At 41.2% G+C, this 66,620-nt stretch overlaps 1 protein-coding gene across 1 annotated transcript; it reads left to right on the top strand.

The window, feature by feature from the left end:
- Window positions 1–35,501: 35,501 nt before the first annotated feature.
- On the top strand, window positions 35,502–43,312 carry T265_05029 (hypothetical protein; the record flags this gene model as incomplete). Its single annotated transcript, XM_009169929.1, has 2 exons — window positions 35,502–35,577; window positions 41,992–43,312. One exon carries the CDS (start codon window positions 42,770–42,772, stop codon window positions 42,995–42,997), a length of 228 nt encoding a protein of 75 aa, XP_009168193.1.
- Window positions 43,313–66,620: the final 23,308 nt, after the last annotated feature.

The following is a 66,620-nucleotide window of genomic DNA, read 5'->3' as shown; positions in this document are numbered from 1 at the left end:
TCGCAGAAAACAAGCTTTGTTCGCTACCATCTTCGTTCTCATGATATTTGTAGGACTTTGTCGAATACTTTTAGGAGCAAGCTGACTGCACTGCAAGTAATTTTCTTCTAATTAATTCATCTAAAATTTGCTCCAGAGACGTGAGCACTGCGCATCAGCTTCTACGACACCACGGCCATATGGTGACTGATCTTTGTCGATCTTAACGCATTCCTTTAGTGGCAGCATGTTGCCTCATTTTCAAGGACATCACCTCACAAACCGCAAAATTATTCAACAGTTCTTTATGTTTATCTGCAAACAACATTGGGTAGACGTGGAAATTATATGAATAAACCTCTTTACTGGTGTTGACGGTGGTAAGGGAGAGACCTGCACGTTAAAAACCGTCTTTTTCTGGCAAACTTGAAATCGATCAGAAAAATACCTGAAGCTTACAAAATATGAAAGTATTGAGCGTCGATTTTTACGTGTGTATTTTGCAGACAGGCATTACTGCAGGATGGTCGTTTAAGCGGTAATGAAGTTAGTGATGTTTTCAGAAAGATAATTACTGATGATTTGCTACCTGAGTGGGGGTCACCAGGTAATTAGCGGTGATACTGCTGATGGGGAGGCACGTGAGTAGCATGTGTTGTCCGCAGAATTGCGCATATCGTCTTTGGAAAAGGGGAGATCTGTTGCAAAATTCGTGGGGCCACTTTGTAACATTTGCTTGGATTTAACCAACGAATGAGTGGAGTCAATGAATCTCCAGAAAAGTTCAAGAAGACGCTTTCGGGAGAAGATGCGTGTCGAGTTTTTGTAAATAAGATGCAAATTAGAGTTTTGCTTCCCTGTCCAGTGGTCTGCAACCGGTCAGTCGGCATTTCCTAATGAATAACTGCGCAGCGAAGGCCTTCTAGCTTTCACTGGTATCATTGGTGTCATTCACTATGGAGTGAACCTGTTCCAAAGTCAGGGATAGGAACCAGAATCCTATGATAGATCATCACTGTTTCATTCGGTTGGTTTGGCTGGCTCACTTGATTGAATTGACTCAATTAACCAGGTCCACTGGCTGTTGTAGATTTCTGTAGCGAATAAGTTTCCTAACGGTAATGTGAACAGACTTGTGAATTTTCAGTTAAAATTCATCCTGTTAGCATGGCCAATTTTTCTGAAAAGACAGGAAGCACCGTACAGCTGTTTCATCTTTGCTGGGAATCATCAGCAGTGCGCATCTAGTGGAATTTCTAACCCGCACTCCTCCAGTCAATGGTTGAAAACTTAACCCTTTACCTACGAGCAAATAAAAAATAATCGTTCAGCTGCAGCAACCTTCCGGTGTCTTGCTGTCATGCTAGGCAATATAAACACGACGGTGGGGATACTGCTAGTTTGCCAAAGTCTAAACAGAGGAATTCGAGAGGCAGAGGTCGGGTTCGAATCACGGACCTTCTGGTCGATAAATTCGGGCTCCAACCAATGAGTTGATTAGCCGTGATTAGCTCTCACGTAGGCAGGACATAGCGCCAGTCGGCATTCAATAACGGAAGCATTATCACGTGGTCAGTTATAGACCCGCCCCTCGAGGGTTAGTTTCTTAACAGGAAGTTTTACATACCCCGTAAAATTATCCTTCCTGTGAGCTACTCACAACTTCATAGGAATGTAAAGAGATTCGGAAATATTTGATAAAGCTGTTATCCTGTCACTGAAACCGGTCGATGCTGAAGAGCCGAGTAACACTGCACAGCTATTTCATCCTTGTTGGGAAGGATCGGTACTGCACGAAACTAAAAGGAGTTTCTAAAGAGAGATATCTCGGCTAGTTGTTTGAAAAAAACGTTTGACTCGGAATGGCTGATCAGCAATGTGATTAATTTGCAATAAAATAGGACGTAATACTACCAATCCTTCAACAAGAGGAACCATATCAAGTAATACTTCTTTGACTTGCTTATCGTTTGACGACCGCTAAAATGGAAGTTTCACGCATCTCGTAAAAATATTTTTCTTTTGAGATGCTTATAGATTGACGTGCTGTTAATTTCTCTCTCAACTTTATATCCATTTTAGCGGGATAAGTTTATTTGCGTAGACTAGGTTGAATCTCTACTTTGGGAATGTTTCCAACCAGACATGCTGTGCAATGGTTGTGCGTGATTCAGTTGACACGATTTTCGAGATATCACGGTGTATTCGCTTGAAAAGACGCACTATTCGTGTGGTGGTTGAAAGCTATTTGATAGCGAATTATCGGTTCTGCCATTTCTAGAAGTCATCCGGTGGGCTTAATCTCCGTAACTACCTTTATCAAGATGATATAACTGAATATCTTGCTTATCTTGCCATATGGAACGTGAGGCGATGTTTGTACAAGATATTCAGTTGAAGTTCATACTGGTCGAGACCAAGTTGGGTCTCTTGTCAACAAAAACTAAAGTTGTAATTGAGTATATTCCGTCACTTGTGAAATGTGTGGTGTTCAAATTGAACGTGAGGTTGACGGAAACTTAGGGACAACCCTGACTGGTTAGGTTGCAAGGGAGATGAAACCATTGGCGGACTGCCAGAATTATCAGCAATCCTATGAATAGTGTGATATGTCAGAAAGTGGGTATCGCCAAATACTGTTTGCTTTTTGTGATTGCTTGGTTATATAAAATGACGTTGCCGCGCGCCCGAGCTTGTATCTTCCATTCACAAATTGAAAAGTGATTCTCAAAGATGTTGTTTTCTTGAGAATTCGACCTTACTGACAGTGAACATGAATCAAAACATGTAATAATATCACCACTAATATCATTCGTTCATTCGGAGGGATTCAAACACTTAAATTCATGAGTCTTCTCTTGGTGGTCAGCTGCTTTCCGATTCCTGAGACGTGTATAGGATAGTAATCACTCAACGTGGAAAGGAGGAAGCTTGCTAGGAAAATAAGTAAGTAAGTAAATAAATAAATAAATAAATAAATAAATAAATAAATAAATAAATAAATAAATAAATAAATAAATAAATAAATAAATAAATAAATAAATAAATAAATAAATAAATAAATAAATAAATAAATAAATAAATAAATAAATAAATAAATAAATAAATAAATAAATAAATAAATAAATAAATAAAAAATAAAATAAATAAATAACTGGATGCTTCAGACGTCGCAAATTGGATTCAAGCCACTATTAAAAGCTCTTTGAAAAATCTGCCCTACATATCTGACGACAGGCACGAGGTTGAGTTGTATTGAAGAAGAACCCTTTAATTCAGGTATCATTTGATTTACAGGAGAACTAACACATTGTGATCGGTGGAACTCGGTCGTATCACACATGTAGCGAAACGTTGGAGTGGTAACTCGACTCCGATTTTTCATCCTTTCATTCGTTTTTCCTCATTTCGATTAACTCCCAATCTTTCTTTCATTAACAGTTCGTTTTTTGTATTCTTTGTGCTCATGCATTGTACGCGCGTTGGTAGTTTCTAAGTACACGCCCTGCAAACAAAATCGGTGCAGATATTAGCCACGGTGGGAAGAGAACATCCGTGTGTTGTGTGCGTCGGACTAAAACACTGTGTGACGGATTTCAGTTTCTAAGGAAATTCAACAATAGACAGTCCCTAACCTCATGGTTTTATTTCACGGTTTACAACCGTTAGCTTCTTTTTGTTTCTGGAACTCTTTTTTCACCCCGTATTCTAGCAAATATTTGAGCATACACCTCATCACTGACCGAAATCCCTGCAACTTTACAGAAATTTAATACAAATGGTTGCTCTTTCCAACTAATCATATGCTTTAGCGGAAGCATGCCTAGTACAAAAGACAGGGACTGTTTTTCGTAAACCGCGTTGACAAACAGGTGGTTGGGACAAGTTTGAGTTATCCCGTGTGTAGCTTCTAGAAATGAGGATGAATAATACAATCTATTTGAAAGTATGCAGCCCCACCTGACTCTCGAATTTAAAAAGTTTTCTCCAGAAGTTGGGAAATCAAAAAATTTACCAAATTTCCATGGATGATATATCGCCTGAAATACTTTCAGCTCAAACGGATAATCTAGTGGTCATTTGGAATATCTCAGATATACTAAATGAAAAAGTGATAATTTCGAGAAACCGATACTTTTCGGACTTTCTCCATCCATGGGAGCAAACTCTAGACCAATAACTGACGGAATTTCACGCGGAAATTTCCACACAAACCGGTTATACTTGAACGTCAGATGCATCATTATTCATTGCAGTGTCACATATTTCTCTGGGATGATCGTTCCTCGTCTCTCGTTTGTTTACTTATCTCTCCCGTCATCTCTAGATCATTCAGGTTAAGTTGACCTACAAATATGTGATGATGACACGCCGCTGAAATATTTCTATCACATGAACTTAGGTGTGGTTATTGAGATATGCATTACTTGGTGTGACGTTTGCTTACATGCGCAGAAACAGTAGTTCAGAGTAAATCTGTTGCCGTTTGAAATGATCACATTGGAAGCCTACGCAACAATGTCTCATCATGCAGCTAGCAAGACATTGCTGGTAGTGGAATTCCACAAAGTTGTTGTACCCAAGAAGGCATGAGAGACATGCGTAGGTTGACAATGACACAACAACTTGCTGACAGGTTACAATGTTACAGATGGTACTAACTAAATTGGTTCATCACTTATGTGCGGGGACATGTAGTTTGTTGATGTTTTATCAACTTGGGACTTTTAAGGAGCATGATAGGCTAATCAGTCTAAAACGGAATTAAACAAGAGGTCTTCGAGACAGGTGAAGAAATGTCACTGATCACGGATGATGTGACAAACGTGTGGATATCCAAATTGTTCGAGCAAACTCGAAATATTCAATGGAGTGTAGCTGGTTAGAAATGTATACTCCTTGGATTTTATTGTATTCCCCAGTAGCCTTGTAACTTTAAAACCTAGTTTGCGGGCAAAGTGAAAGAAATGAAGCGAGAGCATTCAAATTTACAGGGTGAACCTGTGCGCCTCGTTTTCTACGGCAAACAAATAAAGCGTCGGCTAGTTCAGATTTCATATGTAGAGAGGACAGCATGTAGCTAAAACAGGTTTACTCGACAGCAGGACCGAACTGTTTCATATGTGTAGACCAAGATTTTCCGACCTACACAAAGCAAATCAGGCCACTTTGAAAGGTACAATGAACAACACCACTCTACAAGTGAACTGATGACCTACCCTAGCCAGTGATTTATCGGCAAAAGATATTTTCGCAATCATTTCACTTGTGGGTAGCATGCATCTCCGTGCTGAATTTGCCATTTTCCTTGGTAAACGAGTCAATTACACCGCCAAAGAAATACCTAAGATATCAGGAAACAGCTGACCACCAGCAAAACGAGACGAAACGAAACGGAAACGAAACTTCCGCTAATTCGAGTGTCTACAGTACGATGCAAAAGCACTAAGAACCTAACTTGTGGAAATTAGCAGTGGTTGCTTCGATGAAGAAGGCCCTAACGATCGAATTCTCATCAGTGTGATGAACATGACTCTGAGTATACATATTGCGGAAGAGTTACAAAACACAAGAGAGCGATTTGATACCGCAACAATGAGGCGGTAACTCAAAGAATCCAACGGTTTTGTACGAATACCGGGGATTGGAGTGGAGAATTTAAAGGTTTTCGTCTCATAGTGAACTCACCGTAGGGTTCGTCAGAATACTGATACAAATCGGGGCCGTGTAGTGATAGTCAGCTGATAAGGCTGGCAGTAAATTTCTAGCAGAACATTCACTGATAAAAACGAAACGGGCAGTGTCTTGAACTGCTGATAAGCTGATTTTATTTCATCGTGTTTGAATGTATTGTTCTCTTTTTTAGTTGTCGATTCGTCCGCTGACTACTACAACCAATCAACCTGAGAATTTCAACAAGTAGAATTCGGAATAAATCTTAGTCTAACTAGTCGTTGACTCATTCTGGCTACTAGTGAATCATCCCAATCCTTCCGTAAAACATATCAGCGATAGGGTTTTAAAGTCAGTTACAATAACTAGGCGGCCGAATCGCCAATTCCTCAGATGGGTGCTGAGGAATCGTACATGCAGTCACATTGCTGGCGTTCTCAGGATTTTGGTCAATGGGTTTGCTAAACCGTGTGGTAGATATTCTTATTGGTTCACACACTGCGCAGAATTTTGGGAGTTTAATATCAATCGACCAATTTCAACATCCAACGAAGACGTTTTATGTAAATTGATCAGAAACTCTCGTTGGATTCCGACCATCTATTGAGGGAGTGAATGTGCTGAAGTGAGAAAGCTTATTTCTTTGACAATTGCTCGCGGACAGAAATTACAAATGCACTGTAAAACGAGTATAAATCTTGTGAAGCTATGTCTGGAACGCCCTGCCACATTTCTGCTCATTTCGCAGCGCAAAACAATCGAATCTAATATGACAACTAAGTGATGAATTTCCAAATTGATTTTGCACGTGGGCTAAGGTGTCTCGATATTTATCATGGCCGCAAGAGGCTAGTCAACCTATCCTAGATGGGTAGTGTGAATTACAAGCTTGTTAACCGATGTGACAGTCTTCATTATCTGCATCGTACGTCTCTCAGTCAATGTGATTTTACCCTACAAATTGAGTCTTTTAGAATGACCTGGCAGTGTACATTCATGTAAAAAATTATTCATTTATTCCACTGTTTAGAATACGTCAAAAAGGCATCAAAAACCAAAATTCTAGGCTTAAGGAAATGCCCGCTGGTAAACAATCCACCCGTAACCATTCACATTTTTATTCATTGTGAATGCATGTTCTTGATGTTTGTCACCAGTGGCTAGAATAAATAAGTATAGACCAGTTTATCAAAAATAACGTTAGACTGGCATCAGTTGCTTCACGGGTGCCTACTTTTCTTTCAAAACTGTCGTCTGAATTCATTCGTCCGCAAAACCACAAGTCAAAAAATCACTGAAGCACCAACCCAAACCAGACGACGGATATCTTGATTTGTCTTTTGCCGATCTTGTCAAAAGCGAACTAAACACAGCAAGTTTACACCTGTTCTTCCTATTATCGCCGTTTTTCTGATCATTCTGTCTTTGCGCATTGGAATGCATTTGCAATGTTGGCTGCGATCACTGCCGTTCAACCCTACAATTATCTAAAGCTGTTATACATGTCCAAGATTGGAGGCTGCATAAACCAATCTATACTTTGCCCTATCGACTTTGGTTGTGCGTAGCCTGTGATCCGACACAGAGCAAGTATTAACGTAAGTGAAATTTTTTGTGGTCAGTTAACACTTGGGTCGGAAAATTACAACGTTTGGAAGTGGCCTTGATAATAAAAAGTGATTTTATCGAGTCCCTGATGGATAATCTCGCTTTTAATATGCATTCTTCTTAAGTCTCATTCATAGTCGTATTGTACATTAGACCAGATCGACAGAGTATAACTTGACATTGTCAGTGCGTTACACTGTTAAAAGCCGCCAGTTGCTCTTTGACTTACCGCTCATCTTGAGTGGTTCCTAATGTGTTTCCTACCCTCATGCACCCTCATATACGGCTGGTTTCAAGAATCGAATAAAGTGTTCAGTTTATCGATGCTATCTACCGATAGTATTTCACCAGTATGAACAGTATTACCGCTGGAAAAGCGAATAAACAGGGACCTTTTTGTTCAAACTAGGAGGCATTTTTACGTTTGTGGTATGCGATATTGGTGTTCGGGGGCCAGCCGTCCCTAATAACCGAATATCACATCATTTGGAAGCATGTGTCACGTGCAGGACACGGGCCAGACGTAGGCATGCCCTGATTGGTCAGAATGCCAGCCAATCCGAGTCAAGCACCTTGACTCGACGGTTCTCGCCCCCTCACTATATATATATGTCCTATATATATATATATATATATCTTATATATATATATATATATATCCTATATATATATTTATCACACACTGTGCATTTGTTTGATCGTAATTTTTAGAACATTATGTTCTTTGCATTCCTTCGTTAGTTTTCAAAAGTCCTGGGGCATACAGTCGCTTCATGCGAAACGTTGAAATTGTGAAACCTATCCACATGTCAAAGTTCTTGTTCTCTAACACCGGAAATAAATGTTCTCTAGGCGCCTTGTTCGACCGTCAGGTCGAATTAGACGGTTCTTAAAGCACCTTGAGTCAGATGCTACATCTCATAGGGTCCAGTTCATGTTGTCGATCAAAAGCGTGAACTTGTTATGCTGTGCTTTATCGGACTAAACAAAAATAGTGCATTTCTATGCAAGCAAACATTTCAGTTCATGATAAGGATGATCTCTGTCGCCTATAGGTAGGCTGTCAGCAATAAGATCTACCATAAAATTGTCCTTGAACTGGTTCGATATCATTGGCAACGGCTTTCGACGTCCAAACCAAAGGTGGCACCCTGCCCATGTACTTGTTTCGCTCATTTGTAAAGGCCATTAACCTTGACGCAAAAGCCGTCCCGTTCGACGACAGTAAATTAGCAAGTGCGCGCGTGTGTGCGTGAATGTGCACGGCTAGCCTACTGACCTATGCGTATTCGTGCTCCGTTTGTTGAGCCTGCCATATCCTGTGACTTCCGTGTGATCGCACCGCCAATGGAAACCACGAGACTGCCTAACACTCCGTATGCCACTCTTTCGTAAGCAAACTTTGACACTACACCGTACCGTCGGTGGCAGACTTCCGTACATGTTGACGCCACGAACAATTGAACAATTGAGGTTTGTTTTATAACCTTGCCTACTTTTGTGTAAAGTTGACTACCGTTGAGTTTTGAACTCATTTCTTTTATTTGATAATCGGGATCGTCACACCTACGGGTGACCAAAGGTTCCGCATCGGGAAACAAATATTTAAAATGGCCTGGAAAAACTGTGCAAGGACAGTACATGAAATCACTCTACAAGGACAGTTTTTGGTGTACTCTTATCAGCTGTTCACACCTCATGCAAAATCCTTTCTGCTTTGCCCAGTTTCTTGCGCTTGAACATACTACTGACGTGAGAGTGGCATTGATCTGAAGCAAAGCTTTCGGATTTTTTCCTCTTTTCCTGTGCATGATACGCTCATATCCCAAGACTATATGAATGCTGGCGTCCCAAAAAATTGTGTTCGTAAGTGTTTATGTTTTGCGTTACTTGTGTGTCCCACTAAGTCGCTAGGATTTTTCAGTATACTGTCGGATATAGGACCTCATTCGCTTTTACAAACCCACCAACTGTCTGCCTGATATCCGGTCAACGAATACTTACTATCATATTAATCACAGCAATGTTTAAAAAGTGGAAAATCAGTGGAAAATCACCAAGAAAACCGGGAATGAGCAGAAACTATAAGTTTACTGGACTTAGGGTTATCTGTTTAAGCCAACTATGAGGAGTGAGAGGAAACCCACATTTTGAGTTCATCACTAGTCTTGCGATTCGCATCACCGATCCTCGCCTGAGAAGGTATTGTCGATTGAAGATGTAGCAACGGTACAGGACGTCACATTTAAGCAGCCAATTAAAGGCCACAAATTTATTCCTAGAAAGCTGCTACTTGAGAGATTTTTCTATGTCGTTTCGGGTTTTTATGCTCTCCATGGGGGAATCTGATACGTACCAGACGTAGAAAAACTTGATCCGTGCCAGTTATTACTGAAGATGTCTAATATGACTTTGTGTTTCCCCAATCCAGGATAGTTACGAAAATGATTCTTCAAGTTATTGATTGCTAAATCTGTGCAAAATAAGAAGTAATGTCTATAACCTACAGAAAAAAGGTACTATCTATCTGCACGATCCTGTAAAGTCGCAACTAAATTTGACCTGAGCTAACTCTAGATATGAGCTGTGATTGGTCCAAATACAATATTGGTTATGGGTATTTTTTAAAAGCACATTTAGTAAGGTGCGTCTCTAAAATGCAGTTGCAAGGGCTCTTTTACAGACATACTTGTAGGATCGTGACAGGCGGATGAATATACCCATTGTAGTCATGAGAACAAAGAAAGTAGCGAACAAAGCTTGTTTTCTGTGATTGTTCATCTTTGCTAATACATCACAAATTTATATGGTAGTAGAAATCACGTGGAAAAAGTTAAGATCGGGGCTACACTTTAGAGAAATAGAAGTCAAAGGAAGGGGGTTTGGTGAGGGGTAGGTCAATGGGTTATGACGTCAATGTCAGACAGACTTGTGGGACCAGATGTTTCGTAGGCCAGTTCAAGTAAGAGGTTGCACAAGTTTCTTTTGGATGCAAAGTTGTGGATCCAGCAGTCGGATTCCTATCGCCTCTGCGATGAACAATCACAGGAAACAAGCTTTGTTCGCTACCTTCTTCGTTCTCATGACTACAATGGATATATTCAGCCGCTTGATCCTCACTATGTCGTGTCAAATGCTGGGATGACTGGAATGGATTAGCAGAGTACCAGAATACCCATGAGTTGGTTATTGACCAACGCAATCCCGCAATTAGGGAAAAGAACGGATGAAGCCTGAAGACCACTTTTTTCATGTTTTATGGAGATGTTGACCTCGACATTACTCGACGCTCAGGACGTTGCCATGGACAAGTCTCTGGAGAATTTTGTCCATGAAATTCCACATGTGTAGTGGCGTGCCAAATACAATGGCTGAACAGCTGGACAATTCCAACTACCAACTGAGGACGGAAAAAGGCCTCCACTAATGCGGCCAAGGGAATTTCGGTCTTTAGACTAATAAGTCAAATGACCAACTCGACACTGAATGCTCACGTGATCATCGGGATTTACCTAGAAATGTGGCTCACCGATGGAACAGAACTGTGCTGAAACACGTAAGACAGTTAGACATTCAAAATGTGTCAAGTGTTGCGGAGAGACCACCGTCTCATCTCTCCGGTCTGGACCTACCGGACGCCAGGGATATCGTACTTGGATGCATTAGAGAATTCCTCGGTAAGTTTTGCTCACTGTCAGAAATCGTTGGACAAGAGCGGCTTATTAGTCCATGTTATTTTCTCAATTTAGTTTCAAAAATAGCGCCACATTCTACTCTACTTGTTTTTGAGATTTTTAAGCCGGAAGAATGCCATTGTCCTGAAGAGATTTGACATTGATGGTCTGTAATTTTGTTGAGGCAAACCTGAAGCAAATGAATTTTCCACCATCTGGTCGGGTAGGGTGAAGCCGTCTGCAAAGTCACTTTGAGCAATATAGGTAAATAGTGCTGGATTTGCGATAACACTCGGATTACATATTTTCAAACGGATAAGATCAACAGCATACAAAAGGATATTTATGTTTGCAACATCACCATTCCGTTTATGTAGAAGAACCTGTCACAGGGTTTGCAAAATTAGGACTTGGAAATGTGATCATAAGGTGTTTTCCGTAAAGTTATCCTATATAGGTGCCGGAAGAGAGAGAATGGATTTCACCCGAACTCTGCCTGACCTGACAGGTAGTGACCAGCCACCGTCCTGAATGTTCTATCCCTGCAATGCGCAGATGAATTGTAGGATGGGATAAAAGGAAAGAAACGCGTTCAAAATATCTTGATCTTTAGTTTATTCCTAAGTTTATTTAGAGACTCCAGCAATCTGATTGTTTATCTGACCCAGAACTACATCTGTTAGCCCGCCCTGAACAAGGATATAATTTAGTGACTGACTGATGGCTCGGTTCAGTGATATACCAGTTTGGGTGTTGAATACTCGGACTTAGAACCCATTAGTCTGAAACTGGATCATCCGAAACTGCTGTTTCTGTGCGCGGGCTGGCTGTTGCGACATTGGGGGGCGATACTTTTGAAGCCATTCTCCACCAAGTAAGTTAAAGCAGTGAGTGTACGAGACACACGCAGTCAATCCCTTCGGCAAGGGCACCATCAAAATAACTGAGCTTTTAAGGCTGACACGTTATAGCATAAATTACCTTGTGGGTGTGAAATTTGTTCCTTCTGGAGAAAAACGATGTGATCCCAGGCAAAACCTTGACCATTCTGGCCTGATGATCGAACCAAGACCTAGAGAATGTTGCCGAAGGCAAGTTTATCGACCTTACTTTTTATGTGCTCATCCTACTGACTGCTGTGGTGAGTAGAGATTGGGATGCGCAATTGTTCGCGTAACTAATAGCTTAGACCCAAATGATCTGCACAGATGGCACTGTGTATCGACTTATTTCACAACCAGTTGAAGCTTATTGCTTTGCTCCGCATCCATTTCAAAAGGATATAAAAGTAGGTTGGTTTTTGGTTTCAACGGCTTTGAGGGTGTCAGAAAGACTTCTAAAATTATTATTTCTAATGCTTTTCTGAGCGGACAAAACATGGCACAGATGTTTTTAAGAGCAAACAAAAGATCTCCTTTTGTACTCGCCAACTGAGGAGGTTTGAGTATGCACAGTCCTACAGAAAGAGCGAATTCTGGACGGATCCCTTTAATCAGAAGTAACCAGAACTTGTGACTGCCACATATATTGATATCATTCAAAATCGTAGACTAAACAGACCAGTACTGGTTAGTATGGATAGACGATTAATAAAGAGCAAGAAAAAGGAGGGTAGTTTAACAGTGTATCGATTGTTTCCTCCGTGATTCAGGGCTCATCATTCTGAACAGAGTAATGTATCGAACTCCACCTTTAACCCTTGTTGAGGGATATATTTTTCAAATTGCCCATCTCCATCTTTCGAAGTGCTTCCTCAGATCAGTCAGGCAATTTCAAAGGTTTTGTGATTATCAATCTGTCCTTCAGATCGCTTTTTGCTTGACTGATGAGGGGAATGACAGAGCAGACATTTATCCCACGCAATGCTGTAAATCCACGGTTGTCGTTTGGTGCCAAAACACAACTTTATATTCATTATTGCCATGTTCCGTTGGTTTCATCCTTGTTTTCGTTGTCGCGTGGGATCGAAGACTGGCAAAGAGTAGGCGGGAGGTCACATGTGAGTAAGTTCTTGGTGAGCAGAGGCCTGTGTTTCCTGCGTGGCTAGCAATTTTGTGTAATTTCACGAAGAACGGAAATGGGCGAAAAAAACAATAGACAACAAACGTTTACAGAGATAATACAGGTTTTCCCTTCGCAGGAGGGCAACTCTGGGGAATGATATGTACGCACGTAGTTGTTCAATAATATTTACCGTCTTATATTCTACAAGTCAGGTGTGCGGAGAAGCCTTATTGCTTTTCCACGAATCCAGCTAAGCTAAACACTCAGGCTGATAATTTATTTCCCACTCAGAACTGAATACTTGAAATATCCTTGATGACCGATCACCTGTCAGGGAAGTAGCAACTTATATCGTGCAACTATTCCTGATTATAATGGAATGAGCACACTTCAACCTATTAGTTCTATTCACCCTTCTCACCCCCGGCATCCAAATCAACTGTAAACCATCCTCATTTTATGTGCACCATGCATGGTAAATAATGCTAAAAGTAATGTTCGGCTATTGACACCTGATGTATTCATATCAGTCCATTTTGTGCAATCCACCTTCTGTTCTGGTGCGGTTAGTCTGGTTGGTCCACACCAGTCGTGGAAACATTAGATTCTGGTTTCACTCTTATTGGAGATCATCAGCAGAGAACTTCCGTGAACGCGCCGGAATCCCAACTCTGAATATTTGACTTGCGAAATGGGCATGGAAGAGTTGTTTTACCGGCAGGTGTTGGAAACGCGTGAAATACCGCTACTGGACAGGCGAACATAACTATCAGGGATGTAGTTAGTTTGCCATGGATCGGTTGATCCGCTTTCTAAGTATTTTCAATCACTGAGGGTCACAGATAGTTACCAGTTGTTTATAGTCGTGGGTGCCTGTGAACGCTCTCTCTAACATGTCTAACGCAACCACTCAAAACGGCTTATGAGAATCACTGCACAAAGTATACTAAACTAAAACTTTGGACGCGTACAAATAGTACACATAAGTGGGAACAGTAGACGACAATATTACAGATTTACGCAATAATTCCGTCGTAAATTGCTACGCTGTTGCAGGTGCTTACTGCGGTCGGCATAGTAGGCAAAAAAGAAAATAGTTTATTGTTAAAAATGACGTTGTGTACGTAGGTCTTCAAACTACCAACAAGATAGTTTGTCTACGAAAAATTAATTGCTATTGTCTGCACACCTTCGACTGTTTTTGCAACTTCAAGTGCACATTGTCTATCAGCTGTGTGGAGTTGTACCACGAATAAAGAGTATTGGGTGTCGGACACCTGTTTGGGGCCCATCTGTTGAATTATGATCGCATTTACCAGTGTATCGGCCAGGTCTGGTAGTGGCAAATTACAAACGGGGTGTGATGGAACCAGTCCTCAAACATACGTACAAAGTGACAAACTGAATGGCTGTGCGTTGAATGGCATTCAGGTAGATCGGTTATAGACCTGTTGAATCGTGTCCACTGAGTAAGTCGCGTCCGAATGTAGGAGTCTATCTTCGCCGGCCTGGTTACTTTCGATCAACTACATGGCAATTTTTGCTAGTCGAGACTTTGACGCAAACAGCTGTTCACTTATACGTGTACGTTGGCCAACATTGGGAACGTTTAACATTTTGAAGCGAATTGGTTGGGTTACTGTGTAAAGTATTCCAGTCCAAGTACGCTGATCAGTACTTAAACCTCACTCGAGTTATTGGTAAATCTGTCGAAAAAAATACCAGACGGATACGCTCACGGCACATTATGACAACTGATATTCATCAATTGGAGAATGTTTTTACCAATAAAATTATTCACTGGCATTTGAGCAACAAAATTACTGAAGATCTTACGTTGGATACCATGCTGTCAGTGATAAAAGGGAATGAATTTCTAGGCCCGATGTTTATAGATTATGTCAAGTGAGCTCTTGGACTACTGTCCTATATTTGCAGTAAGAACTATTTGGAGTATTGGAAAGCCAGTTCTCCCGTACACCTGAGATCACAATTAGACCTTGCCGGCCGTTGCTTCTTTCTCCCTCCGAAGGATCCCACATAATCTACAGTTTCAAGTGTAGGTAACTAACCATTAACTTGTTAACTTCGACTAAACGTAAACGAGCATTTACCGGTTTGAGTAATGTGCTACGTTTACAGCACTTATTGGGATACCTCGAACATCGTACCAACTAAAACAAGGCGTGGCCTCTGCCGAAGAACGTAAACGAGCATTTACCGGTTTGAGTAATGTGCTACGTTTACAGCACTTATTGGGATACCTCGAACATCGTACCAACTAAAACAAGGCGTGGCCTGCTGCCGAAGACTCAATTAGAGAACATCAGCTGGAGTCATGTGAGTTTCCCTTGAAAACCAAATGAGTGTATTTGTCCACTTGTCGCTTTGAATAACGAAGTACATAAACGCATGGGTTCTCCTCCAACAGCAGCCAAAGTTCATACGAGAGACTTAGACGCGTAACAGATGTTCCGTAACTATACAATATGCAATATAACCGACGGTTACCCTCTTTTGCAGACAAATATAAACTCAGGCAAATGGTTGCGCCACTTTTTACAAATCTACTTTCTATAAGTGGGAAAGGGACAAATTTCCTTTCCTATGTGCTTATCGCTTATGGATTTTTTTCCGTCCCACGGGAGTTTGGAAGCAATGACTTTGACTTATTGGAAGTTTTCTACACGGAAGAAGCATTGCGTAACCATCGTTGTAAACGTACTGCCAGATAATTGTTTTACCTTCTGAAATACAAACAACCGTCTGGCGTGACCAAATTTGATTGTTGTTCTTGGGTTAATTTCTGAACTGTGCTTGAACCACACCAGATAAGAGAGGGGATCGTAAACTCCCATTTTGCAACAAATGACAAAGTCTCTCCTGAAACTACTGAGAACGGAACAACCTAGGATTTTTCTGCACTTGCGAAAACTTCGAGTTTTCAAGCATTGAAAAAAGTCTCTCACTGCTCTGAAGAATAATAATAACAGCCGTTAATAATACTAATTTCCGCGTTCCCAAATAAGTCCATATTTAATGATTGCCATGCTGCATTGTTGTTGCTCACTCGTGTTAAGTTTGACCAAATTGGACTCCTGTGCACGTGGACTAAATTGTACCGCTCTTCACTCAATTCAGGTNTGCACGTGGACTAAATTGTATCGCTCTTCACTCAATTCTCGTCATTTCTAAACAAGACCTATTGGTCCTGTCAATCAGTGACCCTGCATTCTTATAGCGAAAGGCCCCGAAAAACATAATGGTCGTGTCACCAATCAGACACCAAAGGCTTTCTCTTATTCTCAGTAATGCTGATGTTCTGTTCGATGACCAATATGGGTTCTGGTGATTTTACGTGCATATTTGCTCTTTTTCTGACAAATGGAGTTCCAGAAAATCGGAGTTGCAGAGAACTTATACGCTTTAGGATGAAATTGATCATTTCATTATATGTAGTTGTTACGGAGCGGAGGCAGCATACTATGGGGTTAAATACTGATTGCTAAGAATTTCCCTTATTCATGCTTATAGTTACGGCATACAAATAAGATCTTACTGAAAAATTAGCCATTAACCTTTGACACTGTGTAACGCATTAATCATGTAATTCTGGACTGATCGACTAATGCTCGGTTTATCCCATAATTCGCTCACTTCGTACGCCAACCAATATGTTTACACCCTTTTTTGTCACCGTAATCAGTTACATTTTGTATCCAAAAGCCTGTCAGTAATTGTCTCAGCTGGTCCTTTTGCGAAAAAACATAGATCTAGTAATTTAGAGTCAAAAGTGAGAAAAATGTTCGGAAACAACAAAATTTTCTTTCTCTTTATTCAACTGAATCAGTGCTTAGGGTTTCAAAAACTGTGCGATGATGATCAATTCATAGGTTAAAAAAAGAGATTGGAGTTGAATCCACGAGCAATTTCGAAAGACGGGAGCAGATTGTTATAGAAGATGACCCTGATTAACGATTAGGACACTAGTTTATTTAATTTGTTGATTGAAGAAAAAAACCAAACCTTATTATGACTAATGTTTGCTATGGCAAACGTAACTGTGCAGAAATAGTTTTTTCTAAGAGTTCGCGACCCAGTGACCAAACTTTAAAAGAGTAGGTTCCACCTGAATACGTATGCCAGGTAAAAAAAGTAGTGTGTAATATCTGTTGAGGTAAGTCTTCGAGGACAACAAATACTGACCCACTGGAAAGCCAGAAGGATACTTTCTCTATTGTACACTTAATTTGAAGAGATCATTTGGTTTGTAAAGTTGCGCGACAAAACTTCGAGTACCCGCTATGATTGTGCTCCGTCAAATAAAGGAGACGCTTGTGAGTTGCCAAGTTCCTTTAACCCTTATTATGATCAGTTTCTTTGAATAAATATGGAAAAATAAAAAAGCTTTCAATGACAGCTTACTGACTAAAATAGTGAATTTACTTGCTTTTTGGGGTCAGCTTTGCTCTTGTTTAACTCCGCATAATATCAGAGGAGAGTGCTTCGACAGAACACTGGCTGTGCGGGTCGGAGCGTGTTTCGCCTTGTGATGTCGCTGCAAAACAGGACGAATTAGATCAGTGGACAAGTCACCTGTTAGCTTGGAGATTACGCACTACCGATGGGTCCCGGAACCGAATGCTTTTCGACGGCGTTTAGGTAAGACAATGCAACTGACTGTGACCAACAAGTCATACGCCACTAAGCGCTGTGTGAACGCACTTAATTTGTATGTAGTTTTCTTGATTTTGTGTTCTGAGAAACATTTCTCGGGTGCTTACGTTCCTCCAAGCTAGCGTAAACCAGGCATATCGTGTCGTGAAAAAGAAAGGCTCTGTCCTTGCTTTCAGAAATCCAGTGATTTCATTCATTACATGGATAGATTCTAATTCGATAGATTATGTGCATCCAAAATGTGCCTTTGGAGTAATACTCATGTTGCATATCAACTCCCACGGTTTAAAAACCCTGCACGGTGACTCGAAATCAATAGTGACTTTTTTATTACCACTGTGAAATAGCACAGGTTGAGTTGGGAGCAACCGTGGAATGTTCAATCAATTCGTCTTTCATAAATGTCGAATGCTAGCCGAAAATAGAGGCAAAATTTTACTATTTATAACACCGGTCAATCAATCGGTGGGACACGCTGATTATGGAAGCAAATCCTTTGTGGCGTCCTGTTAGTTATTTGGTCTTCCAACAGCAACAACGACAGGTGGAAACATTTTTGGGCGCGAGATCAGAACTGAGGTAAATAGAGAATGGTCTCGCCGTCAGCTGTTGGCATCCCGGCAGTCTAATTGGTTACCACGCCTGAAAGAAAACAGATTACCGTCAGCTGGATCGGACGTCAGTCATTTTCAGACCCAGTTCTCGGTTGTGAATCGTTACTTTAAGCCAAAATTTATTCTATTAGGAAACAGCTGTGCTCGTTTTACTGTTGAGGACACTCATAAATCAAGCTATTTTGTGTGAGGTTTTGCAATTTAGAAATTTGCGTGGATCTGTTCCGTTAGTTTGGACTGGATTAGTGTTACTGAAGCCCAGCACTGAGGTTTGTTTCTTACGTGTGGCTTGCACCTGAGCATTCATTCGCGAGTTATTACGAAATGCTCCACAGTATAGGATATCTAGCAAAGAACCTCGGTGTCGAATCAGTCCCGAATGCAACGAGTTCCGCATTAACAGAATGTGGCTGTGTCCACACTAAGGCATGACCACTACTCTGATAAGAAAGAATGCAGCTGACTTCCTAAGATCCAACACAGTCTTGCGACATTTACTTTAGTGGCTTGATGTTTTTGTCCCAACTGTAGCCGAGGTCTTCAATAAAGGAGGAATAGTAAAAATTGTGTGAAGGGACAAACTTGCCTCTGTTTGATCGCAGTGCAGATCGGGTACGTGCAGGTGACCTTCCCAAAATACCAGGGGCAAACGAGCCGTCCATTTTTAATGGACATATTTGGTTTTGGAAATCGTACATTCCAAAAATTCTACCCACCAAAGTTGTGTCCCTTTGCTTTGACAATTGGAAATTCGGAATTTGCCTTGAGAGCCACCTTAAACTGCATCTATGAATGGGCGTCTACGTGTTGAAGCAAGTAGGTGGCTAGAACTGAAAAGCACCACAGAACGCTTTTTCGGAAAACCGCTGAACTGACGAACAAAGTCCAGAGAACCACTACCACAAAATATATAACTAGTGCCTCGTACAGCGGTGACACAAGCCTGAATCCGAATGGTCGCTTGTCAAACCAAAGGGTTACTTTTTCCTTAGGCGCCTCCAACCAAGCCCGAGTGTCCAGAAAGAAATGGTTTTGGATTTAGCTTTGTTGTGGCAGGACATGATAAACGAATGTCTTACCTATCACATACTTCATTAGCCTGACTCTCTTTCCTCCCGGCACTTTATCCATATCCCCAATTAGAGCGATGACACAACCTTCACCCAAGCCAACATGTTTTTAACCGGACTAACTTTTTATCTGGTTCCATACTCCGTCCTCAGTATCGAACGCCTTTATCTCTTTTATATCCGGCTCCACATTTCCTGGCCGCCTGCTTTTCGCTTCGTTTGACTATTCAATATTTATCGTTTCTGTGCCTACTTGGTGACCCAAAAATGCGGAATTTTGTAATGGGCTATTGAAAATTTTGAGCAGCCTTATAATTGGCATACTATAGTGCGGTACTACTATAACTCTCCTTTATACTACTTACAAATAGAGGTCAATAACCACTTTTATTAACCACGAATAGAGTTGATATTTTTAAAGTTAGGATGGCTTCTGTAAGAGATCACTTCACCTATAATTGAACCGAAGAACATTTTGTGAGTTCGAGCGTCATAAACAATGACTTTTCAAATGCGACAGCCAAGAAAATGTTCTTCCTGAAGTGTTAGCCATGCTGGCGCAGCACCAATTACATCTCATTGAGCGCTGCAAGGTTGGTGGGAATAAGTTTGACACAAAACAGTCCGTAACGTCATCATGACCTGCTTCATATTATGGTGTAAAGTTTCTTACACCTTACACTCAATTCGTCGGCACAGTCGATGAAATGGTGCTCCAAAAAGTTATTTTCGTTTCCCAAGACCTCTCCTTTGAAGGGCAGCAGATTATCATCGGTTAAAACAGTATTATGTACACCAAACAGTCCGTAACGTCATCATGACCTGCTTCATATTATGGTGTAAAGTTTCTTACACCTTACACTCAATTCGTCGGCACAGTCGATGAAATGGTGCTCCAAAAAGTTATTTTCGTTTCCCAAGACCTCTCCTTTGAAGGACAGCAGATTATCATTATCGGTTAAAACAGTATTGATTTATGTCAACCGAAATCGATCTCTGCTTCAGGACACCTTGCGAAAACCAGCTGAAACTAATGACAAGAACACTAGCCTCCTCTGAAAGTCAGTTTCTTCTGAAAAGATCGCGACTGATCCAAGACGCCTTAGGAGAACAAGCGAACACTCTGTTAATGGGCTGTGTTCGCCGTGGACAGTTCTGGTGTACATAGTTCTAGCTGTGCAGAATTCTCAGCCATTTTTTAAGAAAGCCAGATGTTTTCACACACGTATTATCTAATGAAAAATCTGATGGTCACTTTAAATCTTCCGTTTTCCAGAAGGAAAAAGATCAGGAGGGCTCACTAGTTTTAACAACTATCACCACTCCCCCAAGTCGTGCCTGAGTATTTAATCCAATGCGGAAAGTAGCTCCATGCAGGAGAGTCCACCCTCAATCAACCTTTAGCTTCACAAAGTGAGTCAAATGTACCGTTGTGTCTCTTTGAAATGATCTTGGAGCAAGAAAAATTTTTAAAAATTTTTTGCTCTCTATAGACTGCTTTCGGAAACCAACTAGTCTTGGATACTTTCAGTAGTTGATCACCTCTAGAAGAAATTTCTTGAATAAAAGCAGTCACTGAATGCCAAAGCGGGAATATCTTTACAGTGGAAAAATCCTCATAGATATCAAAGTACATGGAAGGTCCTTATGCAAATTCCGCATGCTGGACTATGTTGGAGCATGACTTCACAAATCAGTGTTGATTTGATTAGTCTTTGTTAGTAGTTGGTCTCACAAAGTATATCATTTTAAAATCAGCCTCATGGGATCGGGGCGAAGTGGTCTCTCTTGTAGATGACTGATCTACCTAACTTTACGTGTATATATGGTCAAACGTCAGGGCGTAGAAATGTTACGGTTTGCCAATGAACCAGCTCTCCTGCAAATGATAAAAATCTGCCAGGAGTATACCTATTTTACCTATTGCATTGGAGTTTCAAGGGAGTGCCCACATACGAACGGATAACACCAAAACCTGTCGGGTTAACTTAAGTGATTCAGCAGGAAAGATTGAGAACATCTTCCTACTCTTCAGAGGTTTTGTAAGTGACTGAATTATGGCCGTATGCGCAGCGTCTTATCAAGCGGATATTTACCGGTCTAACAGTTGTTTACTCACTTACTCGTCCACTTGGATCACATTTTTCACCCAGCTTGCTTCATTGACCGCAGACAATTCCTGTTTTTAATCTTCAAAAATAACAACATTATCATACCTGAATTGGTTACTGAAAAATAACGGAGGCACCCCATTCTGCGTGTGATGTGCATCTGCTGTGTTATCCCATGGGATGTTCAGGCACTCGAGCACAAAGCAATCCAAACGACAGAATAACTCAAAACAGCTCGCGATTGTCTGATTGAGTTACGAGGAGGACGGAATGAATTGTGAACAGTTTAAACTAGCCGAATGGACACTGGGGGAAAAAACTCCTGCCTATTGGGGGTGAGAAGCAGACTATTTTTGAGTATCTTAAAGTTTCAGTCACCGTGGCTGACCTTCATGAACAGGAAAATATTCAGAATCAAAAGGGATAGAGGGAATGAGAGTTGACTGCTATTTACCGGAGTACAGTAAACATAGGACCAAAAATAGATCTGACTAAACGATTTTTTCACTTCATCTTTCTCAATACCGAGAAGTTAATTTTCGTGAATTGAAGATAATTGCACTGCGGTGTATTATGAAAGGCACTTCTTTATCGCTGAAGATGCTATGGTGAAAAGAAATAGAGTCCAAAACCTCGACCTCCGATTACTGTTTGTAAACTGTTGGTTGCGCGTTCATCGATCGGCCATAAAAAACCATAGCTTTGATTTCGAAAACTGATTTCTAATGCAGACGCCTAGATACTACTACGCTAGACCTATTCGGAAGCCACCCCACTGCTGTATGTTTTAGCTCGAGGTACTGAATGCTCAAGGTGCTAGCTTACGGACCGAAAGGTCCTTGATTCGAACATAAACCCATCATCTAGATTGCTTCTGTCTAGACTCGTGCAACCTGACAGTATTCAAACCCTCAGGCCCTCTTACGTTGGAATGGCAGCTAGGCACAGAAAGGGTGAGCTGAACTATAAACCCATCATCTAGATTGCTTCTGTCTAGACTCGTGCAACCTGACAGTATTCAAACCCTCAGGCCCTCTTACGTTGGAATGGCAGCTAGGCACAGAAAGGGTGCTACAGCTGAACTATTTGAACTTTTGGATGATTAGAATAAATACTTGGTCAGGTGCTCAAATATGGAAACTGCCATAATTAAGGTGCGTGTGTCCACACGTATGTTCACATAGAACTAAACAGTTTAAAGGGGCTGGTACTGGTAGTCGGGCCAATTTCGATGGATACACAAGGTCGGTATGTGTGAAATTGCAAAGTTTTGTGTTTATCCGGTGGAATGCATCATATAAGTTAAAATCTAGCCAACTATATTTCCTTTTCAGTGTCGAAGTGTTTTTTCATCTATCATAAATAAGCACTGATGTTCTACGTCACCAAGCACACTCTGGATGCAAGTAATCGCAAAAAATCGTCAAACTCTCCCCAATTTCTTCCCATTAAATTACTGACTCATCTGGTTATTCACTACTCACAAGGTTGCTGAAAACTCTTCGACAGCTCATGACCGGTTTCGTCCTTCTTGGGGCGCATCAGGTAGACGCGGTCCCCTAGTTTCCGTCAGCGTTGTGTTCTACTTGAAATCAAATTGCACAAAATTAGCGAATAAACACTCGTTTGCAAACTCATTTGGTTTCGCGAGAGACTCGTCTGGAATCCAGGTGAATCGTAGTGACTGGTGCAGCAGTTGCCAGGAAAAATCAAAACCGAAAGATTCAGCTGGGTTCCAGATGAGTCTATCGAAAGACCAAATTAGTTTGCAAATGACTGTCTACTCGCTAACTCATTCCGTCGTTTGTCAACGGCCTCGAGCCATATTAACGCATCCGGAAAAATGTGGTTGTCGGTTTTGCTTTGTCTTTGTAGAGCTGTAAGTATAACATTTAAACTGTCCGCGTGCTCCACCCCTTTTTTCAGCCGAAGTACTAAATCCAACACTTTTTGTCCCCCATGTTTTCATGCCTCATATTCAGTGCCATGACCTCAAAGTCACCCCAATGAAACGAAGATAAAAAAAGTAGGATCTCACGCATTTTCATCCAACTTAACTGATGCGAAGGTAGTTCATAGAAGGTGAAGCACTAATATATTATTCAAGAATGTCTATTTAAAAGTATTGAAGTTTTGCTGTCAGTCGTTGTGGGAAATATGGCTGAGTTTAACTGCGTACAGAGGTCGGAGTGTTTATACGTTTCTTGAGTCTAAGCCTATGACACCACTAAGCGGTGTCTGCAAATTGTAAGGCCCCGTACTCATCCAGAGCATTTCATAGCACGAAAGGCTATGCATGAACTCTAAATATTGGAGGAGAGGGCGGTCAACTCTCGAGAAAAAAAGTATTACTAAAAACGGGCGTCATTCTCTGATGTGTAGAAATAATCCAAAAATAAGGACTAAATGAGGCTTTTATCAAAGATGTAGCTGCTCACGTAATCTAGCAAAAAAAGTAAACATAGGCTTGGGCAATTCAAACTGCACGAGAACCGAAGCTCGTATTTTCGACAGTTGCAATCTCCGAGTTTTATTAAGTCCATTGAAAGTTAGTCCACAAAATATCACGATTTCTAGCTTTAGTATAAGGGAAGTACAAAGTGAGAAATTTGTCTGAGCTCCAGAGTAATAAAGTACGCAATCAAAACATGAGAACGACTCCTGAATTCTGGACGCAAACGTTGAATAAGGGCAGCGGTCTTCATGCGTTTGCTGATCTAGGTATCTGACAGTTGTGATTACAACCTTGACCTGCCTGAAAAATAATTACCAGTTGAGTCGAAGATTGACAGTGTGACAGACGGTAATGAAGGAGGTCGAAAGGAATCAGCTGCCACACTGTTTCGCGCTGCTGTCCTATTGAATGCTGCAACTTAGACGACCCGCCCGTCGTGGCTCAACTGACTTGAGGGTCCTTTGTGTGTTTATGTCGGGCTAAAATTACCAACCCAAAAGCCTTACTGTGAGATAACTGTAGAGCCACTAAATTAGCCGTTTTGAAGGGTCACACCCATGCTAATCTCTAGCCTGAAAAAAAAACGATTTGTCCCAGAACGTGATTGACTAGCAACCTGGTAGTACAAATACAGTGAATGATGCTTTGGTATACACCAGTATGGCTCAGTGGGACGAAGATTAGGCAACCATCCAGTCCTTTGCAGACTAAACCGAGAATGTGATATGGAACCGAAAAACATGAATTGGCGATGTCGCATAAGTAACCAGGCACAGTTTCACCCTTCAAAACTCAATGGTTACATCCCCTGCCATCTGTCTGATGTCTCTGCGCATGCTTTAGCAATATAGAGCCAATCCGCTTTAATATGGAAAAAAGTTGGCCTAGCACGATTAAAATAAAAGTAAACTCAAATTAGCCTGTGCTGAAGTGCCGCCAGTGTTCATTCTGAAGTGTGATACAACATGTGCATCCATTAGTTGAACGTTCAGCCGTGGGCTAAGAGGACGGATGCTACACAGGTGCTAAAATCTGATCAGAATGGAGTTGAGATTGTAAGCTTCATTTTCGAAATGACCTCAAATTAGTTGGTTAGTGTATAGATTTTTTCGGACATCCAGTTTTTCTAGTTGAATTTGCTAACCCGATCCCTGCTACTGTACACGGAGTGAAGTCTGACCTAGATTCTAAATGCATTCGGAACACTGACAAGGTTGTGGATCTCTCAAATTACAAGTGGCGCTGCTTGAGCATGTTGCTGATTACAAAATACAAACAAGCGAAAGTGAGAATTGTCAGACACGTACCAAGGCATTAAAAACGAAAGTGAACACTCACGAGAGTTCCCTTGAAAGGATTTTCATCGTATAATGAACAATAATGAATAAACATTGCAAAGCGATTTCGTAAATCCTGTAGTAAGCTTCACCTTATGTAAGATGTGGTTGACGAAGCTTGGACATCAAACTATAGTCTCCTTGCACGCTCCATCAGTAATATACATTTTACACTGGTAAAATGAACTAAAATGCACAGTAACTTCAAAATCCAGCATGTTTTGGAGCTATGTGAATTGGTTATTCCGGTTCGTCGCTCGATCGCGCAGAATGGGACCAATCGAATTTCAATCATCCATTAACCATTGCGGTGCTTTCTTCAGGGAACAGTTGATTGTGGAATTGGAAAGGAACAGAGTCACTAAAAAGTGACTCTGCAAATAAGTGACAGCAGATAAGTAAGTTGGTACTCTTGCACGTGTATGGAATTGTAGTGGTACAGGTGTACGTGTCACATATTTGTGTGACCAAGCATTCAACAGAAGCAAGGACATTAACCGTATATTGTCAGCGTCAGATAGTTACTACTGGGGATTTGCCGCGTAACAGAAACTGCACAGCCATGCAGATACAGGACAAGGACCATTGAAGGGAAACCGTCCAAATGATCCTAACTGCAAAATAGAAGTTCAACACTACTGGGGATTTGCCGCGTAACAGAAACTGCACAGCCATGCAGATACAGGACAAGGACCATTGAAGGGAAACCGTCCAAATGATCCTAACTGCAAAATAAGAAGTTCCACTTTTGGGCTCATATCACGCGTAGAGGCAAATGATACTCAGATTCTGATCGCAATACAATCGTAAAATGAAGTCGGTACATACATAATATGGCCTCTATACCATTTAATGCATAGCCAATCTCTTCAATAAATGGTGCTCATCTGGTTCTTGTATCATTACACTGGATTTACATCTACCGATGCGTAATCAGTGCTCTACTTGGCAGAATGCTTGTCTTTTCTGGGAAACCGTCCAATTCATAGTTTATTTTGATGGGAATGTCCGTGATTTCCATAATAATTAATTTGGATTCAAGCAATGAGACGAAGTAGAAACATTTCATTTTTTAGAACAGGTAATATTCGCAGTATGCATTCACACACTGCGGATCAATCTACGTAATACAGAAGATACTAAAACGACTTATTGACATTATCAAAAGAACGACTATTTTTGAGTGATCGCACGTGGAATTATGTTAATCTGCAGAGTAGCCCCTTTTTGACGGGGTTACTTGATGAAATTAATCTAAACTGAGCTACTTCAGTGCAGTTTTAGAAAAGCCCCCTAACAGCCGTACATTTAAATGTTTGTATATTAAATATGAAACAAAGGTTGGTCATATCGTATATGGCGCACTACTGAGCGACGAAGTGAAAAACCCGAAAACGAATGACTTTTGAAAAATCTAGAATTTTTAATCTATTATTAAATCTTAGTTCCGAATTATTTTTTAGGTTTTTCACATTATCAGGTTTTTGTGTACTAAAAACTACTAAAATGGTCTTTGATCTATGTATTTAATTCCCTACATAGTTAGTGGCTGTCTCTGTGTTGTACTACGTCTTATTACAAGGAGTATCATTGGACGATCACCGTAGCAACATAAAACTGTCTTCGGGAACCTTGACGTTGTAAAATGAGGATAATCGTGTGGTTAGGTGGTGCTTTACTATAGGGAAACCCAAAAGCTGAAGTGCAATCCTGGTTACCGGTTCTTCAACAACTCCTGTTGCCCTTTTTGGAAGAAGTTCGGGAGTGACCTCCCAAAAGTTTTAATTTTGCAGCCAGATCTCAACGGGCTTTAGTGAAGCGGTCTCAGTCGCCGGAGGGAACCTATTTTGTCGAGTCACTGAACTATTTCTTCGATAAGAAATCTATTTTTTTGCACAAGTAGTACCGACTTCTCATCATTCCCAAACATACTAGGGAAANCCAGTGTGCGATAGTTTCTTCTATCTCAATCTCCTCTGAGGCACTTCGAAAAGAAGCTTAATAGCTCTGATATGGGGAAAAGTAGAGCCTTTGATAATACACACATATAAGTAGATGTAAAAAAATTATTCACAGCGAGGCAAAGAAGCAGCGTTGACTGATCAAGCTCTCCAAATTGAGTCTGGTTTGTCCTTTCTAAACCTGCTTTCTGATTTCGTGGCAAAGCAAGAACTCTCTTACAGACGAACGGTACACATAGCCTTCACCTGAATTTGTTAAGTTGTAACTGAAAGAACTTGATGGAAGTGCATTTTAGAAGTATGTATTAATGTCATTGACTGCCCTTATACCATGGCGCTGGAAACCAAAAATTTGCGTGGAAATTTCAGTACCAGGCAATACATTTTTTATTGATTCCTGGGCCAGAAAAAATGTGACAGTTATAGACTCAATCTGCACACAAATAGATGACGTCATGAGTAAGCAATGTAGCACGCATACAAAATATAAGTAAGTTGGCTGTCTTATGGCACCCAGAGCACAATTCCTCACATTGCATTCATTATTTGTCGCACATTCTGAGCATTAGTATGACGGCTGAGTCTGGATGCTGAAGATTTTGTGGGTATGTCGAATGTCTAACTAAAATTAGATATTCGGATTTTGAGTCACGTTCAGTTTTTTCCCTGGCTTGCAACATGAGTTTTGAAATGACCACTTTTCTTCATACTGGCTCCCACACAGTCGCTGACAGTTGATCGTTTCAGCCTACTTGGCAATTTATTTGCTGGTGTCACGAAGTCATTCGAACTGGACCAATGAAAATGCTTCGAGACTGACTGCCGCTTACATAAGCTTGCCAAACGTAAACATTGGACATGATTCTGTAGATGAACAGATGGCGTTGTGAAGTAATTTTTCTCAAATGAGTGAATGATGGAGGAAGATTTTATGATTCCGACCGGAATGCTTAGGGTAAAACCAACAGTGCTGTTGATTTTTGTTCTATTTTCAATGCCGTACAACACGATTCCCCATTTTTTCATTTTGGTTTTACATCTATACCATCTTTCTTGTTTTCTATCTGTTGTCGAGCTAGTTGTGTAAGTAAACACGTGGCCTGGAGTCGGTGTGGACTTCGGGTTCCTTTAGGAATTAGCGGTTCTTAAATCGGTATATAGAAGCCGGCGTAGTCCCACGACTTGAGTTTTGCATAGTTTTATGGAACCGCATTCGTGGACAAACCTCCATCTGTACGATTTGATTTTCGGGGTATGGCGCGTGACTCAACGTCGTCCAACAGATCGCTGGAAACAATCTGTATTTACAGCCACGCCCTTTTTAACTCGTGCCTAGTGTTCCTCTGGTTAAAATGCCTCAGGGGCACTAACAAACAGGTTTGAAGTGTTGCTGTGATGACTTTGAAAGACGAGAAAATGCGAACAACATGGCCAAGTGAATTAACCATGAGACGATCGAAGAGGTTTACTTTCGGTTGATTCTACTATCAATTATCCTTTCTATCCTGCCTGAGATAGGTATGACTCACTGGGGTGAGTGCTTCTGCTCTGTTTTCAAGCAAACCTCCAACGCAAATTTATTGCAATTGCGGTAAATCGACAAAAACAGTTTGATGTCGAGGAGCCGTTTTTGTTTTTCAGGTTGCTACAAATGCCACACTTCTGCGATCGATGGAAAATCGTTATTCGCAACGAAGAAGCAGAAGAAAAATTGGACCCTTGATTAGCTAGTTGCAATGTTTACTAGACTATGCAAATGCAGTCAAAAAGGGCGAAGCACTGCGCAGATGATATATTTCCATTTGCTGAAAAAAAGGGCAGTCAGTGTGCTTAACTCAAAGTGGTGAGGACATGTGACCAAGTATACCTGGAGCGTATGAGTCACAAGAGTATTTTAGGTATTTATAATCATTCGGTATTGGACGTCGGTTTATTATCTAAGAACTTTCATCATCCAGACCATTTAAAAAAAAACTAAAGCTAAGATACTGCCACGTCGCCAAGCCTAGATAGAAGCCGTCGAGATGCAGAGGTCGGCTTTCAATCACGGGCTATAGTATCATTATTCACCTCACTTCTTCATTTTTCCAGTTAAAAATGAGCATGGATGTCTCACGTTTTGGTGTGATCCGGGCAACAGGTGCTTAGATGCGTGCAATATTCTTCTGCAAAATAATGTGCTATGTAAAATATAGTAGTAGCATTTCTTTGATTGTCTGCGAACGAATGAATGCACTCATCCAAAACCAAGATTATTTCGTTTGAAACGCGAATAAAGTGGCTGTAAACGATTTGCTACTTCTCTGCATGGGATTTAGGAAGCTGGATCATTTCAGATGTACTTCAGTTATAAGTGACATGCCACTCTGCCAGTACGAATGGTGGTGTCTTCTTTAAAAGAAAAAAACAGACAAACATAGTTTCTTCCTTGCCAGCTTCGCTTCTTTGGGAGAGAACTTTTATCTGTACCGCAACGACTGAACCAATGCAACCATAGCTCCTCATTACTTGTGAACATCAGTTTTCGTAGGTACCACACTTGAGAGCTTGCACTACATTGGCGATTGGCACTGATTAACATCGAAATAAATCTGTATGATGATCTATGAAGTACGTGATTTGTTTCAGAAATAAAGCTTGTCGCTGTAACAGTATATGTTTACACAAATACGGTAACTTCCCCAGAAAGGGATTATCACAAGAACGGTGAAGTTTGACACTGCCTGAGAATGGTCGCCGACAGAGAACACTGTGGTTGATTTCTCGGGATATGAGCCCAAAGTGAACATGTTTTTCTTGGTTTATTTCTATATGTTTAATATCCAAGACAACTTCCGGTCTTCCTGTGATGTTTGCAGTCACTGAGATGGCTCAGTGATTATAGCGCGAATTCAATGACCGGAAGGTCCATGGTTTGAATCTGACCTCTGCTTCTCGACTTAGTCCGTCCAGGCGACCTGGCTTCCTTGCAGTCATTGTCTCGCTTTCAGTTTCACCCTATACTCAAAGTCATGTAACTAGTTTTTCCAACATATCCCACCGTACACAATACTGTGTGGTTACATATGCACATAGCTTCACATCGCTCACTGAAAATTCACACTCTGATTGGGCACATTCTGTGTGTTCGGAGGTCGGACTGCGTGCTACAGATTGAAGGATGTGGCATCGCAGTAAAGCCTTCGCCGTGTCAGCCATTTCTCTTTTTATAGGAGAGAATGTTTTTGTGATTTATGAGAACAGTGTCATACCCATTTATATATTACGAAAACTTGAACCTCATCTTTGGTAAAATACTCGTGATCTCAATTAATCCTTTGCTTAACTCAGGCAGTCCATAGATTCACACCTACGGCTGTTTCGCATTGCAGCTCCTGTTCTTCGAGCTCTTACAACCGTAATCATCGAGTGGTGGCGAATGTTGATCGAAACCTCTGCCTAATAACTTAGCGAAAGCACTCGTGGAAGATTCATTCACAAACATTCAACTCAGTAGGAAGTATGTCGTCAATCCCATCATATTTATGGCCAGGAACGTTTCATTGTGGGGAACCATAGAATATTGTTCGTCACTCAGTTAGGAAGATCCGCCATCCAACTTTAATGAAACTGATGCTGGTGTAAAAAGTTGTTGTAACTTACCATAGAGGGGTCACTGTCTGTGAAGCCAATATATGCTGAAAAGCCTTGAAGCACTGTTCAGCTGTTTCATCTTTTTTGGGACTAACGTGCAGTGTATATCTTACGTAACTCAGAGAGTGGGAGGTAATCATGTGACTTGTCAGCCGTTCACAGCCAACCGGTTAGGTGTTCAACTATCACCAGGAAGGCTACAGGTTCCTGATGATGGTGATAATGGTTTTCATGCTGACGACTCCAAATAATGATGAGAAATCCATGGGGTTACTTTTTTTGGTCTTTTGCCATACGCTGACTTTACTGACAGACTGACATCTTTATCGAATAGTGCAGCTGTTGAAATTTGATGGGCAATGCCCCAAGTGAAAACCGGAGTTTTTTCCCATTCGCTACGAAAGATCATTCAGATTTCCCGTGATTTTTACGAAACCCCGTCCAGCGTGGTGTACTAATTAAATGAAGCCAGTTTTGCTTGGTATGCTACTTTAAGCATGACTATGTATTACTTTGCTATATTCACGTAAGCATTACTTTATTTAGGGTGCATTGCCCTATTACTTTACGAGACATTAATTAAAGCTCCTAAAAATTGACGTAATGGGTTTCACTAAACTTGTGGATTGTTGATATCCGACTCTTGGTTTTCGGTCAGTGGCTGTCAAAACACTGGTAGCCTGTGAGTAGTGTTGGTCCACCCCAGGTTGTTTACACGGATAAGGCACAGCACACGAACCCATGCTTCAAGGTAGGTCCAATGATATACGATTAGTGCACGGAATTGCAGAACTCTACAACAGTTACTCAGACTAAGAATGATGGCTCAGTTGGGGGAATTTACCTGTTTTACGTTGATTTATCTACGTCTGCGGTCAATTTGTTAACATTTGTTCAGTGTTCTTCCATAGAGCTGTATCTGCGGCAACCTAGAAAATTACTGGTAAGTTAGTAATAAACACTCTGGGCATTTTATGGGACATTTACTCAGGGGTATTGTCATCCCCATTTTGACGACACGTGCCTAGCAAGCACCGAGTGGAAAATATAACAAACACATATCGGTTAACGCTGTTTATGTCATTTAAGTTTTTGCTCGTCGGGAATTGAGTACGACGGTGACCCAGAAGGACGATCCTACCAAGTTATGTGTACGTGCGTATCACTCAAATCCACGTGGCCATGATTGCATCGCTCAGGTTAAGCTACCTCAAAAGTTTCGCAAGTGTGGCAGATAAAAAGCAGATCTTCGGTGGAAGTAAATTTTCTAAAGACGTTATTTGTAGAATCTCGGTTTTCCAGACTTCAAACTTCGTTTGTCCGCTGACCAAAGACAAGTTGTTTCGGGATGAGAGTATGGTCCCTCAGTCTCGAATGATTCAATCAGCAGAGTTGGATCTGCAGCATACTGAGTTCCATCCCACTTGAGAGTTCTTTTCAAAAGAAGTTGGTGCTCAATATGTAGTCTGTCCATTTGATTCAAAGATGCCTGTGCTCATCGTATACACAAACTCGATCACGTGCGCAAAACTACTGCTGTACAGAGAAATATTTGGCAGTACTTGGCAGACAGACCGCACAAATTTGTTGTACCGCCTCGGCATTTTTATAGAATCGGGACCATGGTTGCTTTTTTGTCAAAAGGCAGCTCCGAACATACGAGTGGTAACCGTTATGCCTTGTGGGAAACACGCAATGTGCTTTGCATGCACTTGTCGGGATTAGAAATAGATGGTCACCTGTTTTTAATCCATCAGAAAACCATGAACACGTAGTTGCTGAGAATTCTGCAATCCACTTCACTGTAAGCAGATGCGACCAAGCCGGACTTCATCAGCTGATGGTATCGTGATGACTCGATGCACTTGAGCAACCATGTCGAGAAGAGATCTATGGTCCGCGCAAGCGACCACAGCGAAATGACATTTGAATGGTCTGGCCACTGACCCTAAAGACGACATCGTAGCCCAAGAATACTTCTGGAAAGTGGTGAGGCTATGAAATTCTGGAGTCGAATTGTTTGCTCTGCGAGAGTATGATACCTAAGTAAAATCAATTTTTAATCATTTCATAATTGGCTACTTTCACATTCAGGGTATTCACGTGTCACATGCGGCATCAGTTGATCATGATGGGTCTTATTTTCCGCAGCTCAGTGCCAAATCCACGTAACGAACTATATTTGTAGGAGATTCATTCAGAGTAACACAGAAAAACGATCAAATTTCCCATGAATACGTATTATTCCCAACGATGCTCTAATATATCTCTCATTTTTCACCATTAGTGACGAAATTACCATTCCACTCATAGGAAGATGGATCAAGCCACAATCCTCCTCTCTTAGAAGCTGTCTCCCGTTTTCCTTTCTCATAATCATCTAAGTATTTGGTTCTTTTCAACTCCCTTTCCCCTTACCTCACTATCATTCCAAAGTGTCCAGATTAGTTACAAACACATGACGTTTCACCTGTCCACTATCCCATGGGGATTTGCCCACAAGAGTTGACCAATGATTTGTTGCACAGCAAGCCTGGCTGTTCGATCAAGTAGAGTGACTAGTTGGCGAAACTATGCAGAGCCCGCAAAGTGGTGTAATCGCAGAACTTTGGTGTTGACAGGGGAACAAAATTCATGGTAAAGTGCGCCTCAGTTGACAGTTAATCTATCGGTGCACCATTCCAACAAAAGTGTACAGACCGGCTTTGTCTGTTTACAGTGGCAGCGGGCAGTAGGTCAGCTTTTACAAGCAAAACACGCGCTTGATTCATGTTACCTGTCCGTTTTGTCCTTGAGGGTGGTCAATTAAGCTTGTAATCTCGTAGCCAGTAGTTGGTTCACCTGAACCTACTGCGAATGCTCAAAATGCTGAGAGTGAATTTTAGTCAACCTCCTCTGATATAGCTTGTTTTGTCGCCTTAAATCTGCTGAGGCCTCACAGTCTTTTAAATAGTTCTAGTGAATTGACAGTGCGGCACACGTATAGTTTGTAAGATGCCTGTCGCCTATGGAACCAACTTAGTCCAGTGCCAGATGGTAGAAACAAAAAAAATGGAAATACGTACTCACAAATACTCCGTTTTAGCAATTCTACTGAAAAAACTGGGTAGACAACAAACTGTGAATGTACTGAAAACAGGCTTTGCGCCCATCAAGACCCATTAGTGGCGCCATACAAAGGATGCTTTCGGGCAGTGGCCGAACCTTGGTATAGCGAATATGTTTATTGTTGATCGATGTGATACATATGTTCATCACCTCAAATGACGACCAACAAACCATCCCTTTCGCGTAGAATCAGAGAGATGAAAGCGACACAGTAAAACTACCAGTAAAGTGGAGGATTTTTGCACAGCAGTGGATTCATAGGTTTTTCTGGTCCGGGTGCAAACCGAGCACACTTAACCAACCTCCTGTAGTTCTTCTCCAAAAGATATAAGTGAAACCTTCGCTTCTGAAGCAGTTACTGCTCGATATTCAGCAACAATTAGGCCCTAGAGTGTCTTTAAATTTATCAGACACCTCGAGGTTTCTACTGTTGCTGCCAACGAAACGCATTTGTTTTTTAGGCCGAAGCTGTCGGAGCCTCTGGTCAACTTAGGTACAAACAAGGAAACACAGCTGCTCCATTCATTAATGCTCAGCAATACAGCGAGAAGCGGTTCCGCTTATACTGGGGAATTTACAACTGCGTGCTTATGGATTATGAAGAACCGAGCAGCTAATTGTTGATTATAGAAAATCTCAAAACCCAATCTAATGGGATTTTGTTACCACCAATTATCCGTTTAACCCCAGCGCAATGACGCAATCAGCACGGCTGGCTAAAAAATCTTCAAGGGTTTAACAAGCACTGTCCCTATAACACCATCGTCAGCCGGAGTTTAATAGAATCACCTTCAGAACACCTGTACTTGTTCGGTACTGTGAACAACACGTCAACCGTTTAAATCGATAGACCGAAGAATTTCATAGTAAGCAATTACAAGAAAAGCAAATATTTCTGGCCTGTACATAGAGTAAAAGTCGCGCGCTTTAAGAATGGTCAATAGTAGAAACAGCATACATGCCACGTTTAACGTAACCTAAGCACTATATGTAGATTGCATTGCATTGCTTGAATTGAGCAATTGTGGCCTTAGAGAAATTCGGAAGACGAATTCACAACAGCTGAAAAAATATTGCAAAAGCTGGTAGCCTGTTAGCAAACGATGGCTGTGGTGGCAATTATTCCAAAAATGGGTTTGTTATTAGCCTTTTGATTAAACCCGCGCTGTTGATGTCATTCCAATTGATGATGAAGCGTGAGCAATCCCATTACCAAACTCAAAATACAAGGGACGTACCGGAGCTACTATATTTCACGACATCTTTAGGATCACCCCAGTCTGTACATCCACTTTTCGATCAGACAATCGTAAACGATAGATTCAGCTGGGTTTTGTTTAGTATGTAGCAAAACCGGATTTTCATGCAAATAAGTGTATTTGTCCTCAAATTTAGGCTTGCACAGACCACCTGTAACTCTTAGAAACAGATTGCTGAATAGGAGTTGCGTCTTGGAGATGATCAGTCTGTATTCGGCATACCCTTCTGAATTTACCAGTTCACATGCAAAGTAAATCGACCATTTCTGTCATAAGCATACACATATTTGCTATAAACGGACCCAGCAAGCTGTCCACCACCCTCATTTTATTTTTAGATTGACTCTTGAAATTCGAAACCTCCGTGCTCGGCGCCTAGCAGGAGAAATTCCGCAATCGCAAGTTTTCGAGGTGGTCAGTTAACGTTGAAACCCGATAATTTAAAGCAGGGTACATTGGGCGTCAGTAAGTTACTGCTATTGGACGCGTTTGTTTGTATCCGGTGTTTTCATTTCCAAATATTCATGATAGTCATTTTGCCTGTTTAGTCTGGTTGAAAAAGGTCGACAGACTCAGGACCGGCCGGAGAGTTACCTCAGATTTTGTGCAATCAAATGGCTCCAGTTAACTATGAGTTCCTCCGGTTAGTGCATCTTTTAGAGAGCCGTTTGGCGTTCTTGCTGTGTTACGTCAGTCAATGACTTTAGCATTTACGATGGAGAAATTAGGAAACAGAGTGCGGACGTTCCAGAACTCTTATTATATTTTACCCATCCTACTTTAGGATTCATTTATGAAGTCCAGAAGACTATAGGAATTTGAGATGTCATATTAATGTAAGGAATAACGGCGTAGATACACTGAGACAGAAAACAACGATGTGGGGTTAATTGATAATTGATTAATAGTAACTAGGAATGAAATTTCGAACGTTCGTTGAACCAGGCAAAATGTTGTATAAAGACAACTTGGAGCGTAAAATGGAAGCGGTGTGAGATGCGAATGTCAGATTATTAATATCTGATAAAATAGAACGAAAAACCTTTCAGTCATGATTAAAACAGCGAAGGCTTTTAAAAGGAATCCAGTGACAGAACTCTTAGCATAAAAGGAGTCTACTTCTCTACCCAGTGAGAACACACGACCGAGTTGGTACCTGGCTGTCTGAATGTCTATGCCAAGTGACGCATACTTTGCCCCGTTGACTAGGTTGTCTAGTCCCGCAGTTCCTTTTCGCTTAAACATTTTTTTCGTTCTCCCCACTGTTTGCTCGAAATAGGTTATTAGACGACCACCCGTCGTGTATGGCAATACAGAAACAGTAAAAGTATACCGGTAGTGGTAGGTTTGTGGAGATGGCACTCACCGCAAACAATATTGTCTGTGTCATTCCTGGAAACATTAAGAGCACATAACGAGTACAATGCTAGCATTTTCCAGTCTGGTCTTACCAATCCAGCTGCATCCAAGAAAGCAGCCCGCCCAAAGATTACATCTGTTTAGCTGCTTGAATAGCTAAAATACTTAGGACGTTGACCAAAAGTATTTTCAGCAGTGAGGGAGGCCGGAATAAACCAGAACGTGCAAATGTGCTTGAAGCCTCAGCCAAAATGCTTTCATACAGCTATCTTTCGTGCGAAGGCTATTTTAAGTGACTCTTTTCTCTCCTGTCTACAAAGAATGGACTTCTCCATAGACTCACCAATTACACTGAATGGCCGTGTCACAGATAAGAGCGGTCTATTTTACCGGATGATGTGTACGTTACAAAGAAAGTCGCTGTTTAATCGTTACAGTAATTTGACGACCTTTTTGTCACCCAACTGACCAGCCCTACAGTATTGAGTTAGCGACCTGGCGACACACTTAAAATGTATCTATAAACAGGACAAGTCGTGAAGCATTCATATTTGATAACGGCAGATGTATAACGCAGCCAATCCACTATCCGGCATCTATAAATGGAACTTTTCTGGGAGGTTACAGGATTCAATACCTCTTGGTTAATATTTTTCACCACGCGGCAGCCGACATCAACTGTTTACCCACATGATCAAAAAGGCGACTGTATGTTGAGCAGATTGGGCAATAAATTACTTGTCTGTACCGTCAAAAGGATCAACTCATGCAAGAAATTCCCTTATGCAAAATATGCACACATGCGAATCTAAAAGTAAGGTTATTAGGGATTTGGGATTATCGAATTTAAGTATAGATAATGGGACTTATTTTTTGAACCAATTTTTCAGAACTGATCCCACTTTTCCATAGGCGACTGCGAGAAATCCACATAACTCGTGCTTGCTAAATAGACTACCAAATACAACATTCTTCCCGGTGGCATTTTTCACGCTTTGTTTGCGCAAAACCTGCGGGCCCATTTTTGAAACATTACCGAATGCATACGATAGCTGGTATGCGCGTATTGGAGTAGATCATGCAACTTATTCTCCACTGCTTGAGTTGAGTAGTATGAGATACTAATGTAAAGAGAAAAGGTCGGTGGAAGGAGAGGGTCTGAGTTTAGCCAATAATTTCAGCTCAAATAATTAACTGGTTTCATTTTGGTACCTTATACGCGCAACAAGCATAAAATCCCACCCACACATATTCTCCATAACTTGCCGCTGAGTGGCAGTTTAGTGCACTTGAGATTGAATTGTATTTCATTTCAGACAGCTTCTTCAAAAAAACTACCCCGTACGGTCATCTAAGGTGTATTTTTCGTGATATATATATGGAGAAAAATATGCCGTCAGAAGTGAAAAAACCCGGCGTGGCCATTCTAGGTGCACTGGGTTCATATACTGCAGCACACTACTTACGCTACTTTGCATGATAAGATCTTGATTTGTGTGGATATGGCTCTCCAGATGGTGGATCAACCTTCGTGGGGCGATACCAGTGAGCACTTTGGCAGCAATGACGACTTGGTTGAGGCCCTGTTTTTGCACAATATTCTTTTGTACGACCCAATCTATTCAAAGTTTATCCGTTCCAGTTAGTTCGGATTATGGATGTTAGTTTGGCCACAACGAACCCTCTATCTTCATTGAAAATTGTGGGTTGCAGGCCGTCGGGCTCAAACGCTTTTTTTTAATCTGAACTAACGAAATTTCATACTCGGCTTTCGTCGTCGACTGATATCTACGTTTTGCTTTTCTGGAAGATGAGTTAAGGCGGCCTATCTAAACTGTTCTTCCGAGTATTCAACCCATCTTTATAGATGATTTATTTGTGAGGTCCCATCCTTTTTGCACGTCTTTTTATTAACATTAGCCTTCTCTTAACCAGTTAATTAAATTATCTAGAACAGCGTACACTTCAAAAGCTTTCTTTATTTCCTTGGCTTTTGCGATCCACCGGTGCTCACTGTTAATCTTTATACTCTTTATTATTAGGCGTTTGATGGGTCCGCATGCGCCATCGCCGTCGTTTTTACTGGTTTATTTTTCATGGCTTTAATAAGAGCTTTTTACTGGTACGGAGTCTAGTGTTGATTGAGCTGTCCAAGCAACCTCGGGCAGTCGGTTCTTAGAGCTGTGAGCATGGCCTGTTTCACCTTACTCTAATAATTACGCATAGCATTACTATTCCATTCGACTTCCAGTCACTTAGCCAAATTCACTTGACGTTGTTGAGTTACAAAACCGCTCCGCAGGTGGCCACAGGAGGATGACCATCGGGCTTTCCCCATGTCATCTTGCGGTGTTACACTGAAAATTAGTGCACGGTGTTTTCGAAGCTTTTTTCCAATTTCGGAAGGAGTTCAACGAGCTCTATTGGGGAGATCACAGGAGTGGCTGTGCTCACTTTAGTATTTATCTACTTATTGCCTGGTGACACTTAGATGGAGTGGACCCACATGGTCGAAGGCTGTCAAGCAAATAGGATACAATTATACTGCTACTAGGAAAGGTACGAATATTTGCACGAAAGCGTTGAATACGTCCTGTAGCTTTCAGTGTCGGGGAAAAATCTATGGCTAAGTATAACGAATGTAAGTTGGTTAGGAAAGATTCCACTAAAACGTGTTGGCTGTTTTCTTTTAACTAGTAGACGAATATTAGGGATAATATTATTGGAAGAGATTTTGAGCGTTTCGAAATGCTATGATACTACTCACATCGTCCCAATTGGAAAAAGCACCGCGTTAGGCCGAAAAGACAGGCGAGGTTTGGCGGCTGGTGAAAATAAGGCCTGAAAACTAGGACACCTCCTCGCATCAATTCGATTTCTCGGACGGAAGGGTAAATATGCATGCTTGACAGCAACCTGGCTGTTAGATGCAGATGACTTACATTTGCAGATTTTGTTGTTGGTTACTGTTCTTAGGCTTCTGAAAGCATGACTGCATGCTGCTAGCCGATCTCCGTTTAACTACATTCATCTCTGTGATAAAGTCTGGTCTGACAAGCGCATTTCCAAGTTTACCTGTTACAGCGTATCATCATTTTCTATATCTTGACCCGCTCTCTTACTCGCAGATTGGATAAGTTGCATGAGGTTACCTGCCAAAAGGTGCAGCTGCGAAAGCGAAAGTACAGATTGCAAAGTTCAACGTATTACATAGTGTTCAAACCTTTGCTACAATTTGTGGTTCACTCAGGCTCGTCAGAAGCCCCAAAACAATAAAAGTGGTATTAAAATAGGTATACGGATGCGCTGGAAACATATTTTCATTTGGTCCGACTACCTTTTCTTGCACAGGTGCTTCCAAAACAACAATTCTTATGCACTTAATCTTCACAGATAAAAACGTGACCAAAATAGCAAGTCATCCCGGTGAATGCACAGGTGTGCGTAGGAACAGATTTGAAAGCATTGTTACTGATATTTAGTCAGGTGTGTATAAGAAAACAAATCCGAAAGCTTACACATTGTTTGTGGAACGTACTTTATGGGGGAGGGTAGTAACAAATGCATGTTCCGTTAATGCAACTAACTTGATTGGCATCAAGAATACATTACATTTTTTGCTTCCAAATCCAGTATTTGATGGTTTTCCGCCCTGCACTGGCCTATGTTGTTTTATATCCATCGTAGTTTTGTAGTTTTGATTAGTTGCATTACCTGACCAACTATTTATGTTTATCCGTTTTGACTGCCACTACCTTTGAATAGCCTGACCTGACTTTGTAAGGTGGTAGAGTACATTCTTTTGTTCCGTATTTCACCCAAATAATATCGTTTTTAATCGTACTTAGGATGATACATTCTCTTTGAAAACTCATCTAAACTGTCATACGTCTAACTAAGCAGTTAGGCAGGTCATGCGACTATTTATACTCTCGACATTACAGTTAATTTCAGTACCGTTATCTGGTCATTTGTTCGTTGCTATCCACCGAGCAGCAACTCGCTTTCACGAAAACACAAAGACCCAAGAGCTGCCAAAACGAATTAAACGATAGATGACAGTATAATCCGCTCCAATACTTATGCCAGCCAAGAAAATAGCAGTTTGGTGGACATCAAAAATCGTAGAAAGTACTATGCACACTTTTCTATCGATGTAAATGTCAAGTTAAACTTTGATGCTTCCCTTCAATCAACTCTCTTTTCACAGAATTCCTTTCACCCTAGGATGTTCGCATCCCTGCTAGATATTGACTATTTGCAGCCTCATTATATCCACATTATCTTTTGGAGTGCCACTTTTCGACAAACCGAACGCATCTGGATAAGAAATATAACACACAATGGTGCTTCTTAGGTTGGTTTAAAAGCAAACTGGTGCTATATTCTAAAAGCAATATGTAGGTGGTAATTTGCTGACCGTTAACAGTAGTATAGGGCTACTGCCCTTTCTCTGAATCCTGTTCCACCACACATTTACTTTTCCATAGAGTGGAACTGAGAAGAAACAGTCATTTGGGTACACTCTGCTCATCAGACTCCCGGATGGAGCGGTCTTCGCACCTTGATCGGAATGTATCTCCTGTTGATTAGGTGGAACCCAACACCAATAATTTCACATAAGGGCACTAAATATGTACTCTAAACCCGTCGTTGACGAGCCTGAAGCCTATCAGGAATGTTGTCCTTACAAATGGATCTAAGTATCTTTTGTTAAGGTGTACAGCGGGCCTAAAACTAACATAGTCTCAACCAATGCAATAGACCACTTTGTACCGTACTACCCAAAGGAGACCACAGCATTAACTATGTCGGTCAAAATAGGCAATAATGTGTAATTTGGCCTATCGAGTGGCATCAGCAGGATTATTACGGTCTTTTCCGTTCCATTATCCAGCTTATTAACGCTGTAACATGACTGACTGTGCACCCATTGTGGAGATATAATCCACTAATCATACAATTGCTGAAAAACTAGTTGACATCCCAGAACCTTTTACACCCTTATTGGGCTAAACAGGCTGGCTCAGTCTCCGAATTTTCATCAGCCGTTTGTTCTACTTGAGCTCGAATTTAACAGATTTCGACAAGTACACTCATCTGCATACCAATCTGGTTTTGCCTGAGAACATCACAAACGAGAGATTCAGCTGAGTTCTAAGTTAGTCTTCCGTCAAAAAGAAATTGGTGTGAAAATGAGTATGCTATGTGCACACATCTTTCGTATGCACAGAAAATTCGGACCAATGCAGAATATAATTCAGTGCTGACCATCCTTATTCACCCCGAATGTCCTGAATATATGTTTAGTCATTTGTGAGGTGCTCTTCTGTGCCGCTGTTTTCGTGCCTGCTTTCTATTTATTTATTTATTTCTATTTATTTATTTATTTATTAGTTTGTTTCTATTTTTGACAAAATTAAACAAAATAATTGCGCTGTGAGACTAGTATGACCTTGTTTTTTTCAGATCAAATATTTCAGCTTTGTTGATAATCCCCAGCGGCGCACATCCAACAAGTCTTTGAAGGAAACAACCCTTCGGTTTGTAGGTGAACATTACATCGTCCTGCTACTTTTGTCCGATGAGCGGCGCAGCAGAAATTCTTGACACATTCGGTTCACACCATGAAATCCGGTGAAAACTCGCGCCTACATAGATGACTTTACAGATGAAAAATCTGTACACTCTCTGGTCTTTTTTATTTTGATTTGAACTCACTATAGATAGCAGATTCATAAGCTTGTACTCTGATTTCTTCTATGCTGCAGGACTGACGAATGGGATGAAACTATGTCATCCTTGTTGAGTGTTGTAATCAGCGCATATTCAGCGAATTTCTAGAGAGTTTTGTTTTGCTGTGGACCAAATATCAGGGATTACCTAGAAAAGTACAACGTGCTTGGCGATCGCCTAAAAAGTGGACATTCTCGTAACGCTCCCACATACAAAGCCATTTGGCTTTCAGCATTTTGCTTCTTGTCCTCGTTCCATGGTATGGCGGGTAGTGTGGCGGCTTACAAAGGGATGTTTCAGTGGAACGTTAAAGCCAATGCGTCCAGGAGAATTTTTTTTACACTTTCTTTTTACAATTTTAAATTTCAACAGTTTCAATTGCAAGAATGACAATACACTCCAGTGTGGATGAAGTCTCTTAAAAATTTATGAGCGAAGCACCAACGAGACATATGAGATTTAAACACTATCGGTACCGACGTTTGTGTTTAGATATGTGGGCAGGAAATGAATGCTACGCATAAACAACCCGCGAAAGTTGTTTTACGGTGCTTTTCTTGTTTCCCTGAAACTGAAACCAAACGAGGAGCTTAAAGAAAGTGTGAAATGTCCACGGATTGTGCTTCTGCTTGGAAACGTCGAGGACGGAAAGTACATCCGTTGCTCCCTTTTACGTAGCAACGCTCACGGCGTGCTTCGATGGCAACGTTCTCTTCCAAAAGTTGGTAAGCTGATGTGAACAGAAAGATAAAAATCCCTCACAAACATTCCTTCGCACAGAGTACAGAATGTATTTTTATTATCCGCTTGATATATATGCCTGCGAACTGTACATCCATTATCCAACGATTGATCAAAATATAATCGAATGCTTCGAGTGTAGGCGTTTGTAGCCGTTGCACAACTTTGTATCTGACCACATATAAGCGATAGTTGATGAAGATTAGATGTATGGTTTGGCCGTATTGCGTGCAGCAAAGTTTATCCCACAAGTTTGGAATGAATTTCACACCAATGAACTGTTTGACGCCTAAGGGAAAAACGTGATTCCTCTCACGACTCCTCAACAATCTTAGATATAGAACAAAAAAGTGGAAAAACACTTGGGTTGCGCAAAATTTGATCAGAATTTTCCCTCAAACGACATTTACGGTCAATACGGTCCATTGTAAAGTAAGTGGAGAAATCAACACAACTTTTTTCTTGCTTTAAGGAATAGATGGTAGCAGAAGAACATCGTAACGTTGCAAATGACAAATCCATCGGCATAATGAAAATTTTTGGACTTCAGCATAAAAGGGTATCTGAAATGACATTAGGGTGTACCGTTAAACCAAAGTGAGAGTTTAGAGCGTTTGTGGGGGCGGGGACATACAAGAAATCATTGAATGTCTATGATGTTTAGGTGAAAAGTGAAAAAAAGAAATTTCTTCTGCTGTAAGCATCCTCAGTTTTGTTGTGCAGATACTTTTCCGCTTTGTCACTCTAATTTCAACTTTGATTGTAAGATTTACATGCGTATTAACTGCACGATAATTGAGACAGCTGTGTTGCGATGGGAACCAGTGTTCCGTAGGGCTTGGTGTGTTGCACATATATTAGTTGATAATTTCATGCAAACCCGCATGACGAACCAGCTCCCTTAGATTAAATGTAGGTTGAACTGTTAGTTAACCGTTAGAAGAAGAACGTTAATAATATACAATGATGCAAGAGGATGGGGGGCTGATATTAAATTCGAGCTCGCGTGTCACATGGAACCAAACCGTACCAATATCCCACAAACGGTGATTATCATCAAACACTTTTTATACAGGGTGCACGGATAAAAGTCCAATAGACAGGGTTGGTGGCATACGCAATTTGTCAAACACGACTAGGGAAACTGAACATATTACCCACAGTGTTTTTACGCACTGGATCATAGTCTGGGTAAAATTGGAATCCGAATCATGACAGATAAATAATATAATTTCTGGCATGACTAGTAAAAATGTGGTCCCAGAGCAAGTGGAAGGTTTATACGGATAACGTAACGTCTGTCAGGGCCATGTTTAGTTTTTTAATATCACTTTTATCGTTTGTAAAGCGATAGCCTGTTTGTCTTTACACTTTCTTTTGAATTGTCGCGCATAAAGACATATGAGAATGTTGAGGACATTTGAGAAACAAAAAGATTACGTCCTTATTGACGCCGACTACTATCTATTTGGACTCATAGACTAATTAACATTGATTATTCAAGAACCCTTGAGACTGTTTAATGAGTTGCAGCGTTCCGAAAGAAGACAAAAGTAAAATTGAGTATAACGATTGATTCCACCGATCAGAAGTTCATGCGTTTTCATTTCATAGAAGATGATCAATAAATGCCTTCTAAATTTTCAGATTAATACTAAATTAACCGGTAAACAAGTGAGTTGAGTGTAACTATGTGCGAAAAAACCGATTCGGTCCATATAATTGGTAATAAGACAGCAGTCGTCCATCTAAATTACAGCCAATCTTGCAATAGCTTATGATATTTAATATATTCGCAGTTCGAGAAATACAATCATTTGTAAATAAATTTGGTTTTTTGTTCATAGTCACACCACTCTCATTTGAACGGTCGCCCTCCTGTTCTGGCGTAATTAGTCCGGTGAGTCCACACCAAAGGGAAACACTGGACTCGAGTTTCGCTCTTGTTAGAGCTCATCAGCCGTGGATATCCAATGGCCGTGCCAAGATCTGAACCCCGGACCTCTGACATGCGAAGCGAGCGTGTAACCACTACTCCACCAACGCACGTTGGACGCATCTGAATTTTCACCTCTGAACTGGCGAACGTGTTCACATTTGAGCGATATGAGTGGTGTGCCCGACCCATCAAACGACGACCCAGTAACCCTCCTGGTTGTGACAATCGATTGAGCTGCCAGTCAGGACTTCTCAGTCAGGTAGCGTGACAAACGCTTGAAACCCACTGGGCAATGTTGGTTGCAATGTTGGGGTTCGCGGGATAGGCATTTTTTGTTCATAGTCACATGCTCGTCTCACATGTCAGATGTCCGGGGTTCAAAGCCCGGCACGGCCATTGGATATGCACTGCTGATGATCTCTAATAGAAGCGAAACTCGAGTCCAATGCTGCCCTCTGTTGTGGACCCACCGGAATAATTACTCCAGAACAAGAGCACGTCCGTTAAAACGAAAGTGGTGTGACTATGAATAAAAACACCTATCCCGCAAAACCCAACATTTCACGAGAAGCTCAACTAAATCTCTCGTTTATGCTATTCTACAACTGGCCCACCTGATAAACCCCAAGAAGGGCAAAACTGGTCGTGGGCTGTCGTAGAATTTTCAGCAACCTTGTGGGTAGTTTCCTTTATGAATATATTCACATTTCACTTCCCATCTTATTCAGCGAAAGGCAAGTGCGAGTTTCATCAAAAATATCCGAACTACCACAATGGTATCAAGTACACCAGAATTCCTCACCATAAAAATCCTGCTGTATGGCAGCCGCTGGGTATGTATTTTTAACATTAAATAAAACCTCTATAGGCTTTCTCCTTTAGTTTGCTCACTGGCAAAATCTGATTGGATGCTCACTATTGGGAGGAAGTTCAAGTCCGGGTGCTCTTCATTTTGTGTACTCGGAGCTATCGTTGAATAAAAAACTAGGCCTCTTTTACGGTTCCTAAAAAGGAAATACAGTAAATTCCACCTAAGCGATGTGGTCAGATGGACTCAATAATACATTAAAATTAACAGAGATATGCCAGAATACTGTGGTGCTAATCACAAACAGTTCACTCGTGACTATATTTGCATTTTGAATAACCATTGTTGAATGGAGAGGTTTGGAGCAGATATTAATTTGATACTAGTAAACATAATGTGTTACTAAACCACACTAAACGAGTTTTTTTTGAAAATCCTAATTGAAAGTAATGGTATATGGGAGTAAGTTGGTGGAGTAGCTGCTATTATTTGAGAACTCCTTAGCCTTCAAAATCCAGGATAGGAATTAGGAAGTCCCCTTTGAGGTTTCATAGACCTAGAAGGGATGGAAGCTCACTTTGAGGAGGAACATACCTTAGGAGCCAAGAAAAACCAAATGCAAATTAGATGAATAAAAATCTTTAAAAAATTCAAACCAAACCAGAACAGGATTTTGCTGTCATTGGCCTTTGCCAAAGTCATTTTTAACACGATCTCGAGCGAGTCTTTTTAGCCCGATCGGTTTTACCCGACAAGGATTGTAGCTTTATTCCCTTCATAGAAGCTCGACCGCGGACATGGCCGATATATAGGGTTTTTTGGTTCTTTTTAGCACACTATTTGGTGTTTGATTTGTCGGTCAAAAGAACCGTTAAATGCTGGTTTATTTTTAGTATCAGTAGCATATGCATACTTTTTGGTCATCGAAACGGTAGACCACCAGTTGCAAAAATCAAAAGAGCTTATGGAATTTAAGGATCATCAGCTGCTTACACACAAGCTGAACGGAATGTTTCAACAAACTAAGTGAACGTGAACAGATAGAACATTCTGTCGATTTAAGAACCATTGTACCGACCACAAAACGAGACAGCTTTACAAACGGACAACGTGACATTTTCGAAAATCTTTCAGGTCCTATGATGTCATATCTCAGACTGTTCAGTTTTTGCTCACCTGCTAAACCTACGACTGGCATACTTCAACAACGCTTATAACCGTACCCCTATACCACCAACATACTATCAGTTTATTCCGATGGACTGTAACCTCATATCGGTTTTATGATGTCTCATATTCATCTGAATCTGACAAGGATACCTACCAGCCAGCCTGTGTTGTCCTACCCTATGCTCTAAGAATCCTCGCGCGAGAAGCTTCTGATTATTTGAACAGATTTTGTATTGTAATGCTGAAAAACCATTCTTCGCAAAAAAAATATGAAAAGTATTGAAACTATTAAAGACGAAATTTTTCAGAAGCATTCTGGACAGTGACGCAAATTCACATAAATCTTACTGCATTCAGATTTCCAACCTATCGCATCTGGCCACAATGCTCCAAGCATGCATCGATCAAATTCCTTCCGTCAGAATTTCGGAATGGGTGAGAGTCAGTGCCTTTGAATTCAGAAGTCTGTAAGACGAAGAAGCGCTATTGTTATTGTATGAACGAACAAGCATAGGTCCGTTAGTTTTCCCAGGCATACGTCTGATACTTTTGTGCTGTCTGCACTAACAAAAAGCTGTAGGCTTTCCATAGTGAAACTTTGTGCCACTCCCCGAAAAGAATACATTCTCACCATGTGCACAGGTTTGTCGGCTTCGTACGTGCGCTCTTTCTCGATAAATAGCACCATAAATATTGCACCTGGGCAATATTAGTTCAGGACACTGCAAGAGGTTGTTTATCTGAGGATTGATGATGCGATTCATAAAACCGTCATCCGTGAAAGCGGCGTTCAAATTCAATCCAACAGAGAGAAAAGGGTAGTATTTAGAGTCTTAGTAGATGTTATTCTGATGCAAAAAGTTGGCGCAGATGCTTGGTTAACTAAGGGTTCGTCTGTGATGAACATGAACACTATTCAGTGTAACCGTCAGATTTGAGATGTGGTGCCGAAGGTATAATTTTGACCACTGCTCAGGTGCACACGCAAAATTAATGGATGAATCGCTTATCTGCAATACTCCCTTGTATTTGCCGAAAACGATAACACGCATCTGGATGTTTTTTCCCATTTGATTGTGTTTGTTAATTCTGGTCATTTCTCTCAAACGTACTAAGCGGGTGAATTCTCTTTCAGTCAGCGAAATCTGCAGCAAAGTTGAGTTGGGAGGAAGTTCACGATACTAAAGCTTGGAATCAATTTTTGGAAGAAATCGATGAGGAAAATTTGCTGTACCTGGAGATCATTGACTTATAGGTAGACGTTGGTTGGTTTATCGGTGTTGACAAAATTGCTTCAGATCACTGCGTGGACATGTTATGGTATTACACGCGCTCATCATTTTCGAGTGGCGTGTGCGGATCACTTTGGAGACTGGTGTAGAATAACAGTGACTCAAATCTCCATGTAAAAATTAAGAAGACTTTCATGATCACGTCAGATGTTAGCGCTGGGCGTACCCTTTTTTCCAAAGTAGTATGGACGCACTGTTCTACCTGAAGAGCGCGCACCTACCGGTCTGGGAAAAATTGCACTCTTTCTTTATGGGTACACTAATTGAACCTGAATTTCACAGAGCACCTTGGTGTACCTGAAACAGACAGACTGATAGGAGTGTGAATGCAGTACGGAGGTACCCTACCAACACATCACACGAGCAAGATACAGTATAAGTCTGAGTCGTTGTAATCAGATGCCCTGTCGAGTAAAACTGGTAAACCTACCTTCTTAACTGAAAGAAATTGTCGATGGAAGAAGCAAACGAACAATATATCCTCCAGTCATTCATCTGATTAATTCTGTTATTTCTACCGAATAGCTCTCATTGATCTGAATGTCTGAGTAATTATCTAGTTCCTGAGTAAAAACGTAAAAGTAAAGTAAAGTAAAAAAGTAAAAAGTTCCTGAGAAAATTCCCTGCTTACACGCCTCTTTAAACCGCAATTTTTCAAGCAGCATTATATAGTGCTGAGTAGGACGGCTGCCTAGAAATTCCTGAGTCAAACGGTCAGCCCAGTACGTTTGAATCAAGATATCTGACCATAGCACGTGCGTATACAGTGAGGTTGTTCATCATGCAGAACAGAATTGATCGATGCAGTTTATGTAAGTGTATCCTAAGCTGCTGGATGAGGATGGTTGTCTCATGAGCTGCAAATGGCCCTTGTTGCTGAGTGAGAATCGTTGTGAAATATGCCATCAGTTTAGCTCCAGGCTGAGAAGGGACCTTTGGCACACAGCTGAAAGTTTTTCTTTCAATGGATGTCCGGTGTTGCCTCTCCTGTAAAGCTGTCAAAGCCGCGCTTTTGAACATGTGATGCTATGCGTCAAATCGGTCATTGCAACTTGAAGGATTGGGCTGCAAGCGCTATTTCTGGAACCACCCCCCCTTGAAAGGCGGCCAATCTCTCCCAGTGCAAACACACCTGGGACGATTTCGGGAACTTCTTGAATGAAGTATTCCATCTAAAGGTTTACCGTTTGACCTTCCATGCCCATTTAAATGGCGCAAAAATGGACATCTCTGTGGGAAAATAAGTAGAGTCATTTATGCATCGCATTCAGCTGAAATTAAGAAGAACTGACAGACGAGGCCAGCACATTACTGTGAACGTGCTTATGGTCCGTGTTTGTAGTTCTAAATGAAACTTTGTATCTTTGTGCACCACAATATTAGCTGGGGCTTACATCGGGACCGTCGTTTTCACATGGCATCATATGTGGCTCCGCACAAACCGATCATGTATTGCACACTGTGCTGGATGTCCAGTTAATCAAACACTGTTAACGACGATCTACCTAAAGCTCCGGCCAACAATCTACATCTCACGGGCTTTCCTAGGGTTTCCGCTTCGATAAATCCAAAATAGTTCTGATCTGTTCTTGCCCTCACATTTAGCGGCAGGACTCTTTTCAACCACCACTCGCAACCAAGTAGAGCATGACTTCAGCGAATGAAAGCATAAGGATAGATAAAAAGCCCATCTCCGATTCTCAAGACCCAACTTGAAAGTTGATTTATCCTTTGAATTCGGTAAAACTCTTCAGAAAGGGTTTTCAGTCGCTCGGGCTTGATGTCAAAAGTTGGAATATAGCGTGCTGCTTTTTTATGAGCAAAACTGGAGCGCTTTAGGTAACTACCGCGACGTCACATCACTTCGCACCGACAGAATCTCAAATTGTAACGAAAATTCTGTACCCGAGATGCCTATGTTCTGTAACGGTGCCAACAGCATAAATATCGGTAATTCACCTTACTGGATGGCATTCTTTAAAGAGAAGAGCACAATAAGCAGAGAGAAAATGATGGGTGATTTTGAACAGGGTTGCTACTTTTTACGATGTCTTGCCTCGTGGCGTCATTTGCTTACGTCGCGTACGCTGATAATGACAAAGAACAGTAATGCACAAACTAGAGAAACCAAAAACCAATACCAATGACAAAGAACAGTAATGCACAAACTAGAGAAAACAAAAAACAAATACTATGGCGTGGATCTGTATGCAGAGATATCCGCCGCAGTACTGGATAATCCTAGTGAGCGAATCCGCTAGACGTATCCTTTTTCATATTGTCATCCTCACATTCTCATTTGGGTGCCTGGGACCCGAACTAAGGGAATCGCTCATTAAGAAGAACTTCACTACATGCTAACCAGGGGTCACATGCTATACGGAAACGTTTGTTCATCTCAGTTTTTGTTCGACGCAACGCAAATTTTCCTAATGAAGCACAGGTTATTTTGCCACCATGCTATTTGTTTTCAACTTTACTAAACAGCTGAATGTTGTTGAGCCTGTCTAAACTCCTCCCCCGTTTCAGCCGTTATATGTAGGTGAGACTGAGTTCTCGTCATAGTCCTAATATAGTGCGATCTCAGTTTTTCTGTTGGGCGAACAAAGCTGATTTAGACGGACAATGGGAAGTTAAGATTGCCCTCCTCTTATCTTGACTAAGGATAAGTAAGCATTATTACATTACTTCCCTTTACACAGAATACCTTTAGGTTACACAACAAAATACGCCTTACATACCCCTCGAAAACTGTCTGGTCCTCCTGGCCAAGCAGAGATTCTACATTAAAAATCAAGTTTACTGTGAATGATTTGTTACGACCTATCTTAACGGAGTATCTCAATAATATGTTCCGGTGTAATGTCACTATGAATTTCTAACATTTTCAAATGGGATATTCGAAGTCCGAATTAAGCCCGGTCAACCTAGTAAACTCATTTGATCACGTCAAGAGGAGCAGTTGAGCCCAGAATTCCCCTGCTCCGAGTTATTGTCTACAAAATACGGACGTAACATTCGTACGTACGTGAGGATGCGTTAGGTGCATGACAGCTTCAATTGGGATTTCGTCATGCAAGTGAAGTCAATCTGTCTGAAAAGTCGAGAAACGCTATAAGCAGTCTATTCTTTGTGGGGAGTAATTGGTAGTAGTCAACCACGGTGTACCTAAAAAGTTTCTCAGCAGTAGTCTGCCACGGGCGGTAGATCAAAGTGTGAATAACTTGCACCTAGATTGCACACAGCGCCACTCACCCAGCAATTACGGAATTCACATATTACAACTGGCTTTCTGACTGATGACTTAGATGGAGGGCTCATGCTCCCCAACTTACGCGAAGATTCATTTTCCAGGCAGATTACTTGTGATTTGGCGGTGAATAAAAGACTGGGTCACAATACTTAACAGCGATCGCCTGAATCGTTGCAATTATGGGGAATCATGAGCTCCACAGGCTTGCTTGAATATGCTAATAGTTTTTGGTTGATGTTTGGTTCCGGTCAAGCGTTGTGCAGTGGAAATGGCAGCACTTTCCCTATGTTGGCTACTTAACCGGGCTGAGTGATTTTCGTCTATTTGTCGCCTGAGGAGGCTTATCATTTGTCTGCTATTTTACGCTACCCTGCAACAACGGAATGAATTAGCTAGTGTCTTTCAAGCGTAGAGGCATCTGTGAGGCAGCTTGTGACGCATTAACGGAGCGTGATGAGCTAAAGGTTATTCCTAGAATTTTATTATGCCTAAGGTCTAATAGGCCCTTGATTTGTCCTCACTGCGGTGCAGATCTAGCCGAATGTGACATTGTGCACATTTGTGAGTTGTCTATAAAAAATTCTCGCGAAATTCCATCGCAGTGGCTCCTGATCATCTTTCAGTCCTTCCTTCCGAAAGGATCCACCGTAGAATTAGCAAGATTGCAAACCAGGCCTCTTTTATACATTCTGGAGGCGGAAGACTGTTGAAACTGGTGTACATCACGTACAGGTTGGCGTTGTCTATAAGGTTCCCTTAAGAAATTAACCTGTTTGCCGTTTATACTGATTTCCAATGGTGGGAATACATCAATGGTGAACTCTCCCAACAAACCGGAGTAGTTAAATTGACTGACCCTCTATTCTGCTTCTAGCCAGTTCTCCAAAACAGACAGATAGTCATCCAACTCATCACGAGTATATCAGCTAACTGTTGTGAGTTCGTTTCTACACTGCTGATTTATCTTTGAATATTAAACTCTATTAAACTCTATCTGTACATTAAAAGTAGAGCGACGTATGTCTGCCTCAGAGTCCGGTAGAAATACTGACAGTCTACCCTGTGACAAGCTGACAAAAACACGTGTGGTATCAAGAGAACGACGCATCAGCCGATCTTTTAACTTCATCCGCTGCATCGCCCCGGTAAAGTAAGAAAGTACTGCTTAGATTGTGTTGAAATAACCAGCGGTGTATGTGCTTTATTCTGTTGGTCAACCTGAGTATGTCTGAGGGTTAGACAATCCATCACAACACTGTAGAGCGTGCAGTCCTGGAACCGCCTCTAGGAATTCAAGAAGTAACACTGAAAGTTGTGGAAGGCTGTGCGTATCCAAAAAAAACAGAACTGCGTTTAGCAACTTGCTCTATCTTCGGCAACAAATATGCATACCTATGGGTCTCGAATGAATCGTATATCAGTCTGGTGTTGTACGCTGCTAGACTGGACAGCTCAAGCCGGAGGACGTCTCTCAACATCGGTAGCGAAGTCAACGAACCCAAGTTGAGGACAACCAGTTTTGGGCTAGCTGAATTATTTTATCTGGATATACAAAGACTCTCATTAGGCCTTTTAATTATTACATATCAAATTTGACAAAGTGCATCATGATTAGGAATTCTGTTGGAGAAAGGCGAAACGGTTGAAGCAGTGATCTAACCGGTCGCTCCCAGATGGATTCCAAAAAACTTCGTCGGAATTACGAGTAGCTGCTCTGCACAATGACGTCACTGGATGAATTGAGAGTTCAGAACTTGAGTCCTGGAACTGGGACATTGACTCCTGCTTTAAGCATCTGACGTGCCCCAATCAGATGGGAGCTTTGAGAAAATTGCCCTAACAGATCCGAGGACATAGCAGTTTTCATAATAAAAACTCATAATTTAGGGTTTGTTCGGTACCCGACCTTGGGTCCTGGAAACAGGAAAATTGTCGACTACTCACAATTATTCACATCACCAATTTCGAGATTATGACACTCACCGTCTAAGATCAACTGTTCAACGTACCTGTTCCTTTGTGCCAAGTTATGCAGGTGCATCTCAGGGTAGAGGGGATACGTCATCCAGATTCGGTCTTGGGTAAAGCAACAAAAAACAAGTTCATGTGTTGTGTTCGTTTGCTTACTAGAACTGGATGCGAACAATGAATTGAGAAGAACACAGAGGTTTACAGCATCTCACTTTATTGAGTCCCGACGTTACTGAAATTTAGGGTGCTCATTGAGGAAACCGGGGTTTGGTATACAGAACTGATCTGTTAATTCATTTTAAATATGCGTGTGTTGAAATTCTACCCAATTCAGACTCGTCTGGAATAGCCTTCTACTAGAGTACAATTATTCCGGTTTGTTCATACTAACTATATCAATCACATGACTCGAGTTTCGGTATTATTGGAACAAGACACTTCAAGGTTAGAACCCGGTTACCGAACATGCAGGACACATCTGTACGCTCCAAATAGTAAGTTTGGCCTGATGGATGGAATTACGTTTCACTATATATCTTCCTTCGGTCAATCGATTGCGTTGTTAGAATGTTCTTCATTTACAGGCCTTTGGTGACCTCGCTTAAACCGATGTAAAAACCTACACTGTGACCTGAAAAAGTTAGGCGAAATTGAACAAATCCCTTTCTGTTATCGACTTCTGAGGGCGACTCATCACTGACCATTCACAAACGGTCAGTCTGCCGCCAGGCAGGATATTACTGGGGGCTTTGTCGTGAGCCAATTTACTGCCGCATCGTTTGATACTGCGGCAGTATTTGCCTGACAGTAAGGCTGCCAACCATTGCGAAACACCCAACCGGGGACGAGAAAACTTTCCTCGACGATGGTATAACATATGATCATGACGGATCATCTGATCCCGAAACAGTGCTGAACGTCATGTTTCATGATTGAAACCTGAGTAAAATCCAGCATTCGATGGGACATCCAATACCAAGATACAGCAGCCAAGCAAATTTTCCACGAGCATTTTTGGTCCTGTTATTTCAGCTACCATGACAACCGTTCGTAACATTTTGACTTCTATTACCTCTGTGAACCGTACGGAAAGTCTGGCGCTGCCATTGTACGAAAGTCACTGAAAAAGGGATTGAAAAATTAATTACTTGATAGCAACCCAGTTTTCCACTAACTTTCTATGCTTGGAGTATCTACTGATTACAAAGCCAGTGAAGCCTGGACTGGAAAAGATTGATATAAAAAAGCAGGAAGCGGTAGTTTTTGATGAGTATCCTGGTTGGGACCCATCGTACGCATATAGCAGGAAAGCTCATGCGTCCTTTCAATCAATCCTTTATGTTCATTATAGTAGCATGTAGGCTTGATCTATTATGGGCGAAAAAACCCTTTTCCTAGTTCATAGTCGAAACCTGATAGATAATCTCAATTGAGAAAAGTCAACCGTTATTTCTAATAATTTATTGAATTTGGTGAGAGGTTTGAAGATTGTTAAATACTAGATGCTCTTAATTACATGACCAACCACATTACCAGAGCGTTTTTCAAACTGCAATTGTAGCACGCTTTATGGTTTACATCATCAAATCGTGGCTCGATTTATGCGAACACCAGACGTCTCTTGTAAACATATCGGCAAGCCGGTTTAAAGGATTCATGCCTTATGCTGTTACACGACCGGAACGATAACCCACGATTCATCCAGCGTACGGTATCCGGAATATGTGACATTATGTCTTAGTCTGTAACACGTTCGTTTATTCAGTTCTAGTGTTTTAAGTTCCACAGTTTGAAGGTGTAAAAAAACCGGCGTTTCGTAATACACATTAGCCAATGGATAAAACGGACCAAAGCTTCTAGTTCCCCTACACTGATTCTATTGTAGCTATCTACACAAGATCTGTTGATTCACATACCACCGTTTTCATTTTTGCAGGGCTATGAAATTGTTAATAGGAACACCCTTGGTCTCAAATGACTACAGCGGCTATAGTTGTTGCTCCCGAGTGTGATCATAACGGAAGAATCACTCGTATACTAAATTTGCGACGCCGAAAGGCATATCTAGCTCATCCCTTAATCTATCTTGTTTTTGTGGAATAGCGACACTATTTTTCCATTATACTAGCATTCTTTCTTTAATGAGGTTTCGCCTGAGAGTGTTTCTCCTTTCTGCCGGTGTCCGGTGCCTAAACTGACCCCCGTAGGCTTAAAAAACGGCCAACAGCCCACATTGCTGGCAGTGGGAGAAATTCGGTTGTAGAATAGTATTCAATGATGGGCACGGTTAGTGAGTAAAAACGAGTGGATTAACATCCTCACGAATTCCATTCAGAGTATTCAGTCTTCCAGCAAAGACGGTTAACTTTCCGCTTTTTCCAAGAATGTCTTAATCCTTTTTCCAGTTTTAAGTACTTTCAAGCAACCTGCACTGTTTCCCGGCACACACAAATTCTGGTAATGGACATCTTGCATGCGTCTTTGTCAGTGGTGATGCGCAACCTACGTTTCACCGGATCGCCCTTTCGTTAATCTGTCACTGGTGAGGCTAGTTAAAAATTATAGTCGAGTTTCTAAGATGTGAAAATCAAAGAGTCAAGTGCTTTGCTCTTGATGGGGATCATGATCAGTAGGAATTCCCTGAGGTCCCAAACTACCAACCTCAAAAAGGCGGTTTACATGCGATTATATATAGTGAGTAACGCTCTTTCCGAAACTAACAGTCTCATTTCGAATCAAAATGCAAGTAATCTTGATTTCCAGGTTCACCAACGAATTGAACGAACTGAATTAAGGACGGAAACAGTATTCCAACTACCAGGCTCCCAAATTCCTGCCTTAATGCCCAAACGATTGTAGTTGCTGTGCCCAGGATGTGCTATCATTCTCTTTCAGTTACCAGAGTAACATATGTGTAGTACTTGGCAATCCAGTACAGCACTCTCCTCTGAGCCTTTTTTGTGTGCCGAACTTGGCACTTGGTTTGCAATTAATTACTATGCTCTGCAAGCATTCTGACATGTCAGACTATTGGCTGACCGGAGAAGAATGTTCTAAAACTTCTGTGGCCGTGCACGTCATGTGGTCACATCCAAGGTTAGGCTGTCACAAGACGGATACTGTATCATCATGTTTTTCGTTCTGTCTTTCCGGTACATGGAACCAGCTATCACGCATGAATTTACATCATCCATAATGTAAGCAAGCACTGACGTACTAACGCCTTGGGCGTTGCTAATATACTACAAAAAAGAATTTTTGCATTGGTCCAGAACTTTGCGTAGTACACCCAGAATTACTGTCAAGTGTTAATTTAAAGGAAATAGCAGAGAATCCTCGAAATTACGAGCTTTCTGGCCTCGTGAACAATACCCTAGACATGGTCATTTATCGGAATTCCGAAAACTCAGAACGTTAGGTACATTCTAACATAGCATAATTAGTGCTTCAATCTAGCTGGATGACCGATAAGATCGGGCGAATGATCAAAGACACTTGATCGAGGTTCCGTTCTTGACGCGCTTTTTTTCAATAGACCGTAAATTCTAAATAAACCATCGAATTGGTTTAGACCTGACACAACTAAGAAATATTTAGCAGGCGGCCTAATTTTGCATAATCTTTTATGAAAAACCGAAGGCCCTTGAGAACCAAATTCACCCCACACGATGTTTCTGTGTAATCGATTGGTTCAGTGCAGGAACATATAGCTGGTGTCCAGAATCGAGAAACTGTGATAATCGCACTAGAATTTGACACACCCAGTGCGTTCGTTACGTTCCAACAGGGGATAATCTTGAGCTTTTGTTATGACAAATCTGAATCGAAAGCGCTTTATTGCCAGGAGATGATTGATTGCAGATTGTAACGCCCTCATGTGAGCAACCAGTTCGGTCTCTCGTGGCCACTACTGTCATTTTACTGAGCAGTAGTTGGACGAATTCCTATCGTTCTAAAACCGAGCTCACCTTTGACAGGATACAACTCACAGTTATTTGTTACTGCAATGACATCTGGGGTTGGATTTTCGGTCTCAGTATCATATGTACGTCCGCGAGCCATGCATCATATTTCCGCAGGGATGAATAAGTGAACAAGATGTATGGCACCGGGACAATGTCCATCTGAATTATCACATTCTCCGAAGTTTGTGTCATTTTAAATGTGACTGAGATACGTAAGCTGCATGTCTTAAAAACAGGCCGATCAGCTAGACCTAGCGGTTACAAAACCTCTGGTCGAAATTCTCGAAAGCTGGACTGAATAGGTCGTATAAAACTGAAGGAAATACTTTTTATTGTTAATAAACTTAGCGCGTTTTGTATAACGACCATGTTTACCAGGCATTTTTAGAACTAATTAGTGTTTGGCCACAGCATACTGGATAAACCCGAATTTCCTCGAAAGTGATAGAATACCAAATTGGTGCGTGATTACAGCTGACATTGTTAAAACTCTGTACAAACAACTAACCCATTAGGCCAGACAAACAGTGGCTGACTTTGACGCGGAAATCCGTCTGCAGTTTTAAGTTAGACACATAGTTGCTCATCGTACAACCATAGCTGCAGCCAATTATGACCATTTCAAGGCTTTTTGATCTGAAAATCAGTTGGTCATCTCAGCTTATTCTGTCTTAGTGGTGAATAAACGTTCCAAGAAACCGACTTCGGGTAGTCGAATTGTACTCCGGGTGAGGTGAGCCTTCACGTTGATCACGCCGAAAATAAGTGCGATTCGGTACTGAGCATACAGTGTCCATAAATGAAAATCTGCTAATTCAGATCGCGTGAGTGTCTAATAATCTGAGGTTCCACAAAAAATGAAGACCAGTTGGTACAAATGGGAAATTGTGGTCAAGAGTAGTGAAACTGCATTTTGTCGTAGTCACGCATTGACATGATATCCTGTCAATTTTTCACTATTACAGAACAATTCACTTAGGCATGAAACGTTCGCTGCCACAACTCACAAACGGAAATCCAATGTCTTTGTTGTACAGCACAAATGAGTGATGTACAGGCAAGCCTGTCAATGTTTTAAAACCCACTTAAAGGTGAAAAGCGGTTAGTTATCTGCGTGATTTGGGAATACCTTTTCAGTCTGAATTTCTGAGCAGATCGTTGTCCGGCGGCGTGCACAATGTTTTCCGGGAGCACATATCTACGCGAATCTCCAACCTATTTTCTCCTGTTTTACTTTCTACCTCATAAATTTGGGCATTTCAAACCTAGCTGCATCCAGAAGTTGACTGTAAGAAGGATGTATTGCTATTTAGAATGACTTAACTACAGTGACCGGGATAGTTTGCAAGCGAGACAAGCGTTTTCCTGTCCATATCAGCACATTAGCTGAAAGAACTTCGGGTTCCTGTTCTTAGAGGGGAACTTATATCCCCTAGGATAAATGGTATGATTTTCGGCTCAAAAGGTGTTCAAATCCAAGACCATAGATGTCATTAGATCATCCGGCTGCTAAATATCATTGACCATGGTGGAATAGGGGTTATTCGGTTTACCGATTACTGAAAAACCCAACTGTTTTTTACTTCATTAGCCATTCTCTTTGATCGGAAAGTCATAAAAGATGCAACCAATGAACAATATGGCATACAATGACGTTGAGTCAGTCTAATATCAAAACAAATAAGCCCTCCCGAACACAACACACTGGGAGTGTTTTGACCCGAGAAAGCAATCGTATGACTGGTCATCAAGAGATAATCTTCGAAACGATCCCATATTATACTGGATCGTTCGGCGCGAAATAACTGGGTGGAGCTTTGCCATAATACACACTTTCATGAATGACCAAGCCTTTGGCTTCAGCCACGCAGGACAGTCCATATTAAACGATAATACTCGGTACTGTAAGTCGAGTTGCTTACATAAACATGTTCGTTTGCTCGTGTTTTTTTAGAGACAGACGAACCACAGTTTTTGGAGTGTGTCCGTCCTACCAAGATTGATTTGACGGTAAGTAGTTCGTCAGCTAAAGAAGGAAAAGCAGTCTTGGGAGCGCCAGACAGATGTCTTTGGACAGTGGTGGTATCCAAGTATATTTAAATCTTCATCATTCAAGGGCTTTCAGACAGATGGCTCTCTCCTGGACCCTGTGGTATATACTGAGCAACAGTCTATCAAGTGATGAGATCTATAAAATAATGAAAGTACTTATCTGAATCTAACGTCTCCGAGGACAGATCGTTTCTTTTCCAGGAACGAATTCATTTATGTCCTCCAAGGGCCTGGAAGACAGCAAGAGAAAGAAGGTGGAGGTTGAGTTTCAGGAGTGCCTTTTATCCTGGATGTCGGTGAATGGGTTTTACTAGAGTTCCACCAGCTCTCGAATATTTTTATTCAAACGGTGGCATGCTCTCTCGGAAATTTTCGTCCATGCCGAAGATATTCAATAACATGTTGATAGTGTTATTCCTATGTAGCGAGATACACAAGGGAAGAGCACAATTTAACGTTCTTCCGACTGCATCCTGTGTACCGCTCCTGTCCGAGTCAGTCCTGAACTCTGTCCATCCTGGCCCAAAAAAATCTCGGTAGGTGAATAGTACGGACTATGATACATCTGATGAGTTTCACCAAACTTCGAGGAGTTCCGAAATTTACCAGATTTGGAAGTCATGGGCCAGAACGTACATACGTGAGTGAGCCTCGAGACTTTCGATTAGAAAATCAAAATAAGTTCTTCCTTTGGGAAATCAGTTAGACAATGAAGGCTCTCGAGCTGTCAACATTTAGCGGATTTGTGAAAAGCGTACGTTTTATTAAGGAAATGTAATGTAAATGTAAATGAGCAGGGAAGTTAGACCGAAATGTCTCACACTGATGGCGCTTTTGAAATTTTTCTTGCCAAAGTAAAGACCCTGATCTGAAGGAACTACGAGAATATGGAGTTTTGTTTAAAATAAACATTTCCTAGTTCAACAAGGACGAGGTTAGAAAACAGCAAAGAAGATTCAAGCAAGTTTTGGCAGTTGATCCATCATGGTTCAAATAAGCAAATCGCAGCAAATATTATCGAAGATCAACATTCTAAAAAGTTGGTGACAATAAAATGAAATCCCTACAATCACAAAAACCTCACTGGTAAGCCCAACAGAGTTAGGGTTAGAGTGATGAAAAAAGGTAAAAAAATGATTACAGAAAGGAAAATGTTTCCATCGTCTGATAAGAGATTCAGTCGCTGGATTTCACAAATACGTTTCCCACGTAATCATGGCATGGAACTTCGCGGGAAATATTGACTTCCGAATATGTATTTTTCTCACAATAGACGGTACCATCTAGTAATATTTTTGAAAGGGGGTCGTCGTAAATCAAACAGATTTCAGCCACGTTAGATTCTAAGTGCGATTTCCACAGAAGAATTTGAGTTCAAATCGTTAGAAACGCATAAACATCCTTTCGAGCCAAGTTTGAATCAGCTATCAGAAATCAGGCATTTTCAGAGGCACTGTTTTCGACATAGTTTATTAAAATACTGGTGCCCTCAAGAAGTGACTCTGTGTAAAATGGGAAAATAATAATAGGTGATGGGAGAGCTCTCTCCTCACTTGTATTAATGATATGTATCCTCCACCAGACGGACTGTTTAGGTTCAACCTAAAAGTCGTGTAAGTGTTATAAAATGGCTCCATGCCTGTTGGGCTCAAGAAGCTTCAGAAGCAACAAAACGCAATCAAGCTGTACAAGGCTTGCACGCAACGCCACTTGACCTCGTCCTCTGAAGGTCTTTACGGTTTGGAAGCGTGGATGCATCCAACGAGAGTTACACGACAGTAAGCATCGGCCTCATCAACAATATGAAATAGGTAGCATTTTATGTAAGTCCATATTCTCCATCCCTTGAAGGTGTGCGAATTTTTCGGTATGCGATTAGGAGTTGGTAGGTAAGAACAGAAATTTGTATGACATGATGCCCTAAAATCAAAAGTTATAAATTCTCAGGTCCATGAGCCGAGGTTTACCTGTTTCTTGTATACACCATCAGCAGATCCAGTGATAAGCGACGAGAGAAACGTACCTTAACCTCTAAGACTACTGCTTTTAGCAGCAAACCAATGGCTTAGTGGATCAATATTCAGCCCGAGTGTATCATTCCATTTTTTACCCAAGGGAATTATTGCCGCTTTCCTGGTGTTTTTATCCTTTGACAAAAGCTTCAGTCGGCATAATCCATTTTGGGATTATTGGTCTTAGCAAGAATGTAGCGATTTGTCTTTACTGTCTCCTCATAATTGCATGCTCTTTTTGCATGCCGGTGCAGTTTCTTGAAGGGATTAAAGTAAAACTATCTTGGATTATGAATAGATTAAAAGTACGTCGTCATCAAATACAATAGTGGCTGTGTTGTCAAGTCAGTCAGAGACGTTTTTAAGTTGCCAGAGTTTGCATTTTACTTTAAAATGATTCTTTTTCTTGATATGTATCACAAATTGATTGTTGTCTTTGAATCTTTCCTACTGAAAAATTCTAATCACGCATTGGTTTAATGTCGACATAAACGTCCGGCGTCTGAATGTGCACACACATACGTACGTCCTGACCTCAAGCTGGAAGTTCACAAAATCAGACAAACCAAGTTAACCTTGTGAGGATTTATCAGAAAGACTAAAATCGCTGCGGTGTAAAGAGAGCCACAACCTTTTCGCAGGAAAACAAATTCCAAACGTATGCGCGTTGAGAGTCTGGGGTCAATGCAAAGTCACCCCGGGCTGATGGATTTCGGTTTGTATGCAATGCCGTATGTGAAACCAATTTTCTTTTTTGAGCTCCGACCTAGGTTCACTTGGGTGAGCTAACAACCTCAAGTCCTCTCATCCGTTAAGCCACGGTGGGCTCGCACAAGCGAAAATTCCTCAAGAACGGGAATGTTGTCCAGCATCGAAATGGTCAAGCAGGACTCTGGTGTGAATTGGTCCTAGGACAGATATCGCCTATATGACAAAGTACACTGGAAAAAAGTTTCACATTGTTTGTGCCCAGATGTCACTCGCCAACCAAAACGATCCATTTAGCTTTTGCATCGATTGTAGAGTTTCAGCCTTATAATCAAATCGAGTACCAACACCGAAATGACAGCACCAAAAGGTTACGCAGAAGTAGCACCAAATGACGTCTCCATGTTGTCACGGATACGACAGCCAATCTGATCTATTCAAACAACGGTTGGCGAATGTTAAGAGGGATGCAGGACAAACCAGTAGAAAAAGATCCACATTGAAGACAATTAAAACTGAAATGTCTTCCATCTTATGGAGACATAGTTGGAAGTCGCAATCAACATTTCTCGAACGAATTCTGAATTCCCGAGACCTAAATGGTCGTAATATAACACTAGAACCAAAAAACATGGTTTACCGAAACGTCGATCAAATCTTACCTGAGGCTTTATCATTAAAGCTTACGTAAAAATGGTCCCAAAATAGAAGCGTTCTAAATCTGGGCGTCATTTCTCTACTATGTTTATAGACGTGAAAGATCAGTAGAAAGTGTCCGATTCCTTAAGGTTGGAAGAATAGCAATTTATGTCAGCCTGTCGTTTGGAAATGGCAAGTTTGGTCCTACAGTGGACACACGCGCCCCTGGTTCACTACGCCAAATCAACCAGCGGTAGTAAAACTAATGGGATGAGACTGTTGTTCATTGATTAAACTAATGGTTTGGTCAGCGATTATAGACCTTAAATTGTTGAAGCTTTCCAGTGAGACGAGGGTTGCACAGAGCCTGTGATTGTTTGTCCAATTCATGGGTTTGTTTACATTTGAGTCTTTCCCCAAAGGATTGGTTTTCTCACTGTCCTTCTCCAAAAACGCTGTTTTTTGGGACTGTTACTGCCTTATTATTGGGCCACTTAAACACTCTGACAAACTAATCTGGCCACTTGGGAACATGATTTCGCCTGAAGCTTTGGCCAACAACCAGTATTTTGTTTTGTCACATGACCTAACCAACACCCGATAAGAAGCAAGGTTGTAGAAGCACGTTATTCAACCAATAGGAGTTCACGAACGATTTTCTCTGATCCTATTGCCAAAACATTTTTCCCACTTCAGCACAATTTGGCATCTGAAAGCAGGTAAAAAATACACACGTGAATCCTCGGATAAACAGCTGACTGTACAGTCAATATGATGAATTGGCTATCTGGAACAGTCACAAAACTTTTCAATGGTTATTGTTTATTCCCATGAAACTTTATTCTGTGGGTAGTTTGATGTATGTCCACTTCTTTCTGCCAACTACAATAAACTATAAAAAAATAACTCTGGGGATGATGCTATCACCATGCATGCACCCGTTTCTCAGCGTCATCTCTGTGTTGGACCAATCGGTGGCTATTGGATTTCCGATGCAGGACACTTATGAGATCAACCTGAATGATAGTCATCCTGTGGTACTGACTAAAAAGCGTCACAACTCTATCAGTGAAACAGAATGCCTTTCTTTAGTGGAGATTTCAATAAATGTCATGTTACCATACGCATTCCAGTTGCAAATAACTGATGGCTAATCCATGGATTCCATATTCAGGCGCTGCCCAATTTAAGTATGAATTTTTCCTCAGAAAAAATGACTTGTGGCGCAGATGGAGGTCGCAAATAACGAGAGTTTATCATGGGATGGTGGTAATCTAGCATAATTTCATGTTTTATTTATGGGAATCGGTCAAAAGGGGCTCACTTTAATGCAGGGAAACGTTAGCCCAATAAAGTAAAACTTTATAAGTCTTTATAAGTATACAAACAGCACTGGTTGTCGCTGGTTTCGTACTTCAATGGATGTTCAATCGTGCTTGTTCTTGGTGGGTTCACTGTCTTATCGACCGTTCAAACATCGGGGACGGAAAATATTCATTTTTGAGATTATTGGCTCTTTTACACCTCATATTGACTAAAATGACAAGGCGTTGTTAACTGGATACAGGAATCTGGAAATCTCCTTTGAACATCACCGTTGGTTGGTTTCAGGACAGTTCCTCATATCCGTATCACTGTCGACTATCAGCTTGTAAAGCACCAGTCCCACTTTAAGTTTTGCATAGCCAGGTAACCCACAGTTCGATTAGACTCGATTTCTTGTTTTTCTGAACTGTAATGGCTGAAGTCAGCCAAAAAACGCGAGAGATTATTCAATTAACCACTCATTCCCTTCGGCAGTGAGTAGTTTTCAACCCAATTGATGCAAGAACAAACAACGGCAGGCGTGTTCTCAGAAGCCCTCAGTCGTCATACCCAACTCAGAAAGGGTCTACCTATACCTTTAGATCTAAACCTGAGTACTACTAATACAAAGCAATCAAAATCTTGATATCTCTACCAGCAGGAGTAATTTATGTCGAAGTTTGATTTGGACAAGTCAGCGTGCGACAACATTTATCCCTTCAACTCAAGTGTAAACCAGAAGTCAAACTTTGTTTTCTGACAAAGCGAGATATGGCGTTACTCAGACTTGTCTGTTATTCTTTGGTATTCCAACTTTGCCAAGAGAAAAAACCAAGAAGAGCCATTTCAATTACCTAGGTCTGAACCTCACATAGGGTTCACCGACCGAATAAAAATTCTTAATTTAGTTACACTTTCCATATATCCAATCTTCGTTACTTTCTGGTTAACAAGCACAAACACTAGCTCATTTTGGAAGGACTCACATACTTCACTCACTTTTCCACACGAGTGACAGTGTGTAAAGCCAACACTTCCCGTATCCAACCAGAGTTTGGTCGGTCCTGTTCTCACAGTTGGTGAGCCGGCCCTTGAAGAGGTCCTCTTGTTTTTTCACCTTAGTTCACATGATCGTTCCTGCTCCCTTCTCCAAAGTGAGGTGTTTTATACTCTAAACAACCTACTAATTGTGCCGACTTCTTAATCTGAAGCTTGACCATCAGGTTTTGATTGTGAGATTATTTATCTTTGTATTTAAACCTTGCAGAGAATTATTTCAGTAACCATTCGTAAAAAGATGGTCTCTTCAGTTCAGCGACACAACCATGGGTGGAAGTACCAAAGCTTGGAACACATACTGCCATTAAATCATGTTTGACAACTTAGATAGTTAGAAGATACCACGTGACTACATTGTCATCCCACTTAACGTTACCAACGTAACCAACCCAAAAACGCTGCTTTACTTGGCGAACTCACAAACATGGTGAAATAAAGAATCCACGTCCTTAATGCCCTTGATTTTCTCGTATCATTCCTCTAAAGGCTTGCGAAGACCTGAGCGGCCATCACATTGTGTGCAGTGCGATTGTTTTTTCTGTTTGTTTTTTGTAATGACCACGTAACGTAGGTGTAAGAATCCACCATTGACTACATACTCAGAAGACTCACACAGACTCACACAGACGCACGATCTAGGTGTCCTATCTGACAAGCAACGTGTAGTCTAATTCACCAACGGACGGCTAGTAATAATTGCGGAGAAACCGAATTATACGAACTTCACCTGCGTTTGTTCAGTAGTCGCAATAGGGCAGCGAACAATATATTGAATTAGACGTCAGCAGACAGTATAGATAGGTAAAGCGTGAATCTATAAGAAATTAATAGTAAATCGTGGGGAGAATTAAAGGAAGGCTTACGGCTAGATTGAAACTTTGGCAGTTAGCAACACGAGATGGCTCACTAAGGGCAGTGTGCTATCGGACAATCTAAACGGAAAAATTGTTATTCAGTTCACAGTGGGACAAATTTTTAACAACAAGCCCTGAAATGAATGTGAACAAAATTGACTATAGAAAAACGGTTAATATAGAGTCGACTTTGTATGAAATAGAATATTCCAGTCGTAAAACGTCAGCAATCACCGGAGTAGTATTGAATCAGCCTGAGGAATAGGGAGACAAATAATTACGTTACGTAATTAACAGTATCTTTCCTGGAAAATGTTAACAAAATTCGTCTGACCCGTGAAAAAGCCAGTAATTGAACGGACCGATATAATTCCGCAACTTAAATAAGCAAAGTAATACCGCGGGGAGACCGAGGATAGGATAAGGTACGTTAATTTATCTTACGCTTATCTATAGAGGAAAATGTTGGTAGCCCAGGTAGCGTAGATTGTCGTTGGCTTGGTCACTGAGCTGGGCGACTTTATTGCAAACGTTTCATCACCAATCGGGGTGACATCATCAGTGCGTTATTGTGGAGCGTAGTAGTGCGTAGCG

Source organism: Opisthorchis viverrini, assembly GCF_000715545.1.
Source record: "Opisthorchis viverrini unplaced genomic scaffold opera_v5_91, whole genome shotgun sequence".
NCBI classification, from domain to species: domain Eukaryota; kingdom Metazoa; phylum Platyhelminthes; class Trematoda; order Opisthorchiida; family Opisthorchiidae; genus Opisthorchis; species Opisthorchis viverrini.
The sequence above is the reverse complement of the archived record's forward strand: the minus strand, read 5'-3'. Positions and strand labels throughout refer to the sequence as shown.